The sequence below is a fragment of the Hevea brasiliensis genome, unplaced genomic scaffold (assembly GCF_030052815.1).
Source record: "Hevea brasiliensis isolate MT/VB/25A 57/8 unplaced genomic scaffold, ASM3005281v1 Scaf1, whole genome shotgun sequence".
Taxonomy (NCBI): domain Eukaryota; kingdom Viridiplantae; phylum Streptophyta; class Magnoliopsida; order Malpighiales; family Euphorbiaceae; genus Hevea; species Hevea brasiliensis.
This window is the reverse complement of record NW_026614585.1, coordinates 327,291-399,379: the sequence shown is the minus strand read 5'-3', so window position 1 is coordinate 399,379 and position 72,089 is coordinate 327,291. Positions and strand designations below refer to the sequence as shown.

General features: G+C 29.8%; 2 protein-coding genes and 1 pseudogene across 2 annotated transcripts; 1 reads left to right on the top strand and 2 right to left on the bottom strand.

Annotated features, from left to right (window-relative positions):
* The first annotated feature begins 13,552 nt into the window (after positions 1-13,552).
* On the top strand, positions 13,553-16,151 carry LOC110636909 (protein kinase STUNTED). The gene is made up of 6 exons (XM_021786800.2): positions 13,553-13,892; positions 13,978-14,087; positions 14,200-14,992; positions 15,150-15,386; positions 15,478-15,627; positions 15,806-16,151. The coding sequence occupies exons 1-6, from the start codon at positions 13,647-13,649 to the stop codon at positions 15,947-15,949; spliced, it is 1,680 nt and encodes a 559-aa protein (XP_021642492.2). The 5' UTR covers positions 13,553-13,646; the 3' UTR covers positions 15,950-16,151.
* An 8,465-nt stretch (positions 16,152-24,616) lies between these two features.
* On the bottom strand, positions 24,617-26,079 carry LOC110636906 (GDSL esterase/lipase At5g55050-like). Its single transcript, XM_021786798.2, has 5 exons — positions 25,842-26,079; positions 25,583-25,725; positions 25,244-25,477; positions 24,917-25,166; positions 24,617-24,825 (listed from the first exon to the last, which is right to left on the bottom strand). The coding sequence occupies exons 1-5, from the start codon at positions 26,077-26,079 to the stop codon at positions 24,617-24,619; spliced, it is 1,074 nt and encodes a 357-aa protein (XP_021642490.2).
* A 2,827-nt stretch (positions 26,080-28,906) lies between these two features.
* On the bottom strand, positions 28,907-48,904 carry LOC110636912 (L-ascorbate oxidase homolog; annotated as a pseudogene).
* Positions 48,905-72,089: the final 23,185 nt, after the last annotated feature.

The following is a 72,089-nucleotide window of genomic DNA, read 5'->3' as shown; positions in this document are numbered from 1 at the left end:
TTTTAATTACTAGGTTACTCGGCTTTATTCCTTTAAAAATCCTAAGTATTCTAATTGCTAGGTTACTTGGACTTTAGTCATTAAAAAATCCTAAGTATTTTAATTACTAGGTTACTCAGACTTCAGTCCTTAAAAATCCTAATTATTTTAATTATTAGATTACTCATACTTCAATCCTTTGAAAATCCTTAGCATATTAATAAGTTCCTCAGACTTCAGCCCTTAAAAAATCTCAAATATTTTATTTACCAGGTTACTCCGGGCTTTTGCCCTTAGGAAAGTCTTTTTACTCTAATACTTAGACAATGATAGATCACAATAACTTCAAATGTTTACCCTCAATCCAACATAAATGCTTTATTCAATACATGGAAATTCATAGAGCAAAATGAAGAACAACATAAAAAATCATAAGAAAAGATACACATGAAAAAAAGACAATTTTCATTAATTAAAAAAAAAAAACAAAAATGCATATGTTCAAAAGTTACCCACCTTCGCCTCCTCATCATCGGCAAGAGGGGTAACCTCAGTCCCACCCTCCTCATCTACCCTCCTCTTCCTCGTCTCCCACTTCAATGAAGTTAGTATGACCTAGAACTATCTCCTTGATCCATTTGAAATCAACAATTGGCTAGCACTTGAACAACTCTAACACAATTGTCATCTACAAGGCGATGCATAGATCCACCAACCTTTCATTAGAGTAGTTAGCCTCAGCTTCCAACTCCTAGATCTGTGCATTGACTCAGTCCATCTCAACTTGATATTTGTTTGGTAGTTTACAACCTCGCAAGTGCACAGATTGTTAATAAGTAATAAAGTGATAAGTAGAGTATCGTTCCCATGAGGACCGTATTGAGTACCAAACTATAGTAATTTTAATTATCTAGACGATCGAATTGTAGAAAAATAGTAATTAAATCTAAATTAAAAGAAATAAAATCTAAAACAATTAACTAAACTAAAATACCAATGGATGAGAACATTTCAGAATTAGGGATTCACACTTCAATCAATTATAAATTCAATCCGATTCATTTAATAAGTGGGAGATTATTACTTTAAAGGAAATTAATCCTAAGTTATCTTAGGTCTTTTCTCAAGGCACTCAAGTTGTATTTTAATTAACCCAAACTCTAGTTTCGTGATGATTAAATTAATTAAAACTCATTATGTTCTTTGATTAATTGTTAGATCCATATAAAATTTTAGCCTATCTCTAGATTAAGAACCCTAAGTTCAAAATCTTGATTTTTCAATATTAACCTTCACATTTTAGTCCTTCAATTAATATCTAGAATCAATACTAAGTGAGTACCAACACATAGCATGCATTAAGATCACAAGAAATTAAATCAAAAAATAAGATGCCTAATATATTAATTAAAATCAAACAAGATCCACAATTAGATTGAGAGTGCTACATCCCTAACCCTAGAATAAAGGAACTACTCACACATAGTGAGTTTACAATCAAGTTTATAAAATAAAGAAAAGATATGAGAAGAAATAGAATGAAATAACCCAGATGAAGAATTGCAGCCTTGGACTTTTGAAACTTCAGCTGAAAATCCCTTCTTGCAATCTTGCAGATCTTGTTTCTCCTTCACATCTCTTGAAGTTGATGTGCACTCTTAAATATAAATTAGTTCTCTTTTAATGTAAAAGGGTTCCTCCCCCTCAAATCCAAACTTATTATATTTATATCTGGTCTAAAAATCCTTGTTTCAGAGTCCCAAAAGCCTTAAAAGTCCATCCGTGTCGAGTTAAGAAGAGCAGAAGTTGAGTTAGAATTATTGTATGGGGACAGTACATGGGCCATGTAATGTTACATGGGTACCCCATGTAATTGTCTATAGCTTGAATTTTTTAGTTTTCTTTTTTCTAGAAGGTTACATGGGGTCCAGGAGGTTACACGAGGTAGATTACACGGCTCATGTAATTCTTCTGGCTTTCATTCTTCACTGTTTGACCTCTGAATCTCTTCCAAACTTGTCATTGGCTCAAAAATTGTATAAAAACACCTAATAAAATATAAAAATCAAAGAATTGGGTTAGATTAACAAGTTTTCTAAAATATTACTAAAAACACATCAATATAAATATAAAAAGAAACCAAATCTAGCAAAATGCAATGAATATTAACCCTAAATTTCTATATAATTTGACTTCATCAAATACCCTCAAACTCAAACCTTTGCTTGTCCCCAAGCAAAGAGAAACTTAAATGCGTATGAAAGGTTTTTTCCTTTTGGGTATAATAAGAATTGAAAATCTAGAATTTTAAAGACAACCTTAAAAAGATCAACATATCAATAATTCATCAAAACATTAAAAAGTCAAACATCCATTGTATGCATTAATATCTAGCAAAAAACAAATTACTAACCCAAAACATATGTATACACACCAGTTACAGAAAATTACTTTGCTTGAATAAGCACATGTATATTTAACAATCTCTAATGCCTCTATATGAATGTATTGAATTTAATATCTCAAGTCTCATAGGCAAATCTCCTAACCCTATCTCTACTAATATAACATACACTTTCAAAAGATTAAAAAGTCTTTTTCATAAGGTTGTAATGGGGTTAAAGGGCAATAATGTGGCAATTAAAGAAAAAGGATGTGAGGTAATCAAAGTATGGAGCAATTAATTTATAAAAGATCAAGACACAACATAATTTTTTTCTCTCTCTCTTTTTTCTATTTATAAAGAAAAGAAATTTACAAATTGACTATAGTGCTAGCATACTTCTTGAAAATTGAATAAGGACTTTATTTATAATTTTGGCTTTAATACACTTATCCCTCTTTGGTTTCCACCCCCAAACTCATTTGTTGAACACTTGGGTGGATTATTTCTTTATAATCTATTTTCATATACTAGCATCTCTATTTTATTCCTTTCTCTATATTTTCTTTTCTTTTCTCTTTTTTATCTAGTGTATTTCTTACTTTTACAGACAACCTCTCTCATAAGGGTAAGTTAAATGTTTTGGCTAAAAGCTAGGTAAATAATGTAGATAAACAAAAAAAAAATTATATAGGTAAAAATATAGGCTCAAGTTGGCTGCAGATCTATTTTAATTAAGGGTGGCTAAGGCTATTATGAGATTGTATCAAAGAATGCCTAAATCAATGTTTAATCAAGAGTATGCTAGGATTTTACCTTGATAAGTTTAAAAGTCCTATTCTAGGATTGGTGAGGCGATTAAAAAATCACATCCATGCAAATATACTTGCTCTAAGCACTCATAATTTCATTGCAATGAAATGATGTACACATGCCCAGGAAAAATAATCTATACAAAGCCAAATATCAATTCCATTATGAACATTCTTCCCCTTACTTTTCTAAGTAATCAACATATCAAAATTCTCAAAGTTACTTCAATCATCCATCAAAATAGTTCTCATCATATCAAAAGAGTCAAAATATGCAAAAATTTTTATTAATTTTCTACCTAAAATGCAAAGCAAAACTTAACATGCAAATCCTATTGCAGCCCCAAACTCTAATTTGACATTGTCCTCAATGTCATCAATATGGCATAATCAACTCAAGAGTAATATCATAAATGCAATCAATAAGGAAAAACTAATGGATATAGAATACTCCCCCTTGAAGTGTGCCTTTCCTTGAAGATTTGTATGTTTGATCTCCATTACTCCTTTCAAGTGTTTCTTAAACCTATAAAGTGAACAATCATCAAACAAGTTTAGAAGGTAATAAAATAAAAGAAATAGGCAAATGCAGAGATTAAAAGTAAAACTTGGGTTGTCTTTCAAGAAGAGCTAATTTAAGGTCATTAGCTTGACCCCTTTTAGAAGTGCTAATAAAAAAATGGCTTTTGCCCATAATAGTTGTCATATAATAACACATATGGGTCTTAATTTATGGTACCCTCAAGATTGGCAAGATTTGAAACAAGATTGCATGTAGCAAAAACAACACATGGCTTAGAATGATATGCTTGGGAAGAGGATAACTTTAGCTCATAGAGGACATATGATGATGCAGGAGGTGTCCATGATAGAAAAGGATCTTCTGGTGGTGTACGTAAGCACCATCAATGAACTTAAATTGATAGTCTCATCAATTTTTTCATCCACCACCTTCATCTTTGATTTATCTTAATGTAAGCACCTTTCCATTGATCCTCCAACTATAAAGGAGTCATCTCCTTTTGCTCTAGGTTTCACTTCTTTTTCAAGTAATTCATGTTCTTATGAGAACTCTATTGTTAAGTTGTCTTCAAAGGAATTTTGTTCTTGAGGCTCAACTTCTTCTATAAGTTCAAATTCTCATGAAGCTTCTTCATTCTCCCAACCTTATTTGTTTAATTTTTCCTCATAAAGTGATAGCTCATTATTCACCATTAGGTTATTAAAATTTCCAATATAGCTACTACCTTTTCAAGTCCCACTCCCTTTTTTAATTACAGCTCAAATAGTTGGTGTGAAATGTTAGGTTGATAGATGTGTGAGGGGTATTGGTGACACCAACCCTGTAGTGAAGGATCCCAATACCAATGGTAATCAAAATTTGCCATGTCATTCGATAAGTGAATAGAATCCTCATGGTTTCTTTGAAGAACATGATCACCAGTAGCCCAAGCTCCATATTCTATTCAATTCTTTGTCGCTTCATCCAAACCATTGTAGAAATTGTGAGTGAGTTCATGATTTGAAAGATCATGATTGGCAAATTGCTCTACCAATTCATTAAATCTTCTCCAAGAATCATAAAAAGGTTCATTATGTTATTGAATAAAACTTGTGATGACTTGCTGATGAAACATCTCAATGATCCTTACAAGTAAAAACAAGTAAAAACAAAATTAAACATAGAAAAATAAAAACAAAAAAATAAACTATAAAAGAAATAAAAAAATGCTAGATTAATCAAATCACTAATCATTTGATATCAAGCACTAGTCCCTAGCAATGTTGCCAAAAACTTATTTGGTGGCTTACAACCCCATAAGTGCATGGATCATTAACAAGTAATAAAGTGATAAGTAGAGTATCGTTCCCATGAGGACTGGGTTAAGTACCAAACTACAGTGATTTTAACTATCTAGACCATCGAGTTGTAGAGAAATAGTAATTAAATCTAAATTAAAAGAAATAAAATCTAAAACAATTAACTAAATTGAAATACCAATGGATGAGAACATCCCAGAATTAGGGATTCACACTTCAATCAATTGTAGATTCAATCTGATTCATTCAATAAGTAGGAGATTATTACTTTGAAGGAAATTAATCCTAAGTTATCTTAAGTCCTCTCTTAAGGCACTCAAGTTATATTTTAATTAACTCAAACCCTACTTTTGTGGTGATTAAATTAATTAAAACCCATTATGTTCTTTGATTAATTGTTAGATCCACATAGAATTCTAGCCTATCTCTAGATCAAGAACCCTAAGTTCAAAATCTTGATTTTTCAATATTAATCTTTACTTTTCAATCCTTCAATTAATATCTAGAATCAATATTAAGTGGGTACCAACACATAGCAGGCTTTAAGATTACAAGAAATTGAAGCAAAGAACAAGATGCCTAATATATTAAATAAAATCAAACAAGATCCACAATTAGATTGAGAGTGCTACATCCCTAACCCTAGGATAAAGGAACTACTCACACATAGTGAGTTTTATAATCAAGATTATAAAATAAAGAAAAGACATGAGAAGAAATAGAATGAAATAACCCAAATGAAGAATTATAGCCTTAGACTTTTGGAACTTCAGCTGAAAATCTCTTCTAGCAATCTTACAGATCTTGTTTCTCCTTCGTGTCTCTTGAAGTTAATGTGCACTCTTGAATGTAAATTGATTCTCTTTTAATGTAAAAAGGTTCCTCCCCCTCAAATCCTGACTTATTATATTTATATCTGGTATAAAAACCCTTGTTTCAGAGTCTCAAAAGCCTTAAAAGTCTATCCGAGTTGAGTTAGAAGGAAAAGGAGTCAAGTTAGAATTGCTATATGGGGATAGTACACGGGTCATGTAATGTTACACAAGGTACCCAGTGTAATTTTTTGTAGCTTGAATTTTTTAGTTTTCTTTGGTTTACAAAGTTGCATAGGGTCCAGGAGGTTACAGGGGGTAGATAACACAGCCCGTGTAATTCTTCTGGCTTCCATTCTTCACTTTTTGACCTCTAGATCTCTTCCAAATTTGTCCTTGGCTCATGAAGCACATAAAAACACCTGATAAAATATAAAAATTGAAGAATTGGATTGGGTTAATAAGTTTTCTAAAATATTACTAAAAACACATAAAAATAAATATAAAAAGAGACTAAATGCTAACAAAATGCAATAAATATTAACCTTAAATGTCTATATATTTGACTCTATCAATAGTATCCCTTAGTAGAGGATAATTCTTTTTTTAGTGAGGCCACTTTGCTATCAGAAGCTTCTAGGACAGACTACAGTTGCTTGATATGGTCGTCCCTCTCCTCCACTATAGACTCCAGGGCACTGTAGTTAGTCTGGAGCTCGCCATAGCTATCACACAAGTGCCTAGAAACTCTTGCACAAGATTAGTAACATTGACCACCTCCAAGCTTAGACTTATGGAGCAAAGGACTAAATCATGGTCACTCTCAGGCTCAAGCTGAGCACGATCACTAGACTTTCTCCCAAGTAGCTCTACCAGCAGTAGATTCTCAACCACTTGCCCTTGTCTCCTCAAGATGGCATCCAGGCTGCTAACACTAGGGGTTGCTACTGTATCCACGATCGAAGGAGGAGATGGCACGACTTCAACCATAATAGGCTTAGTAACAACACCCACAAGTGGGGCAAGCATCTTTTTCATCTTCTTTTTCTTGCAAGCAAGCTCAACTACCTTCTTTCCTCTTTTGAGTAAATATAACCTTCAAAGAATCGTATCCTCCCTTGGCCATGCCTACAAACACAAAAAGATATTAGTAAAAAAATTAAGAGAATATTCGGGTATACCCTCGCTTAGTGCAGCCATAGTCTCCCTAACACTTGAACAAAAAGCCTTTTCCATTCGAAGATCACCTTCACTCTCCCTAGCTGTAATAGCTAAATGGTCTATGTACTATTGAACTAGCATGTCCACACAGTGTTTCTCTTTATTGCAAGACTTCTCAAGTTCTTTAATGGTGGTGTAGTCATTTTTACTCAAAATTTGTCTACCCTCATGTTTGGTGGGTTTGGGCTCCAGTGCAGTGCAAAAGTTCCCAACTCTGCACCTCTTCCATTGTCAAAATACCATCGTTTTAGAGAAAACAGAAGCTGGGTGAACAAAGGGAATCTACCCTTAAAGGTAAAGTAACAAAAGTCTGCATTTTCACGCAAAAAGAACTTATGCAAGTTTTGGAACACCTTTGCCATAGCAACCAAGTTCTTCTCCCAGCAAAGCACGAGGAATGCAACTAAGGCTTGCAAGCTATTAGGGTGGAGCTAAGAGATAGAGATATTAGAAAATTGAAGAATTTGACGAAGAATGGATCTAACAGAAACTGCACACTCGCCTTGAGCTATTCTTCGTAGATCATAATAGAGTTTCCATAGGAGAGAATATCATTCACCATTATGTGCTCCTTCGGCTTATAGGTAAGCATGTAGGGTGGAAGATGGTGCTCCTCCAAAATCTCCTAGATTTCTTTTCGAGTGAGTTGACTAGCTATCATACCAACTCCTAGAGCCCCTTTCACAGACTATCTTCCTTTCTAACTATAATGGGGAGTCTTATGCTTGGATCTAAATGGGCCTGAGAGGTAAAGACCTATGGCTATTTCCCTCTCTCCCAGCAGCCAATGTCACGACCTTTGGTTGCTCCACAAGTTGCTGAGAAGTCTCTTCTTGGGCCATCAACACCTCCCGAGAAGGGGTAGCTAAGTCAAAGAAATCCTCTATGGTGTCTTGGCCTAAATTTGGGGTCTGAGTGCTTATCGAAAGGGGAAAAAGAAGGAAAAGAGTGAAAAAGGGACAACTAAATAAAAATTTTGCCTTAAAGAGCAATAAAGAAAGACTTCCTTTGAAAGATAAGATAAGCCAAAATCTCCAGTGAAAGATGTATGGTAGAGGAAAAAGGGGAAAGCAAATGATAAAAAAACATAAAAATGGGATAAGCCTTCGCTCTCACATATATATAGTAGAAGCAATAAATGAGAGAGTCCTCGGAACACCAAATGAGACATCTACAGCATCGCGCTGACATGATTAGCACTCGAATCTCTAATCAACAAAATATTTCAAAACTTTTCAAATCCCACCTATCATTTAATGACACATAAGCGATGAATACATGGGATAATCATCATAAAAAAATGCCCATCATCACGGATTATCGAGCCTAAAGGATCGGATGCTCGTAGGGGAGCAAAAGGAGCAGTCCGAATGAGACGACACCCGGACATTCGGATAAGAGAGTTATTCACTCAACTATATCGGTGATACTCGGATCGCTTTCAAGGATAAGAATCCTGAGATATCTGGCACTATTAGAATTCCATCCGTATGAGGAATCAACTAGTGGAGCAGACTCTTAATTCCACTCAGCCACAAACTCCTAATCCTAGTAGTGATTCACATCAAAGGCCTATATAAGGGCTAATAGATCCAATTCTTGTACCCAACATCCATAACCTGCCAAAGAGGAGAATAACATCATTCAATTATTGAGAAAATATAGAGAAATGAAATATAAAAATTAGGTTATATATAGTTTATATATATATATATTAAAAGTATATAATACATCTAAAAAAAGAAGAATACATGTATAAATTTGATTTTCAGTTCGGTTTTGATTCGGTACGATTTCGATTTGATTTTTAGTAAAAAAACTAGAATCAAATCAAAGTATTTAAATAATTTCGATTCGATAAGGTTCATGTCGGTTCAGTATGGTTCTTCGATTCGGTTCGAGACCCCTGAGAACCGTGCACAGCCCTAGTGGCTAGAGAGAATTAAGGGAAGGTAAAAGAGAAGTTAAAGGAGACATTATGGCAGTTTGGGTAAAAAAAAAAAAAAAAACCCTTATGGGATTAATGAGTTAATATAATTAAATTACAGTGATTAACTAATACATTTGTCAATGTACATAAATCAACTAATTAATTTCAATAAAATAAAGAAATTAAATAATAATTTGATAGTAATAAAGAGACCAAATAGTTTAACATATTAAAATAAAAAAATTAAATAATATTTTTTTAAATAAAAAAATTATTAATTAATTTTATTAAAATATAAGAATTAACTAATAAATTTTCCTTGATGATAATTGTATTACATTAATAAAAATCATTATTAATATTATCACAATTTGAAAAACGCTAGGAAAGTGTATATTATTGCACTTTATTATTGTACTCTATATATATGAGTGCCTTCACGCATGTGTTTTTAGTTAAATTTATTAAATTTAATTATATAAAATAAAGTCATTATAATATCATAAAAAAATATACTGAAGAATAGTTATATATTAAGTAGACGACCATTGACTGGATAACATTTTAGTTTTAATTTAGTTTAGTTTAGTTTTAAAATAGTTAAATAAAAGTTTATAAATGTTGTTTATTTAAAACTCACGAGTTAGCTCATGAATTGACTCATCCAAAAGTTATTGAGTACTTAATAAATTAACTTGAATGAAAGCTTTTAATACATTCACAAATTAGTTTATTAAATAGATTTATGAGTAGGTTTATTTATAAATTTATTTATTGTAATTTTAATATTGCAAAAGTATAATAATTTTCATCAAGATAAGTTTTTAAAATATTATATTAATAATTGTTACTTGAAATTATTATATAATTAAATTATACAAAATATAGTTATTTGTGATTTTTCTAAAAAATTAAACAAAATTTTAAATGGAAGCCAATTATTTTTATATGAGAAATAAAGTTAAAATATAATATGATAAATTTTTTTATAATATTTCAATAAATATAAAATTTAACTATAAAGTCACTCATGCTATTTATTTATGCTTGATATTTATAGGTTGATTATAGGATAAAATATAATTATTAGTTATTTATTATAAATAATAAACTATAATTGTATATGAACACATTAATGATCTAATATATTAAGTGTGTAAAATAATAAATAATAATTAAATTAATTTTTTAAAGAATTAATCATAATCGTTTTATTCATATTAACTTAATAAGTAAATCAAAACTACATAATTTTTAAGTTAATGAGATTTGAACATTAAGCCTTTAAAATACACACATAGTACTCTTTTTAAACTTTGAATTTCTAAAAGCTATATGAGCTAAAGTTTAAAACTTAATTATTTAACTGTTAACATTAATCTCTCTCCCTCATTCATCTTTTAGACCTTTAAAAGTTTAAATTTAATAAGAAACTATTTAATTATTACTATTACTCTATCTCTTTTCGATTCTTTCCTCTCTCTTTCTTCCTTTCTCTTTTCAAGCTTTGAACCTTTGTAAGATTTAAATTGATTACTACTATTTCTCTCTCTCCCATTCCTCTCTCCCTCTTTATTTTATTTCTAAACGTTCAACATTTACAAGGTTTATGTTGATTACTACTATCTCTCTAGTTTCCAAAGTATTTTTTTTTTCTTTAAATTAAAATTTTCTTATAGGAAATTAATCTTTTGCCTTTTTGTTTGGGGTTACAGAGACAAGCAGAGGATTGTGTAGTGCCCTTTTGTTTGTAAAAAGGGATAGGAGAAACGAGGGATGGCCACAATTTTTTTTTTTTCTTCCCAATGTGCCAATATCTTTGTTATAATTGAACAGCCATTTTCAAATAGGAATTTTTTACTATTCACGACGGGGACTATGTCATACCATTGTTGTGTATATACAGATAGATTTTAACTTATGATGACATCCATCGTAATTAAAGAGTAATAAATTTACTATACGTCCAATGAATATATTCTACAATTTCTCGTTCATAAACGTATATGTGCATTCATTCAAGCTCTATCATGACAAGGTTTAAAATTGTATTTAATAATATGAAACTTGTAAGTTTAAGGGTAAAATAAAAAGTAAATTATTATACACGATTATTTAATTTTATAAATTTTTTTATAAAAGTCTTTTATCTTTAATTTTTTTTATAAAATTTACTTAATTTTAATTTAATTTCATAAAAGTCACTCTGATTCAAAATTAAAGATTTTTAAGTTAATATATTAATATATTAATTATTTTATAAATAAAATTAACTACCTGATAATTATTAATATTAAAGAATATAAAAAGAAAGAAGAAAAGTTTGACAGTTACGAAATAATTAAATATATTTTATATATCATTTTTTTTGTTTATTCAAATAAATTAATAAAATAAAATAATTTTATTTTAAAAATAATTAATAGATCAATATATTAACTTAAAAATTTTTAATGTTTATTTATAATTATTTTTATTAAATTTAATTAAAATTTAATAAATTTTATAATAAAATTAAAATTTAATAATTTTTATAAAAATATTAATAAAATTAAATGATTTTATATGATATTTATTTATAAAATAAAATAAATTAAAATTTTAAGAATTTGATAGATTAAAGATGACTGATTTAGGGGTTGAAAAGATATATTTAGCGGATTAAAATTACTTCATTTTTTTTTAAATAAATTACTTGGTTCTTGAACGAAACGTGGCAAGAGCACATGTATGTGTAGCACTCATTAAAGACTGCCCTACTACAGTGGACGTCAATAGATGGCCTGTCTATACATCTAACGTGCTTGGATGGACTTGTAGCCATCATTTTAACTGTCCTTTCTTCCAAGGACAACTTGAGCACCACTTCACTACAATATGACCCAACATTTTAATTGCACAGCATGCCCCTATTCTAAGGGCTACTTGGTTCTCTTAGTCCAAGCATTACTTACCCCGCAAAAGATAAGATTTTGTACGTTTCAAAATCTCCAAAGTCTCACTTTATTTATTCACTAAATTGATTGATTTTGATACCTTAGTTTTCATTAACTTTAAAAAATTTCTATTCACTCCATGCAACTATTATGATAAAAGAGTTGAAGACATGTAGATTTTATCTTATATTTCTGAAACGATTATATATTTAAACCAATTTGCATTGTCTTCAATAGGGTCAATTTAATTGGAGAAAATGAAAGCCTTACTTTCTTATCAGTTTAATTTTACTGGAAAACATTCTAAAATTATTTAAAAATAATCTTCAATGTTTAAGCCGATGTGGGGTGCGTCTTTAAAATTCTTCGATGAGAGGATTTAGACTGAAAAATATATTAAATCATTGTGAAAAAAATATATTTTTAAAGTTATAAAAATAAGATTTCGATGTGTGTATAAGCTAATTAAAGAATATCCTATCCGTAAATTTAAAAATAGAAAAGAAGAGTTTTTATTTACTTTCTTTATTTTAATAAAATTAATTATTTAATTTTTATATTTTAAAAAATATATAATTTAATCTCTATATTTTGATTTTATTAAATTATTTAGTATATCTGTCAATTTTTCTATTATTCATACTATTCAAATTATTATTTAATTCATTTATTTTAAAAAAATTAATAAGTTGATCCTTATATTTTGAAAAAGACTACTATTTAGTCCTCTATTTTAGTGAAATAAATTAGTTAGTCCATGTATTTTGAAAAATATATTCTTAAATAAATAAAAATTTTGTTAGGTAGAGATTAAATCTGAATTTACATTTTTGTATTTTTTTCTATTGTAAATTAATTTTCCTTGATTAATTAGAAATTTAAGAAAATCGATTAACTTTTTTGTGTGGACAGATTATACTATTTTTATCATAAAAACAAAGAGAGAATAGAGGGAGAAAGATGTGAGTGTAAAGGAAAAAAAATATAGAGAGAGAAATATGAGAGGATATGAGAGAAATAATGGAGAGATAATTAGAATAGTTTAAGTATAAAAAATAATTATGAGATAAAATAGTTAATGGAATTAAATTATAAGAACTAACTAATTATTTTCACTAAAATAAAATAATTGATTGGTAGTTTCACCAGTATTGACTAACGAAAAATTTAAAAGAGTGATTAAACAGTTTAATAGAATTAAAATACAGAGATTAAATAATATATTTTTTAAAATATAAAGACTTTAATTTTATTAAAATATAGAATTAAATAACAATTTAAAAAAATTGCACCGCATATGACAAATGATTTCTTTTTAGAGTATTGAGGTAAGAGATTTCAATATGAGCGAGATTTCAACCCAGACATCCTCTTTATGCACTTAATTTAATTTGAATTTAATACGAAGTAATAAAATGGATTTTAAGTCATTATTCTATTAAACTATTTTATTACATTTCATTAAATTTGATTGCATTAGACTAATGAGCTTTAGTTCAACAGTATCATAATCATCTTTAAGGCTGTAAAGTTTTATATTTAAGTCTCAATCAGAGTCATTTATTAAGAAAAAAAAATATTACATTAAATCAAACTGGTCCTATTCATAACTACTATAGCAATAAATAAATTGGTGGACATGGCAAAATCAGGTCCAAGAAATAAAATGCTGGAATTGGTAAAAAAATGAGGGCACTGCTTCTTGATTCTGCAATGGGAATTGGTGACTGAATATCAGAAGCAGTATCATTTATGATGGTTGGGAGACTAAGCTCAGAGTGGAAATTTTCTTCACTTCTGAGGAGAAGGACAACAAAGAATAGGACAATTATAGTTGGTCTAAAATCAGGTAACTATAGCAGAGAAATGCTGCTGCGATTACTCAATGTAGTAGTCAAGCCAGGGGATTATGTGATCGCCATTCATGTTCAAGATCCTTTTGATACTTTTGATCCCAACACTTTTCATACCCATGAAGATCTTTGCAAGTCCAAGCAGGTATAGGATTTTGATCTCTCGAGAGAGATGGAAAGATTAAAATTGTATTTTTATTTTTTTTTAATTCTTTCTTTTTATTCTGAAGGTGGATTTCCTGATAAAAATCTGCACCGGGGACTCTTTCATTTCTGAATTAACCCATCAAGTTCGCGTCAATTTTGCAACCATACTTGCACTTGGATGCAGCCTTTCAAGGTAATATGGAGCTATCATTTTGTCAATTGGGGTTGAAACTCTAACCTTATAGCTCTGAAGAGACTCGAGTATATACTTCTGAGCCAAAGCACTATGTTTTTTATGGTGGCAGGCCCAAAGATTCAGTAATCAGTACTTGCCTAAAATGCTTGCCCCCAGCTTGTAGCCTCCTGATCATCGACAATGTGGGCAGAATCATACTCCAGAGGCAAGGAACCTCACAACAAGGCTCTTCTTGTGCAGTTCTTCAATCCTTTCCATCATCTTCATCAGAAGAATTTTACTTTCCTCCTGCCCATCAGTTACAAAAATCATTTGCTGCACCACCTTCCTTGATACCAACATCAATTCAACAAAGCGATAGTCCAGGATGGCAAGGTGCCAGGAAAAAAGTGGAGGTTCCAAACTTCTTTGCGAAGAAGTTATTTCACAGATTAGTGATCCTAGAATCCCAGCGGTCCATCAGGATTTTCAACATGGAAGAGCTCATTTCAGCAACTGAAAATTTCAGCCCTAACATGGTGATTGGAGAAGGAGGGAACAGTAAAGTATATCGTGCCAAGCTAGAGGACGGTCGGGATGCAGCTGTGAAGGTCCTTAAAACAACACACATTTCTGCAGAGGATCTTCACCGAGAAGTGGAGATCTTATCTAGCATGAAACACGAAAACATCATTAAGATAATTGGGTACTGTGAAGGCGAGGATATTCATGCAATTGTGTGTAATCTGCTGAAGGGAAGCTTGAACCAAAATTTTAAACAACTCAAGTGGAGGGAGAGGATGGGAGTTGCCATTGGTGTGGCAAAGGCATTGGAGTACCTTCATTGTTCTTTCAATCCTCCAATAATTCACAGAGATGTGAAATCATCTAACATTCTCCTCTCTGAGAATTGCCAGCCACAAGTAAGTTCTGTCACAACTTATGATTCAAACGGTCAGAGAACATCATCTCAAAAGAACCACTATATTCTGTAGCATTAATTTGTCCTGGAAGACGTTTCCAATGTGAAACGGTTCATAATTTTCCACGCCCACAAATTAAACTGTTCTTTTTTCTCAGCTCTCGGATTTTGGAGAAGCAATGGTATACAATCAATCAGATCAAGTATCTTCAGCTAACATAAAGCCATTTAATGTTGTGGGCACGTTTGGTTACTTGGCCCCAGAGTACATGATGTATGGAAAGGTAGATGAGAAAATAGATGTCTACTCCTATGGAGTTGTACTTCTGGAACTAATCACTGGGAAAGAGGCTATCCAAAAGAACCAGGCAAAACAAGAAAGCTTAGTGCTATGGGTAATACAATAATTTTTATTTATTTATTTTTTCTCACAAAGAACTGCCTTCATCTAAAAGTTTTTTGGCATTTTGCTTCTATGATTTGCAGGCAAGATCTTTACTAAGTTCCGGCCTACCGGAACATCTGATTGATCCTTGCCTGAAGGACAACTACGTGGAAGAAGAGATGGAAATAATGATGCTTGCAGCCCGCCTCTGCCTTAAGCATTCATCTTCTAGGAGGCCAAAAATGTCCATGGTGAATATAATTCTCCCCTCGTTTTAAAATGAGAAGTTGGTTCTTTTAAAATTACTCACTGATAGTCATATTCTTTCAAATTAGATTACATAAAATATACTGAAATTCAGATCATTATTTGTTGTTTTAAGTTAATTGTTGTAATTTACAAGGAATTTGGTGGTCTGTATTTGAGCAGATATTGAGGTTATTTGAGGAGCCAGGGTATTGGCTAAAGATACAGAGAGAGGGAGATGAAACATGCCTGTGGAGACAGGATGACTCAGCTACTGATACTATTCTTTCCATGGATGATTTATACCATGAAATATCATTTATTTGAAGTGTCAGATTACTGAGCAGCTAGTCTACCTATGAACAATTTACAACTTGGGTCTTCTGCAGAACGTACTTGGCCTGATTGCTGCAAAAATATCAAATAAAGAACATATAAGCTGCTTTATTGGCAGTTGATATGAGCATGCATTGTGTATCATGAGTAATAAGGGCATTTTATATTGAATAAATTCCAACCATTTCTTCCATTTTGAGTTATTAATTTGTGTTTAAATTAGGGCATTATAATTTAGTCATTGAGGTTTGATAATACCTATAATTTAGTCTATATATTTTCAAAACTAAGTAATTTAGCTCCTAAGATTTGACAAAGCCTACAATTTAGTTATTCTGTCTAATTTTCCATCCAATTTACAATTAATTATAATAAAAATGGCTAAAATGCCGTTAACTCTATATATTTTCTAACTCATGTAAACAATTTGGACCCTAAGGTTTTGTATTATATAAACAAAATAATTTAAATCAAGTGACTATTTTGTTTATAAAATTTAAATCAATAGACTAATTTATTTATAAACTCCGCCTAAGTAGTTTGTGCTTAGCCGGTCCCAAGCCCGGATAAAGGAAGAGGGTTGCAGTAGGTGACAACTAGCGTAAAAATTTCGTCACACCTTATGATATGGATTCAAATGATATAAACGTTGGGGTGTCCTCTACTTACAATGCGCTACATCAGAGCCTGGGCGTAGTGAGAAATATGCAAGGGTATAGGGTATTCACCAAAAGCGACGCGCCATGCTGACACCCGGGTGTGGTGTTAAATGAGCAAGGGTTCCCATATCATGGACGGGTGTAGATAAAGAAGTTAGTCCATAGGACAGATAGTGGAATAGAATACAAGATAGGCATAGAGAACAATAGAAGATATCATAGAAGGAGATCAATTAGGAAGGAACAGGATAGGAGGAGAATCAGGATTGGCACTTGGAATGTTGGATCACTTACAGAAAAATTAATGAAGCTTTTGGATACCTTGGAAAGGAGAAGAGTGAATATTGCTTGCATTCAAGAGACTAAATGGGTAGGAGAGAAAAGCAAGGAAGTAGGTAATTCAGGGTACAAACTGTGGTTTACCAGAAAGGAGAGGAATAGGAACGAAGTGGGTATAATCATAGACAAGACATTGAAAGATGCTGTAATAGCTGTGAAAAAGAGTAGGAGATAGAATTATACTAGTAAAGCTAGTACTAGAATGAGAAATAATAAATGTAGTTAGTACTTATTCCCCATAAATAGGACTAGATAGTGAAAGTAAACAAAGGTTTTGGGAAGATTTGGATGATCTAATGCAAAGCATACCAAATGAAGAGAATGTTTTCATCAGTGGAGATTTGAATGGACATGTAGGAAGTGATAGGCAAGGTTATGAGAATGTTCATGGATTTTGACAGCCAAAATGAGGAGGGAAAAAACATCCTGAATTTTATTATGGCATACGACCTAATACTAGCAAATACATAGTTTATAAAAAGAGAGTCACATTTAGTGACTTTCAAAAGTGGGCAATATAGAAGCCAAATAGAGCTCTATGCAAAGATTGTAAGGTCATTCCGGGAGAGGCTTTAACAAGCCAACATCGGTTAGTGGTATTGGATGTCAAGTTTAAGAACAATTCAAGTAAGGTCAGAAGAAATAGTGTAGCTAGAACAAAGTGGTGGGAGTTGAAAGGAGTAAAGCAAGTGAAGTTCAAAAATGAGCTTCTTGAGTTCGAAGCATGGAAGCTTGACGTGGGGGCCAATGGTATGTGGATACAGATGGCATCAAAGATTAGAGAAGTAGCTAGAAAAGTACTTGGAGAGTCTAGAGGACATGGACCACCCTCAAAAAAGAGATGATGGTGGAATGAGGAAGTACAAAAGGCAGTAAAGAGAAAGAGGAAATGGTATAAGAAATTACCTAAGTGTGATAATAATGAGGCATATGAACAGTACAAGATAGCAAAGAAAGAGGCAAAAAAGGTAGTTAGTCAAGCAAAAGCACAAGCCTTTGAAAAGTTGTATGAGAAACTTGTAACTAAAGAAGAGGAGAAAGATATTTATAGATTAGCAAGGAGGAGAGAAAAGAAATGTCAAGATCTCAATCAAGTTAGGTGCATTAAGGATAAAGAATGAAAATTGTTGATAAAAGATGAGGACATTAAAGAAAGATGGAGAAATTATTTTAATGATCTTTTTAATAATAGTCAAAATGGTAATAGCATGAATATAGACTACAGAGCAATAGAAAAAAATATGAATTATACTAAAAGGATTAGATCTTTAGAAGTAAAGGAAGCACTTAAGAGAATGAAAGTAGGTAAAGCCTGTAGACCCGATGGAATACCAATTGAAGTGTGGAAGTGTTTAGGAGATATGGGAGTGGCATGGTTAACTAAATTGTTTAATAATATTCTAAACTCAAAGAAAATGCCTAATGAATGGAGGAGGAGTATTTTAGTATCCATTTTCAAAAATATAGGAGACATACAGAGTTGCTCAAATTATAGGGAAATTAAACTTATGAGCCATACTATGAAGCTGTAGGAGAGAGTTGTGGAACATCGACTACGTCATGACACTTCTATCTCTCCCAATCAATTTGGCTTCATACCCGGTCGTTCAACTATGAAAGCGATCTTTCTCATTAGAAGCTTGATGGAGAAATATAGAGATGTGAAGAAAGATCTACACATGGTTTTTATCGATTTGGAGAAGGCTTATGATAGTGTTCCTGTAACATCCTCACTTTATGTAGTCCGTATGTCCCACTGTTCTGGAGGCTAATGCCTGCCCCGGAAAGTCGAAATGTCTATAACTACACTTCGGTGATAGTAAACATGCATAAAATGATTAAATAAATAAAAAGAAAATACAAGAAATATTAAGGAAAAATAAAAGAGATAAAATGTGACTAAGTTAAACGAGCCAAACCATAGCGATGGGTGACCGCACTGGGAAGTTACGGCGAGAACCGTTGACTAGCCCTAGACCGCGGGGAACTTGGGAAAATATTTTCGGGACATAATGAAAGGTCTACTGAGGTGTAATCGACATTGAAAATGTCAAAGAAAAATTAGTAATTTAGTATAAACGAAAAATAAAAATTAAAGAAATCGGCGGTACAAGGAGTAAATCGGTGTTACCGAAAAAGTCCGAATTTGACCCGAAGAGGGGCATTTTGGTCATTTGACACCTAGAGTTGGCTTTTGACCTAAATGTCCATTAAAAATAAGTAGTATTAAAAATAAGAAATTGACATATAATGTAAATAGTGAAAAATGATGGCATAATTGCAATTAAGGGAAACCTTGAATTAGTTTAACATTTAATCTAAGTTAGTAGAGCATTATGGACATATAAAAGCACCAAATAGACAGAATTTATCACAAAAAACACTTCATCTTCAACCTCACACACCCATGGCCGAATTGGAGCTCTCAAGCTTTCTCCATGGCCGTCCCACATGCAAGCCCTAATCTACCATGATCAAGCCACCATTTCTTCAAGAGTCCTTCATTAAACTTAGTCTATACATCATGGGCAGTATATTGGAAGCAAAAAAGAAGAGGATTTGATGAAGTCTTAGCAAGCTCCATAAAAGGTTAGTGTTTATTTTTCCTCCCTTGCTTAATTAAACTTTGAGTAGATGTTGTGATGAGTTGAATTGTGGAGAAATTGAAAGAATTGGATGAGTATTTGTGGGGATTTAAATTCAATAGCCAAGGAAGTCCATGGGAAGCTGGTTAATTCTAATTGTAATTGATGGTTAGACATGTTGAATTAAGTAAATAAATGAATTAGAGCTTATGGGCATGTGTATGTTTGAAATGATAATTGAATTAGGGGTTTGAACAAGTGTTAGAGACTTTGGACAATTGAGCTTAAATGTGGCAGCCTTGAGGTACTTAAGGAATTGGTAATTCATGAATTATATTGTTGAATTATGGTATTGATAGATTAATGGGTGTGTATTGTAAGTTGTTAGTGAAAATTTCAAGTATTAACTAATTGTTTACAAGTATATATTGTTGACCTTGACTTTGTGAATTAGGGTTCTGTATTGATTAATGAGGACTTAAGTAAATTGTTGGGAATTGACCAATTTGAGACTTGATGAATGAGATTAGAAGTGCCATGAATTCAGAATTGTAGTTTTGGGAGGAGGAGGAATGATAAATGGAAGTGTTATTTCATGTACAGGTTGTGTTATATTGAAAATAGTAGATAAATTGAGCCATAAATAAAAATGTGTGATCCCAATTGGTATGAGGCCAATTGGAGGTAAAATTAGACTTGTAATGGACCAATTTTCATGTAGAAGTTATGCCAAAATTCTGCCTAGAAATGACCTAAAGAAATGACCAAATCCGAATTGCCATTAGTGAACTCAAAATTTTTGACCATATGAACAGTAGCCATTCAATTGGCCATAACTCACTCAAAATAGGTCCAAATGACCTGAAATTTATACCATAGAAAGCTTAGACATAGAGATACAACTTTGGTGAAGATCACAGAACCCAAAAATGTCATTTACTAAGTCAAATTGCTTGCACAAGTTAAGGTAACAAAACTGTCCAGAACCATTGCAACCCAGAATTTGACCATTTAAACAGTAGTCACTCATGTGACCATAACTCACTCAAAACAGGTCCAAATGATCTGAAATTTATACCATGGAAAGCTTAGACATATAGCTAAAACTTTGGTGAAGATCATAGAACCCAGAAATGTCATTTACTAAGTCAAATTGCTTGCACAAGTTGAGGTAACAAAACTGTCCAGAACCATTGCAATCCAGAATTTGACCATTTAAACAGTAGTCACTCATGTGACCATAACTCACACCAAACAGGTCCAAATGATCTGAAATTTATACCATGGAAAGCTTAGACATAGAGCTACAACTTTGGTGAAGATCACAAAACCCAGAAATGTCATTTACTAAGTCAAATTGCTTGCACAAGTTGAGGTAACAAAACTGTCTAGAACCATTGCAACCCAAAATTTGACCATTTGAACAGTAGTCACTCATGTGACCATAACTCACACAAAATAGGTACAAATGACCTGAAATTTATACCATGGAAACTTAGACATAGAGCTACAATTCTTATGAAGATACCAAAGTCCAGAAATGACCAGAACCAAGTCAAATTGCTTGCCCAAGTTAGGGTACCAAAACTGCCAGAACTGAATTTGACCTAAAATTGACCAAATTTTGCACTAAAGATGCAATCTGTCCAGTTTTAGTAAATTGACCATATCTTGGTCTATACAACTCAGAATGACTTGAAATTTGTGCCAAAAGTTCAATAAGACATAGAGCTACAATTTTGCTTCTTTGACCAGAAGCTAAAAATCAAGAGAAATAGGACATTAAGCTAGACCAATCTAGCACACTAAAACTAAAAATTTGACATTAATATACAATGAAGCCTTGAAGTAATTTGGCAATAAATGCCAACTTGTGAGAATTGTAAATTGCACTATATTGGTAGTATATTAAAATGCAAATTGTGACATGTTGATACTAGAATCAACTTATCCATGATGTATAAAAAGGTCAACATTTTCATTGACCAGTGAATTGTATAATGACCAGTAAACCCTGAAAATAAAGAAATAAATATTTAATCTTGTAATATGCCCTAGTTTGCCTAGTTGACTAGTTTGGATAGGTTGGCATGCCAATAGGATTCTGACAGTTGTTCTGTGAATGGCTTTATGCCATATTGTGTTTTATGGCTTATTATGCCACAATGTGATTTTAATAGCCTATGGCTATATGGATTATGTTATTATACTTCGCTTATTACCTTACTGATTGATTATATGGCTTTTAGCCATACTGCTTGCACACCGGGAGATACTTTGTAACCAATGGTGTGATGGCTCGAGATACTAGGTACCCAGTGCTAGTATATCCGTTTATCCAGTCTGGTCAGTGTATAGGCTACACGGGCAGTCAATTAAAATATTATTCAATTCAGGCAGTTAAGTTAAGTAAAATGAAATTTCAGTACCATTAAGTATTGAATGAAATGAGTAAAAGAGATTAGCAATAAAAACATAACAAAAATACAATTTGCAAAACCATAAAGACTTAAAGTACAATATAGTTAGAATAATTTGTATACTGAGTTTATTTACTGAAAGGTTATAACTTAGTACTTCCAAAGAATATCAAACTAGTTTATAAGATAGTTGATACTAGAAATATCATACCAAAATTAAATTGATTCTTGAGTATCCGAATTATGATTTATTTCTTTCTTTATTTGTATATATTATATCTTGTTATACTATTGCACCACTAAGCAGAAATGCTTAGCGCGATGAAATTGTTTCCTCGCGCAGGTACTGAAGGTAAAACCAGTGGACAGTTGACTGAGATTTTTGAAGTCCAGATCTGCAGAAGTGTTAGAAGAGTTCAAGGTTGTCACATCCTCAGCAATGCATGTAGATAGGGCTCGTTTTAAGCATGTTTTCTAATCTGCTCATTATAATTACTGCTTATATTGTAATGTGAATTAGTAACTGTAATTTCATTTGTATATCCTGTACTTGATAAATTTATGTACTTAATTGGCAAATTATATAAGTTAATGAAATATAAGAATTCTGATATTTGAGTTGATTATCTAATCATAATGATTCTGAATGAGATTGTGTTTGAGAAGTTTTGAGACTGAATCTGAGTTTGAGAAACTGTTGAGAATGTTTTGAAATAATCTGAGTTATGAATTTGAGAATATATTGAAATTATTTTTGGCACGTTCAGAAGAACTGTTAGTCCAAATTATTGCCAGCACTCTGCTAGATTGTCATTAAAATTTTTGAATTTTCTAAATTAGTCAGATTTTGATAAACAGTAAAAATAGCCTAAACCTCAAATAAAGTTTTTGAACAAGTAAATCAAGAACTATAATGAAATCAGATAAGATTAGGTGCTCCGGCACTCCGTGTGACACACCTTGCTCGGCTACACTGTAGACGGGTGAGGGGTGTTACAGTTCCAAGAGATGTCTTATAGAGAGTGTTAGAATGAAAGAGAATATCTATTAGGTACATACAAGTGTTAAAAAATATGTATAAAGGAGCAACTACTATTGTGCGTACAGTGAGAGGGGACACAAGAGATTTTCCTATCTCAGTTGGATTACACCAAGGTTCAGCTGTAAGCCCTTACATTTTTATATTAGTTTTAGATGAATTGACGAAACATATACAAGAGAGTATCCCTTAGTGCATGATGTTTGTGGATGATATAGTTTTGATAGATGAGACGCGAGAAGGAGTCAATAGAAAGCTAGAGCTTTGGAGAAGCACTCTAGAGTCAAAGGGCTTTAAGTTAAGTAGAACGAAGACAGAATACATGTAATGCAAGTTCAGTGAAAGCCGAAATGGTGATAGGGAAGGAGTTAGTTTGGATGGAGTGGTACTGTCCCAAAGTAATCACTTTAAATGTCTCAGCTCAGTCCTTCAAGTAGATGGGGGATGTGAGGAGGATGTTAGTCATAGGATTAAAGTTGGATGGCTGAAGTGGAGACGTGTCACGGGAGTTTTATATGATCGCAAGATTCTCAATAAGTTGAAAGAAAAATTTTACCATACAACCATACGACCGGCCATGTTATATGGTAGTGAGTATTGGGCACTAAAGGAGTCATATGTGTCTAAGATAAGAGTTACGAAGATGAAAATGTTAAGGTGGATGAGTGGCCATACTAGACTAGATAAAGTCTGTAATGAGAGTATTAGAGAAAAGGTAGGAGTGGTGCTAATTGAGGATAAGTTGAGAGAAGAGAGATTGAGGTGGTTTGGTCATGTGAAACGTAGACATACGGAGGCTCCAGTTAGACAAGTAGAGCATATTAGATTAGATGATAGAAAGAAAAGAAGGGGTAGACCTAAACTGACCTGGAAGAGAGTAGTACAACATGACCTAGAAGCATTACACATTTTCGAGGATTTAACCCAAAATCGTTTAGAGTGGAGAAAGAGAATTCATATAGCCGATCCTAAATTTTTGAAATAAAGGCTTAGTTGAGTTGAGTTGAATTGAGTTGAGACTAATTTATTTATAATACAATAGAAAATATAGAGCTAAGGACATTTTGGTAAATCTTGCTATAATTAACGATTAATTAGACGGAAAATTGGATGAAGGGACCAAATTGTAGGTTTTAACAAATCCTAAGGACTAAATTGCAGGAACTAAGTTGTGGGTTTTGCCAAAATTTAGAGACTAAATTATAATTCACCCTTAAAATTATACCATTGAATTTATAGATTTTATATTATTTTCCAAGAAGAAAAATTAGAAAGCCTGGTTTTCTTATGAGTAAACAATTGTTTAATGTAAGATCTCACTCTCACACCCAATCTATACAACTGTACGGCTTATAGTAAATATTTTTTCTTGAGCTATATTCACTCAATTTCAAAATTTGTACCTGAAGTAGAGTATAAAGTAAATACCAATTACATTATTCCATCTTCAGAGTTACATGGCATTCAAGAACCTATAACCAAAATATAAGAAAACAAGAGCAATTCTACTAACATTATTTTCCTGTTACAAGAATAGAATTAGGAGAGAGTGGTTCCTTTATTCGGTAACATCATCAGGAATTGCACATCAGTGAGGACGAACAATATCTGGCTAATTAAGCGTCAGCCAACTGTTTGAAGTTAATGGGACTGACGAATCGTAGTTCGCCACCATACAGGGTTCTAGCTGCCAGTCCTGCAGCAGCCTGTGTAGGGTGGACTGAATCCCAGAACAAGTATTCGCGGCGATTCGAACAAAAGGTAGCATTTGGACCGCAGGGTGTCCTTTCATCTCCACAACATGGATTTGACACATTCTTAAATCCTGAAATTTAAGACTAATTCAATCATCAAAGACATCTAATTGAAATGTACATGTAAATGTACTATAGTATTCTTGAGATTGAATTGCTTACCGAATGGACAAGGGTTGTCCAACACATTTATAGTCATCTCATATGCATTTCCAAGGGAATACTTCATGTCTGAATAATCTGTGCTGAGCTTGATCAATTGGGTATTGATCATCGAGTGAAATTCTAGAGCAAGATTATTCAAGTCCTCTAAACAACCTCCTGTAGTGTTTTGAATCCTTAGAGCTGGACAACACCCAATTGGTGGAACACTTATAATGCCAAACTTCCTTGCTCCTAGTTTATATAAGGTCTGCATATCAACACAAGTTAGGTTTAAGGTTTCTATTATACTCTGGTGATTCCATTATTACTGTGAAGAAATCTCACCCTTAAATAGCTGTCGTATATAAATCCTAATGTAGCTATGAACTCTTGTTTTGGAACAGTACTTCTTGAAAGGTAATAAGCAAAAATATCATTGCTACCGACGCTGATGAAGAACAAAGACTTGGAGAGAAAAACTTCAGCAGAAGCTTGACCCTTAATAGCTACAAGTTCACTGTAGATTGAAGAAAATTGCCCTATTTGCTCTTCCAATGGGACAACATTCTTCAGGCCATTCTGCGAGACATCATTTTGGAATGTTAAAAACCACAGTATTCTTCCTGAATTTTGCAGTTGCATGCAAAATAATTCAAGAAATTTTGATGAAAAGCAGGTCCTTACCTTTGTTTGTCCAGTTATGTTAAGAATGCCAGACCCAGCAGAAGCAAAGTTTGCTCCTCTGAAGCTAGGCCTCTTGATGAATTTTGTGTTGTTCACCAGATAGAAGAAGGGCAATGGACTTCTCTTGAATCCCATTAGCTCAGCTGAAAGTACAAAACAAAAGCACAAAATAATCACAGAAAGCATTAACGCCAACATGCATATTCTCTGCAGAAAACAAACACAACCTGCATAATATTCTTGGCAGAAAAATACTCACCAAGAAAATCAGCACTATTAAGGCCATTACTGAACCTTCCAGTAGGCCTAGAGTGAGGAAAATCAATGCCATAAGGAGGAAAATCAGCCCTGTCTTTACTATCAGGCAAGAAATTGTTGGTACCAGTATCAGCTGTTGAATCTCCTAATATGAAAACAGCAGGAACTTCTGCATTTGCTAAGTGAAGATCAAGAACAGTGGCCAAGCACAGAACCACAAGAAATATTTTCTTTCCCATAAGTGATCAAAGAAGCTATACCTAATTACTTACCTTTTGCATAGCTCACAAGGATAAAGGAGCTTAAGCTTGATCTCGGAGTATTTATATATGCAAAAATTCTATAGGTTTAGGACAAAACAAACAAGTGCTGGTTGGGTGGTAGTTGCTATGTAGCAACTCACTGCAAGTTTGCAAGAACTAGGGCGGTTTGTCCCATGATATCATGTTGCCGGATGGACCATTTCAAAAAAATTATAGTTATTTATTAGATCTTTGTACTCCTTGTTTCACTTTCACCTCATGAATCACAATGCTATATAGAATTAAACGATTTTAGATTATGAAAACTAGCTGGCCTTTTTTTTTGGATTTCTTAATTTCACCTATAATTAGTTTATCACAAAATAATGTCAAGGGTGGTGAGTAAATTTTAATTTATTTTAGAAAAATATCAAATCAATAAATAAATAAATAAATAAATAAATAAATATATATATATATATATATATATATATATATATATATATATATATATATATATATATATATATATATATATATATATATAGTAAGCCAAGTTTTCCCTAGAGCTTAATTATTAATTTTTTTTCCTTTAATATTATTATGTTGATGTTTTAATTTTTCTTTAATCAATTATGTTAATTTATGATAAAAATAAATAAATTACATTTAGTGAGCAATAATTTGCAACTTATAGCCATTGTTTTATGATCTATGTCCATTGGATGGCTAAACTTTGAATATCAAAATTAATGGCTTATTTTTTTTTCAATTAGAATTATTTAATAATTGAATTAAATTTATTTTCAATTTTTCTCCATAATCTTTCCTTAAAATTGTAAGCATCTTGCGCCAGAATTATTAAACTTTCTTCTATTACCTAATGCTTTAGAATTGTTCTTTGATTTGCTTAATTTTTCATTATTTCTATTTAAGTTTTATTAGTTTTGATTCTCAAAATTTGTTTATATTTCTGTTGATTCCTAATTCCTTATAATATTTGAAAGAGATTGTTGAATCTATAAACTAATAGATCAAATAGCACTAACTATTAAAAAAAATAATAATAGTTAGGTAAATGTAATTATTAATTTTGCATGTGTCTTCTTTTATTTTATAAATTTTTAATTTTTCATTTATTTATTTTTGTAAGTAATGATATATTTTAATTATATATAAATTAACTAATTTAATGATATATTTTAATTATATACAAATTAACAAATTTGTTTTTCTCATATAAAATATATTACAAAAAGTAATAAAAAACAATTATATTAAAAATTCAAATTGGACATATAAAGATTAAAAATAAAATATAAAGGTGAGAGAATTACTATAAATTTAATAATCAAATTATATAAAAATATTATAAATAATATTAAAATTTAAATTAAATATAAAAAAATTAATTTTATCAAATTTATGCATATCACGAGTATTTAACTAATTATTATTAAAATACGACTTCAAGTTATTCAATTATTAATGACCACACATAATCTCTTACCTCTTAATGTAAGTTCTATTTGTTGCATGATTGCTAGTCAAGTATAGCCTAATTAATTTTTTAAATATATTTAGTTTTAATTTAAATTTAAATTCAGAACTCATAATTTTGAATACGACTTCAGCGTTATTAGGCTAATGAATTAATTAATATCCTATTATATTCAAGTCTATTCCATTTATTTATTTATTGATAGACTTCTCTTTATTTATTAATATAGTGTGAGAATTTTAGTTTTCGGTAGTGAAGTTGGTGGCAAAATAGACAATAAAAGATGCTGCCGTATTTGCATAATATAATAATATCCTGATTTTATCGAATTCGGTCTTTAAATTTATGAATATTTTGGGTGGTAAAATCAACAATATGCCTTGCAACATAGAAACAAGGAGGCCTGTCTCATTTGTCCTCATAGGTATCTTTTGTTTCTGTAACCATCAATGCTTCTTTTTGAATAATCGCAAACAAATTATACATTAATTAATCATTAGAAGACCAAGTATGATGCTTCGTAAAATTCCCAACAAAAAGTGTACTGAAGTTAACCCGTCATACAAGGCCAGAACTAGAAATTCAAGATTGGAAGGGCTAAAAAAGAAATTAAAAGAAATGTTAATAAAATATATGAATTAAAATAAAAATATATACTATTAAGTGATCAAAATAATATAATATAAAAAAATATGAATAAAAATACAGAAAATAAAATAAAATAAAAATATTAAAGAGGCAAATATTAATTTTTTAAAAAATACACTAAAATTTATGTGTAAAATTTTAAATTTTAAAAGTTTTGGTGGGAGGCAAACAGTAATTTAAACCTTTCCACCATTGCCGTTAATTATTTAGGTTTAATCACGCTAAAAATCTAAATCTTTTTAATATATATGTTTTAATCCAATGATTATGCATTGGCAATTTAAAAATTGAAGAAATTGTAGCTTTTATTTTTTAATTATTATTAAATAATAGAAAAGATTGAAAGGAGTGGCATAAAGTGCAGGAATTAATGTGTGATGTTGAAACGATGGGTTTGGCTAGGAGTGCGAATGATTTTTTTTTTTTTAATTTTATGTAACGTGAGGCTCTACTATTTAATAATAAAATAAATATGTTGGCTTGCCAAAATTTAATTTGAAATTTAGATACAATTTAAAATTTAGATACACAATTTTTTTTATTTTTAAAGGTTTGATCAAATGAATCAAAATTAAAATTATTAAATTAGAATAAAAAGATTTGGATTTTTAGTGCATTATTTAACATTAATATAAAAAAATGTAAAAAATAAACAATTGTTCTTGGGGTGAAAATTTTTATAGCTAAGAATGAGAGCCTGAGTTAGTCATACAAAGAGTTGTACAACAATACAAGAACAGAGCTAGTACTCAATTGGCAGCAGCTTGTTTTGACGAGGTCTTGTCGGTTTGCCAGTGGCTCTTCCACAGAGAAGGGCATTCTTTGGAATGGGATATTCATCTCTAATTGATTCTACAGGTGAGTACACCCTCAGATAAAATTGTTGTCCCAAGTATTGCCTTGCCCAAAATTCAGTCCTCACATTCCACATTCCCACATTATCAAGTGCTCTACATAAATGGCAGTCCATGACTTGAGATACGCAACGTCATCACCAACCATAATTGTCATCATGGTGATCAGGCACTATCATGCAAATTAAGGTTAATTAATTAATTTTCACCTGTGTGGTGCAACGTGAAACTGCATCTCTAAGATTGTATTGATCACGACTAGCTGGTGTCCAAACTCCTCCATCCATTCTGCACATATATGTTATGTTAAGCAACCCAACAACACATGCTTCCGAGCATATGAGAGCAGACTTAATAAAGTGCACGAAAGCACTTACCCAACTACCCAGGAGTATCCGTCGAGGTGCCAACTCTGGACTATGTTCTCATGGTTCTGAAACACAATCTCAACAAAGGCCTTGAAATCAGCGCCCATGACTGAAGTGTCAAGATACATCTTCTTGCCAATCGGATTATCTGAGATGCAACCAACCCGAAAAGCGCCTACAATCTTGAAGTAGTCTGCAAGCTTAAGTGGAGTGTCAGCAGGGACGAATGATACACTGTTAACAGCGTATCTCTGCTTGCCATTAACTTGAGCTGCTGAGCTCTCTAACTTGATTGTTTTGCTGATGTTTATTAGTCCATAGTGGTATGATCCCTGAGGATTTGGTCTTGGTCCGCTTGCCGTAAGGTTTGTTCTGGTAATGGACAATTTGGTATCAAATTTTGAAGTTATTATCTTGAGTTCCAACCCCAATTAATGGAAAATATATATGTGTGTGTGTGAATAAGTAGTCAGATGCTATCTGATATAGACTCTGGAATTTGGCCAATCATGTTCTCCCATTAACTAGTCAGTTCCGCCATGTTCTTCCATTATCCACATATTAAAAGACTAACAATCATGTTTTTGGTATAGTCTATGTTAATGGAATGCAGAAGTGTTAGCTTATCTTAATTCTGTGATTTTTGTTCCTCATTATGCAGAATTTACTCCATCCCGTGGCAGTACCCCAGTTCATCATAACTTTTTCATGGGGACCCCCAAAATCAACAAAACCACCTTGGAAGACAGACCTCCTGGTTCCATACCTGAACCATCATCAACAGGGAAGAAGAAGAGACTATCTGAACTATTCAAAGAGAGTCTGAGAGAAGAACAAGCTGATGACCTGCATAACTCTGGCAAGCAGAATACTGCCAATGGGAAGATAGAAGTCAAGCCAACCATTCTTGATGTTCTTCCCAAATCTGCTTCTGGCACACCTTATATCTCTGGACCTAACAATGTCTGTGGTAGTGAAAGGACTGCTAATGGAGATGCCGTAATTGAGAGAGACAAATCCATTAAATCTGCACAATGTTGCCTTCCAAGCTTGATTTCTCGATGTAGTGCCGGTGAGAGGAAGAAGAAGATGAGTCCAGCTCCGGCTATTGCTGTAAATGATAAAGCCTAATTTTTGCTATCTTTAATGCAATATAAATGGAAAATGCTAGGATTTCAATCCCCTGAGGTCATAAGATATATGCATCCAACCTCACTACAATCGGATTGTGCAAGTACAATGGAACTTTTCTTATGTGGATTAAGGGCATATGTAAAGCAACAATGGTAGAATTGGGTCCACGACCGTTGATTAAAATGCCATCTGGGAAAGGAAGACTGTGACCAAGATCTAAAATGGCCTTCAATTTCTGAAATTAGGTATATGGCATCACAAATATTGTTATGATTTGCCAACTAAAGTAATTTAATAAAATAAAATAAAATTTAACTTATTTGTTGTTAATTACCGTGTGGGTGGTGGAATACCAATCTCCAATGAGAACAGTGAAATCATCGGCAGGGTTAGGGAAGGGGACAGGAATTAATGACCTGCTAAGGGTCCGAGTGCCACCAAAGCCACCAGCTGCCTTGTGAAAGGCAAGAGATGGGAAGTAGAAGAAGCTTCCAATTTGATCTTTCACTTGCATTGCATAAGTGAATTTCTTGCCTGGAGGGATTGGACAAGTGGTTCCATATACCCCATCTTGATACGAATTTCTCCTGTGCTGAACCCCATTCCTGCCGTATTTTACTTTTCATAATTATTAGCATCAACTCGCCTAGCTACCATTATAATATATGCATGCCTACAAAATATTTTTACCAAATTTTGTTAATTAAAATTAGATGAAAGTATAAATTTGTTTCTGTATTAATTTTGATGATATATATATATATATATATGGATGGGAAATTCATCAAATCATATGTCAATATGATACAAATGGCAATTACAGCTAACCCAGTTGCCTTTGTTGCATGTATGTGCAATTGTGTACTTGAGTTATGGTGCCTTATTAGGTAATGTAATTGTTAGGAAATTTCCTTCTTATTGTTTTGTTGGCAAATCGCATAAACTTCAATTTAATACATCACAATAATCATGAGGCTCCTTGAAAAAGGTTTTTTTTTTTTTTTTTTTTTTTTTAGGAAGAAAAAGGTTAAATTTGAAAACCAGACAACATCTCAAATTTTATATGTTACTGTTTAAGCTTTATATCAATTAATTCTTTATTATATGAGTGTTTGATTTTGCATGGAGAAATTCTTGTTTAAAGGTTTATTGACTAGCAAATAAACATTTGTCCTTTGCACAAATTTATTATTAATGTTTTATTTTTATATTTAATTTCTTTATTATAATTTATATAGTTTTTAATATTTATATTTAAAAATATTTTTAAGTCAATTTATACATATCAATTAAATTTTTTCTCTAAATAATTTTAAAAATAAATTTTAAATTTTTGTATTGAGTGAAAGCAACGATAATAAAATGACACTTATATATTATAAAACTAAATAATATCTAAGAATTATATTTTCTTAAATTGTAATTTTATGTTTTGTATAATATACTACAAAAAATTAAAAAAATAGCTACGAAACTTACCGACAAAAAACTTTCGATGGTAATTACAGACTAATTACCAACAATTTACCAACCAAAAGTGAAGTCAAAAGAATTAAAATCTAAACTAATTATTACCGACGATATTACGGATGAAAAATTTACCGATGGCTAAATTTTATAAGTAAATGTAGACCCAAATTATGGTTGCAAAAGTCAGCAACCAAATATAAATATACCGACGGTTTTAGTCGTTGATAATTACCGATGAATAATATTTTTGTAGCTAAGAATTAACAAGGAAAAACAAAAATAAAATTTTAAAATAGCAAAAAATTACCAACCACAAGGAATAGTTGGTAATTACCGTTGCCAAGCTATTTCGTGGCTAATTTTAAAAGGTAAATCAAATTAAAGAAAATTTTAATGTGACAAAAAAATCACCAACGAAAATATTCATTGGTAATTACCGACAAAAGGAGATTTCATAACTAAATTTAAAGAAAAAATAAAAAATAAAATTTTAAACTGATAAAAAAATTACCTATCAAAACGAGTAGTTGGTAATTACCGACTAATATAATTTCGAAGCTAATTTAAAGAGGAAAAAAAAAATTTTAAAATTTTAAAAAAATTACCTATAAAAATGTGTAGTTGGTAATTACCAACCAAAAACTATTTCGTAGCTAAATTTAAAGAGAAAATAAAAAAATAAAATTTTAAAATAGCAAAAAAATTACCTACCAAAACTAGTAGTTGGTAATTACCGATGCAAAATAGTTTCGTAGATAAATTTAAAGAGAAAATAAAAAAATAAAATTTTAAAATGGCAAAAACATTACCTACCAAAATGAGTAGTAGGTAATTACCGACAAAAATAGTTTTGTAGCTAAATTTAAGGAGAGAATAAAAAAAACAAAATTTTAACATAGTAAAAAAATTACCCACCAAAAAGAGTAGTAGGTAATTACCAACAAATATTATTTCGTAGCTAATTTTAAAGAGGAAAAAAATAAAATTTCCAAATTTCAAAAAAAATTACCTACCAAAATGTGTAGTTGATAATTACAAACAAAAAACTGTTTCGTAGCTAAATTTAAAGGAAATAATAAAAAAATAAAATTTTAAAATGGCAAAAAAAATTAGCTGCCAGAACTAGTAGTTGATAATTACCGACGAAAAATAGTTTCGTTGGTAAATTTAAAAAGAAAATAAAAAAATAAAATTTTAAAATGGCAAAAACATTACCTACCAAGATGAGTAGTTAGCAATTACTGACAAAAATAGTTTCGTAGCTAAATTTAAAAAGAAAAAAAAAATTAACATAGTAAAAAAATTACCTACCAAAAAAGAGTAGTAGGTAATTACCGACAAATATTATTTCGTAGCTAATTTTAAAGAGAAAAAAAATAAAATTTTCAAATTTCAAAAAATTACCTATCAAAATGTGTAGTTGGTAATTACTAACAAAAAAACTATTTCGTAGCTATATTTAAAAAGAAAATAAAAAAATAAAATTTTAAAATGGCAAAAAGTTAACTACGAAAACTAGTAGTTGGTAATTAACGATAAAAATATTTTCGTAGCTAAATAACGAGAAAATAAAAAAATAAAATTTCAAAATGGCAAAAAATTTACCTACAAAAATGATTAGTTGGTAATTACAGACAAAAATTTGTTTCGTAGCTAAATTTAAAAAGAAAATTAAAAAATTAAAATTTTAACATAGAAAAAATTACCTACCAAAATGAGTAGTAGGTAATTATTGACACAAATTTATTTTGTAGCTAAAATTAAAAAAGAAAATTAAAAAATAAAATTAAAAAAAAATTAACATAGCAAAAATATTACCTACTGAAATAGGTGCTAGGTAATTACCGTCAGAATTCTATTTCGTAGGTAAATTTGAAAAAATAGTAGATATTGAAAAGTAAAATTTTAGGTGGAAAAATGTACCTAAGATTAGTTACCGACTAAATTATTTTGTAGCTAAAGTTTATAATTCTCCATTCATAAAAAAATTGAAATTCCCTCCTCCCCTCTCCCAATTTCATTCTGCTTCAATTTTACACTCCCGATTATTTCTCTCTCTCTCTCTCTCTCTCTCTCTCTCTCTCCAATTGCATTCTATCATTCTTCCCCAATTTCACACTCTCTCTCTGCCTCCAAATTCCTTTCCTTCTTTAACATCATTCGTCCCAATTTCATTATTCGTCCAAATTCCTTCTTTCTCCGATTATCTGCTTCTTGTTTTTACTAGAATAGGTCCCCAGGACCAAGTGCAAGGATAGCACAAAGAAATACTCCATCAAGTGAGGTTTATTTTCATTATTTTTCATCTGTCAAATTTGTATGTTATTTTAGATTAATTGGTGGAGATGATTGTGGTGTTGTGTAGTCTTGGATTTGTCCACTTTTCTTATATTTATTTATTTGTTTGTTTTAATGTAACATCCTCCCTGTACGTAGTCTGTACGTTCTGTTGCTCCGGTGACCTAATGTCTGTCCGGACAAGTCAAGATGTCTGGAACTACATTTCAGTGATAGTAAACAGGCATAAAATGATGAAATAAATAAAAAGAAAATACAAAAAAAAAGTACGAAAAAAAATAAAAGAGAGGAAATGAAACTTGGTTAAACGAGCAGGCACCGCAGCGATGGGTGACCATACTGGGAAGTTACGGCGAAGGTAATTGTCGATCCCAGGACCACGAGGAACCCTTAGAATTAAATTTCGAGATATAAATAAAGGCTTATTGAGGTATAATTAACACTAGAAATGTCAAAGATAAATTAATGAATTAGTACAAAGAAAAACCAAAAATTGAGAAATCGACAAAAATCGATGTTACCGAAAAATTTGAAATACAACCCGAAGAGGGCATTTTGGTCATTAGGCACCTAGAGTTGACTTTTGACCTAAATGTCCATTAAAAATAAATAGTATTAAACTTTGAAAATGTCATGAAAAATAAGAAATGTGATACATAATGTAAATAGTGAAAGATTGGTGGTAAAATTTAAATTTAAGGGACTTGGATTAATTTAATATTTTAAGCCAACTTAGTGCTCCACTAAGTAGGATTAGTGGACATATAGATACAACATTTTTGGGCAGAATCCACTTCATCTTCAACCTCCCTTAACCAGCCAAATTGTCCTTGATGAAAACTCCATTGCCGTACCTCACTTCAAGCTTCATGCACTCCACTTCAAGCCATCTTTCACACACAATTCCTTCATTAAAGCTTGCCTATTCAACTTGAGAAAGATATTGGGAGTAAGAAAAAGAAGATTTGGTGAAGTTTTAGGAAAGCTCTCAAGAGGTAAGTGTCCAATCTTCCTTTCTTTCTTTAGTAAACTTGATTTCCATGTTGAGGTGAGTTGAATGGTGAAGAAAATTTAAGGATTTGTTGAGTTAGTGAATTGTCCAAATTTCGGCAGCCATGGGAGTTAAGAATGTTTGAGTTTTTCTTACAATTCATTGATGGGAATTAGTGTTAAGTAAGTCAATTTGAATTGCTAGCAAATTAATCCCCATGTATGTGTTATGGAGCAACTGAATTAGGGGTTTGGAAAGGGATATTGATTACTTTAGCAAATTACCATTTTCGGTAGCCTTGAAGACTATTGATTAGTGCTTGATTTCATGAATTCAATTGATGAATTGTGGTAGTGATGGTTTAAGGGCAGTGTATATGAAGCAAGAATGGAATTGTATGTAATAACTTAAGTGATTACATGTATATATATTATGTTGAATTTAACTTTGAGAATTAGGGTTGTAATATGTATATTGAGCACTTGTATATTCTGCCCAAATTGACGTAATTAAGTTGTGATGAATGGTATAGAAGTGACATGAATGCAGAATTGTAGTTTTGGGAGGAGGAGAATTGCCAATTGGAAGTGCATTTTTGTGTGCAGGTTGTGTGTGTTAATGGCAGTAGCTAAATTGAGCCATAAGTGAAAATTTGTGACCCCAATTGGTATGAGGCCAATTGGAGATGAAACTAGGCACAAAATGTGCCAACTTTCATGTTGAGAGTATACCTAAATTATGTCCGGAAAGTGACACTAAAACTGACCTAATTCGAATTTGCAACCTTGCAAACCTGAAATTTTACCATTTGAACAGTAATTACATTATTGTCCATAACTCCCTATACACAGATCCAAATGACCTGAAATTTATACCAATGGAAAGCTTAGACATAGGGCTACAACTTTGATGAAGATCACAAAATCTAGAAATGTCATTTATTAAGTCAAATTGCTTGCACAATTTGAGGTATCAAAACTGTCCAAAACCATTGCAACCCAGAATTTGACCATATGAACAGTAGCCATTCAATTGGCCATAACTCACTTAAAACAGGTCCAAATGACCTAAAATTTATATCAACGGAAATCTTAGACATAGAACTATAACTCTTATGGAGAAACCAAAGCCTAGAAATGACTAAAACCAAGTCAAATTAATTGCCCAAATTAGGATACCAAATATGCTAGAATTGAACTTGACCTAAAAATGATCTAAAGTTGCATTGAAAATGCAATCTGTCCAGCTTTAGTAAATTGACCATATCTTGGTCTATACAACTCAGAATGACCTGAAATCTGTGCCAAAAGTTCAATAAGACATAGAGCTATAAATTTTCTTCTTTGACTAGAAGCTAAAAACTAATGGAAATAGGACATTTAGCTAGATAAATCTAGCACTCTAAAACTGAAAAATTGACAATAATATGCAATGAAACCTAGAAATAATTTGACAATAAATGCCAACTTGTGAGAATTGTAAACTGCACTATACTGGCAGCATATTGAAATGCGAATTGTGACATGTTGATACTAAAATCAACTTATCCATGATGTATAAAAAGGTCAACATTTTCGTTGACTAGTGAAAGGCATAATGAAGTATAAACCCTAAAAATAAAGAATTAAATATGTAATCTTGTAATATGCCCTAGTTTGCCTAATTGACTAGTTTGGATAGGTTGGCATGCCAATAGGGTTCTGACAACTGTATTGTAAATGGTATCGTACCATATTGTGTTTTATGGCTTATTATGTCGCACTATGATTTTAATAGCCTATGGCTATACGGATTATGTTATTATACTCGGCTTATTGCCTGATTGATTATATGGCTTCTTAGCCCCACTGTTTACTTTGTGACCGATAGTGTGACGGCCCGAGGTACTAGATACCCAGTGCTAGTTTATCCATTGTTTGTACACTGGGAGATACTTTGTGATCGATGGTGTGACGACCCGAGGTACTAGGTACCCAGTGCTAGTATATTCGTTTATCTAGTCTGGTTAGTGTATAGGCTACACGGGCAGTTAATTTAAGTATTATTAAATTCAGACAGCTAAATTAAGTGTAGTGACATGCAGTACAACTAAATTAAATATAAATGAAATATGCTCAATAAAAACATGAAAAGCTTTAGAAGAATAATCTTATTAAAGATTACTGAAGAATTAGTCTGCAAAGACTATTGGTATAGAAAATCATAAACAATTAATTTATTTTATTTTAGTTTATTTCTCTTTATAATTGGCACCACTAAGCAGAATTGCTTAGCGCGTTGCTTTTGTAACGTGTAGGTATTGGAGACACAGCTGGGGAGCCCAGCAGACCTACGACCAGGTGAGACATCAGATCTGCACAGGAGTCTAGAGTCATCTACACTGCATTGCATACATAGTAGGACTTAGGATATCTTGTATTTTGTACTTCTGTTGTATTTTGAAATTTAGTCATGTATTTTGTAATATTATGAAAGCTCTAAAGTTTGTAATAATTTGTACATATTAAATAACATGGAGATTTTCTTGGTGTATTTGAATTATTATGGACTGTATTATGGAACTGTTTAATGACTGTGAAAGTCTATTGACTTTACTGAGAAATTAAGACTGTTTTTAACAGGTGCAGAAGGACTGTTTGTCCAATTTACAGATGGCACTTTGCTGGATTTTTGTTAAAAATCTTGCAACACTCAGTTTTATCAAAACATAAAATAATAAACAATCATGATGTAAATTTCACACAATGGTTTCCTAAACCAAATTGAGTATTCAGAAAATAAGATAATTAAAGACTAGGTGCTCCGGCACACCGTGTGGCACGCCTTGCTCGGTTACACTGTAGATGGGTGAGGAGTGTTATATTTAAAGCTTCAAGAACACCAAGGCAGAGGAAACAGCATCGATTCAAGCCAGGAACAGTAGCTCTCTGAGAAATTCGTCACTTCTAAAAGACTTGGAAGTTATTCATCCCAGCTGCTAGCTTCATCCAACTTGTAAGTTCTCTCTCTCTCTCTCTCTCTCTCTCTCTCTCTCTCTCTCCAACACCACCCCCACCTGCTATGTGCAAAGAGTTTAGACCTGTCTCCTCCTTTTATGGCTTTAGAAAAGTTCACTCCTTTGTAAGATTGTGGGGTTCTGTCTCCTTCTTTTTACCTTGGGAAGTTCTTAATATTTTTACAATGAATGCTAAAGCTTTTAGGGTTCTGTTCTGTTTCAGTGGAGGAAATACAATGTTTTAGTTTATCTTAACATGTTTCATCTTTGCTTGGACTTAGTCTCTTTTACTACTTTTTCTTCCTCCACAACTAGACTCTTTTTTGCTCTGATTTTTTTTTCCTTCATTATCAATTTATTTCCTTGTATTTTATTAAAGAATTAATCAATTAGAAACTTAAGTCATACATGAAGACTAGAAATTAGAGACAAGAAGTTTACTTTGTGGTTTCAGGCTTGATTAAGAAACGAGATGATGATTTGAACACTAGAGATGTTAAATAGAATCTCTAATTTTATGCAGCTAAGTAGACTACCCCTAATAGGAACAAGTGGCTGGCTTATTTTTTTAGTTTAGATTAAAAGAATGTAAGTTGTTAGTGTTATTGCCTTTTCTTTTCACGGGTGTGATTTGGTTATTACTTTGGTTTTGACATTCTAATTTTAAGAGCTAATTAATCATACACAGATCCTATGCACTTAATTAAATTGTTAATTGGCTTTTTACGTGTTAAAATAGAGAGGGATTTTACATATGCAAGTGCATTTCATTTATTTTCTTCATGAAGTGGGAAGGTGTATTGACATGCAGAAGTACAAGCTTTTCGGTATAAAGAGTCATGACTGTCATGTGTTTATGCAGAGATTACTACCAATTGCATTTCGCGAGTTCCTTCCAAATACAGTTTGGCAAGCATTGACTGAACTGAGCTTATTTTTCAAAAATCTTAATGCTACAAATATTAAGGTGCAAGATATGGAGCATCTGGAATGTAACAACCTCACTGTAGTAATTCCGTACATTCTACTGTTCAGGTGACCGATGTTGGTTCGGACAGCTAGAACGTCTAGAAAAATATTTAGACTAAAGTGAGAAGACATAATTAACTCAAATAATAATAAGAAAAATTAAGGAAAAGTTTTAGAAATAAAATACAATCAAGTTAAATGAGCCGGTGCCCTAGCGATGGGTAACCCAGTGGGAAGTTGCGGTCCTCGTAACTAGGAGCCCTAAACCCGAGAGAAAATTCATAAAATAATTTTTGGGACTCCAGAGAAGAGTCATTGAAGTTTCTATGGCATTAGAATGCCAAAAAAATGCTTAGAAAAATTTTTAGATCGGTACAGACGATTTTGGCTCAATAAGCTAAACGGAGGGCATTTTGGTCATTTCGTCTTCAAATATGATTTTTGGCCGACTTGTCCAGTTAAGTAAATAATTATTATGACATAAAATATAAATAAATATTGCTACAAATTAAATTGAAATTGAGTAGAAAAGAAAAGAAAAAGAAAATGAATTAAATGGGAAATTATGACATCACATGATGTCATTAGTGTGCCTCCACCCAATCACATGGTGACACATGGCTATAACTCACTTAAAATGAGTTAAATGGGCAGAAATGAAAGAAAAAAAATCAGATTTCTTTTGCCTTTCTTCTTCGATCCGAAGCTCTCCCTTCTCCCTTCCACCATTAAAGCTTCACCAAGCTTGAGTTCACCACCCAAATCACCCCAAAACTCTAGCTTCCCTTCACAAATATTTATCCTTACACCTAAAGCAAGTCTTGGACAGCAAAAAAAAAAAAAAAAAAGAGAAAAAGAGGAGTTCTCAAGCTTTGGGAATCAGCTAAATCAAGGTTAGTGCCAATTAATCTTAATTATTTTGTGTATATATCATGGAGAACATGAATTAAGAGTGAAATTTAGCTAATTTAAATAAATTTTGCATGGTTGAATTTTTACAAATTTCAGCAGCCATGGACTTATTATGGTCTTGATGAATTTTTTTTGGATTAAATGAGTATATAAGCTGCCCTTGATATGAACTTAACATTTAGTACATTAAATTGTAAGTTCATGGAAGAATAGAGAAACTGAGAATTTAGGGTTTTGAGCAAATTGAGGTTTTGCTCTTATAATGGTGTAGGAACATTTTAATGGTCAAATAGTGACCATTTGGTAAGCTTTAAACTGAATATGAAGTGAATTGAGTCATTGAATGTTGGAAAGGGTAGGCTGCCTTGTGTGCTACAGTCTGGACTCTTAGAGTCCAGTGTGTTTGGAGAGCCTTAACTGAACTTGTGTAGCTCCAATTGGTGCAAGGCCAATTGGAAGTGAAACTAGATATATAATGTCACAATTTTAGTGAAGGAACCCTGCCCAAAAAACTAACCCAAGTGGCTCTAAAAATTGACCTAATCCGAGTGACCAATATGTAGTCCCTGGAAAATGACCAAATGAACAGTATTCATTCATTTGGTCATAACTCAATGTAAAAAAGTCCAATTGACCTGAGTTTTTATCAGTAGAAAGCTAAGACATAGCCCTACAACTTTCAAAACAGGCCCAAATTTTGACCATAACATGTCCAAAAACTGACCTGCAATCAGTGTATAAAAACTACAGAATTGATTCTACCCATAAATTCTGGAAAAATTGTAATCCGGCCAGTTTTGGTGTTTAGGCCATAACTTGAGCTACAAAACTATAAATGGAGTGATTCAAAAAGTGAAATGTAACTAGACACAATAAGGAATAACTTTGATAAAGAACATTTGGCCAAATTCTCACTGTAGAATAGCCTAATGGAACAGTGAACTCTAGCACCCAAAACTGAAATTTCTAATTTATTCACCATTGGTTAGGAGTATGGATTGGTAACTAATGCCAACACTTTTGAGAACCAAAATGTAGTAAATTCATGTGATTAGGACTCATGTAGCTATTATGCATTGGAATGTCAATAATTTGACCTAAATAGTAAAATGAATAGTAACCTTATATGTAAAGCATGAAAATTCAATCAATAACTTTGTAAAGTGCCCTAGTACACTTAGTAAGATTGGTTTGGATAGGTTGGCATGCCAATAGGGTTCAATTAGCAATACTGCACATGACATTATGCCATTCTGTGATTTTATGGCTTTTAGCCATTCTGATATTATGGTGATACTTGGTCTTGTGCTTAATAATTATTACAGCTTATTAGTTGTTCTGTTGCACACCGGGAGATACATATGTGACCAATGGTGTGACGGCCCGAGGTACTTGGTACCCAGTGCCAGTTTACCCATTTATCCAGTCCAATCATCCAGTATAAGTTAATTGGACAACCAAAAATGGAAGTTGATAAATTTAATAAAATAATGGATACAACAAGTACTAAAGAAATAAGACTACAAATAATTACTAAAAATTTGTCTGCATGAGACATTAATATATACACTGCATATTTATTTTCTTTTAGTTCTTTTTATTTTATTATTGGCACCACTAAGCATTATTGCTTAGCGCATCGCTTTTTGCCATGCGTAGGTTCTAGAGAGACAGACAGAGAGCCCAACAGACCACAGACTAGGTGAGGTTACAGATCCGCTTAGAGTCAGAGTCACCTCTCATCTACAGTGTATTAGGGGTAGGACGTTTAGGTCCCTTTCAAAATTTTGTTTTTGCATTTTGTAATGGGTATTAGTTTATGATTTGTAAATTATGAACTCATGTACATAGTAAATTTATGTAATCATATGTTGATGTACATATTTTATAAAATTTTGTTAATTAATATGATTTGAGAACATCTTCATGAAATTAAATTTGATTTTGATCTGAATGAAATTGTGGATTCATGTTGAAAACTTGAGATGGTTGTGATTGTTGAAAATTGTTGAGACCATGTTGATGGTTATTGGAGTTTGAGAATATGGATGAATGTTTTGGAAGTGTTTTTCACAGGTTCCGAAGAACTGTTTTCTCCATTTTTAACCGACACTCTGCTGAATTTTCTATAAAATTTTCAGAATCTCAAATAAATTTATAATTTCAATAAATGAGTTAAATGAGTTAAATTTCGCAAATTGAAATTCATAACCATAAAGAAATAAATTAAGATAGTATAAAAATAATTAAGATAAAATATGGTGTTCCGGTACACTGTGTGGCATATCTTATTCAGCTACACTGTAGACGAGTAAGGGGTGTCACATGAAAACAGAAATTCCCATTATTATTTGCAAGTTAGAGCGTACATTTCCTCCTACCTTCTTTGACTCGATGGAAAACATTCCCATCCATCTTCTGTATGAGGCAAAAATTGCAGGACCGGTACAATATCGATGGATGTATCCTTTTGAGAAGTAATAAAGAGTCGTTATTTTCCTTTTATGTTATAAAACTCATCATAAACTTTTCTAACTAATTTGAGTATGGTGTTTTCTATTTTCAGATTTCTAGGACATCTGAAGAAAAATGTAAAGAACAAAGCAAAAGTAGAAGGTTCAATATGTAATGCGTACTTAGTTGAAGAAGCATCTAATTTTTGTATGCATTATTTTGAGCCTCATGTCATAACGCGGGATCGACAAGTTCCCCGTAATGATGATGGTGGAGACAGTGATGAAAACGAAGGAAATTTGTGAATATTCAAGTATCCTGATCGACCGTATGGCAAAGCCAAAACAAGATGGTTAGGAGATGATGAATATAAGGCTGCCCATATATACATCCTTCTAAATTGCCCTGAAATTGACATATATTTGAACTAAGTTCATAAAAACCCTAAATATAAGTTAAATCTCTCGAAAGTCATTTATGAATTTGCTTTTTCCACTGATGATCGCCTAATTTATTTATGTGTAGGATGTTCCAAGCTGAACTACAATAGACATCACATAATATTAGTGATGCAGAAGTTAATGAATTAATAAAACAAAGATTTTCAAATTGGTACAAATCTTATGTAAGTGTACATTTATATAAACCATTCCATTGTCTAAATGTAATTAGTAACATTATTTATGATAATAAGGATTTAAATTTTCTTTAACTTATCAGGCAAGGAGTGCAAACATTGACAATAAATTCATAGCACAAGGACCATTGAAAAGGGTGATATCATATCCTGTGTATTTCATAAATGGATATAGATTTCACACAATCAATCATGGTGTTAATCGATTCACAATGAATAGTGGAGTTTGCATTAGGGGATCAACATATGGTGACACAACTGATGATTGTTATAGTATGTTGAAAGAGGTAATTCAACTAGAGTACCATGCATTACTAATAAAGAGAGTTGTTCTCTTTAAGTGTGAATGGTTTGATATAACTCCAAATGTGGGCATTTAGGGCCACAAACACAATAACTTAGCGGACATCAATCACAAAAAAAAGATTGAATAAATATGAACCATTCATACTTGCTTCGCAAGCTGAACAAGTGGTTTATATTCCTTATCCGAGCTTGAGATGAGACAAGGCTGATTAGTATGCAGTGTGTAAAGTAAAGCCTAGGGCCATTGTCGTCATGCCTCATATAAATGTAACAGAGCCAATACCTGACCAAGCATTCCAAAATGAGGTAGTACAAGTGTTACAAATTGATACAGAAGTTGCAGATGAATAGATTGGACCCCTAGACGATCCAAGCGGTGAACCACTAGAGCTTGCATCTGTTGAAGAAGGGGAACAACCAGATGAAGAAGTTTTACTTTCATCATCAGAAAGTGAAGAAGAAGATGAAGATGAAATTCATGTTTATGATGACGATAGTGATAATGAATAAATTATATTGTACTATATAGATAAATTGTTGATGTAGTTAATATTTTGTCATACTATTTTGGTAATGCACTTTGATTTGCTAATTTGCATATTATAGTATTCTTAATTATGTTATTGTTTTATTTTTTATGAACAGTGAATTTGTCATAAAGGAGATGCATATAATAGTTGTGCAGGCCAATATGCAATGTTTTTATTGCAGGTTGTGTTGTTGAAATTCTGGAAAATTCAAATTTGAGAGGAGACTCTACCTAATTTTCTGTAGAAAAGAGGTTTTTTTTTTCTTTCAAATTAACATTTATTCTCATATTTATGCATTGTACATATATGGTGCGGGGCAGACATACTATTGGTGTTTACCAAACACCATCTACTAATGAGGAAGGTGAGCCTTCGACACCTCATTCGCAATGGTCAGTCCAAGCTAACACACCTATGGTTGGCCAAGAGGATACACCTACAGATGACCAAGAGCCTTTACCTAATAGTTTACAAGGTTCTCATCCTGAACCAGAATCAGAGATTGATTCAGCAGGGCAAACTCACCTTCGAATTCGAGAAGGAAACAAGTGAGTTAAACAATTAAATCCTACTTGGTTTATAAACAAAATTGATACATCTTATTTTCATGTGTAGGTTTTCTGTCGGATCTGTAGCAGCTCAAGTGATCATGAATTCCTTTAAACAATGGATACACCTTGCAGATGTCATGTGGAAGACTATTCCAAAAGAAACTAAGGACTTTTACTGGGAGGAATTCAAGGTAACATCTATTTCAATTTTTTTTCCATGTTTTTAAATATAGAAATCACTAAAAATATGTATTATTCTAAATTGCATAAAATATATTACTGGACTACTGCTGAAGAACCAGGGGTGAAGGGTTGCTGGTAAGCAAAGGCTACTGAACGGTACAAAGACATGATATCTGATTTCAAGGCGAAGAGAAAAAGGCCTCAATATGTTAGTGAAGAAGCATGGGCTCGATTTGAGCAGCATTGGGAGAACCCTTCTGTCATTCGACGATTTGAGACTAATTCAAGAAATCGTCGTGGTGCTGTAAATGGTCTAGGGTCGTCCACCCACACAGGTGGATCTATATCATTTCAAGAATGGTCAGATAGAATGGTAAACTTTTCATAAATAGATATTAGATATTTAATTTTTATCTAAATTTAAAGTTATTTTCCTATATACATATTTAGTTCATTAATTATTATGTAATAAGCAAATATGATTATTGTTGATGGAATTGTCACTGAATAATTGTTTGGATTGATTTGAGATTGAGTTATTATATATTTGTTGATTTTTGACAGGGCAAAATATCAAAAATATAGGGGAAACTATGTCCCTTTTTTTTTGAAAATAGATTTCTTAAATTTATTATAGTTTATTCCTGATAACTATTTATTTATATGTTATAGGAGAAAGATTTGGGTCGAAGGCCCAATTGGTATGAATTGTTTGTTCAAACTCATACTTGTAATCATGACAAAGAAAGATTTATGGATGAAAAGTCCAGGCAAATAAACATCGGTACTTAATATTTATTCCAAATAAATTAATTTTCTATTATATCATTTCATGAATAAATACAAATTTTTCTATTTTTCACATACCGGAAGCGATAGTAGCTAGAAGGGAAGAGCTCCAACAAACTATACCTGACGCCATTGATGAGAATCAAATTTATTTGGATGTTGTTGAGCTGGCCATAAGAGACAGATGGTGTGTGGACTTGGATCAAAATCATCTGTCATTTAACCTTCACGTCGAGCATCTTCTTCTAGGGGGTCCTCATCACATGATTCTTAATCTACTGTTTTACAATAAGAAGTAGAACATTTGAAGAAGCAACTTGAAGAAGAGAGGCAACAAAGGCAAGCAAAGAAACAAGTTATTACAGAGCAACTTGAAGAAGAGAGACAGCAAAGGCAAGCAGAGAAGCAAGCTATCATGGAGCAATTTGAGACGCATTTGGAAGACATGAGACAATCAATGTTGAAGGAGATGATGAGATTAGTCAGAGGCTTACCAATACCTCTAGCTCCAACTTTGCCTCCACCTTCACCAGATCAGGATTGATGGTTTTGTATCTTAACTTTAACTTATTAAAATTTAATATTTTTATATTCCTAGAGTTTATATTTATTTTATAACATGTATGGAGTATTATTATTAATAATATTATTGGATATTATTATTATTATTTGCATTCGTTATGCATTATTTGTTTTTAAGCCATTAATAATTACAATTTAACGTGTAAAATTATTTTAAAAAAGTTTGAAAAAATTTTACCAACAAAACAAAATGGTAGGTAAAAATTATTAAAATTATTAATAAAAAATTACCAACCAAAACTATTTGGTAGGTAAATATTTTTTAAAAAATATTAAAAACTTACCGACGAAATAGAGTAGTAGGTAGATATTTTTAAAAAATCATTAAAAAATTTACCTCCGAAATAAAGTGGTAGGTAAAATTTTTTAAAAATTATTACGGACCAAAAATTTGGTTGGTAATTCTTAATTGTTAAATCCATTTTACCTACCATATCTTTTTTGTTAGTAATTAGGGACAAAAAGTTTAATTGGTAAATAGTCAATAATTCTTTTTTAAGCCTACCACCCTCCCACGAAATTACCTACGAAAAATTCTCAATTTAGCTACGAAATTTTTTATTGATAAAATTATTTATGAAAATTATTTCATCGGTGAAAATTATCTACGCATAAATTTGTGGACGGAAAAAATTTCATTGGTAATTCATTGGTAATCCTAATTACCTACGAAATATAAGCAAATTTTATCGGTAATTTTCATCGCTATTTTTTTAATTTCTTGTATTGATAACTAATATATATATAATTTTTTTATATTTTTTAGTTAATTACTCCATATCTTATTTTTATGACGTATTATATCTATATCAAAATTATATTAACTAAATATATTAATTAATTAAGAAAAGAAAATCTATTGAAAAATAGCTGAGTAATTTCCAATTAATATAGATGGTGATTTTCATTAATTGTTGTGTAAAATATAATAAGTATGGAATTTTTTTATTAATTTAATTAAGAATTAATTTATTATTATTTTGACTGGTCAACTTCTCCTCATAGCATGCCATAAGACAATATATATCGATTGGACAGATGCTAGAGTACTTGAATAATCTAATAATTACTAAATTGTTTCATGAAATTATGAACACTCCTGTATTGACCACAACCTCATAGGAATGGCAATGCAAAGAAGCAAAATTCTCACCATGAAATAAGAAAAGGCTCCGGCAAGCTATTATGCACATTAATGATGAGATTATTGTTGGTGACAGAGTAACTATCAGGTCCTGGAAATTGTCCATTAATAAGTATCCCCTGCAATTAAACAACAAAACAAATCAATTTATATGGTTTGATGTAAGAGTGGTCACGGTTCAGCAACCGCCGGTTATGATTTCTGAATCGCCGGTTTAGGTTCAATAAAATCATGAACCTGAATTAAATCGCCAGGGGACGATTTGAAAGATGGTTCCTGAACCGCCGGCTCCGGGTTGAGCCCCGGTTTAAAACGGTTTGAAGGGTGGTTTGAAAAAGAACGGTTCAAGACAGTTTGGAGGACGGTTTGGAAGTGGTTTAGGGATGGTTTAATGATAGTTTAAACAAAAAAATTAGAGAAAAATTTTATTAATTCAAAATTTAAGTTATATTTGTAAAAATATTTTAATTTTTTTTAGAAATCTTTCAATCAAAATAAAATAAGAAAAAAAAAAGAAAGAAAATAATTTATCTTTAAGAAAAATTTAATAAATAAAGACTTGAACCTGTTTAAAAAACTAGAGATGAAATTAATTTTTTTTAAAGAAATTAGCAAAAAGTGTATGAACTTAATTTTACCTAAATATCCCTTTAGGATTTAGAGGAATAAAAATTTCTAGTTCTATTACTTGCATTTTTTTTGAAATTATATAATAATTGATAATTAAAAAGTATAAAAGAGAAAAAAAAATTAAAATAGAGGGTATTGGAAATTTTATTGAGGATTTAAAGTAATAACAAAGTAATTGAGATAGTATTGAAAATTTCAGTAAGTATATAAAATAATAAAATAGGAAAATTGAGAGAGTATTGGAAATTAAAATGAGTGTAGAAAATAATTATTTAGAGAATTTGAGAAAAATTGAAAAATATTAAGAATTGAAGAAAATGCAGAGAATAATTGTGTAGAGAATTAATGATATATATAAATGAATTAGGAGTGAGGTAACATATTTATTGAATTTTTTTATATTTAAATCGCCGGTTTAATCCGGTTTAAAATCGTCAGTTCAATCCGGTTCGGAACCGCCGGTTCATGATTCTTAAAAAAAATGAACCTGAATCAAATCGCAGAAAGACGGTTTTGGTCCGGTTCCAAGCCGATTTCTATTTTGACCAATTTTAGTCCGATTTTGACCAAATCAATTTCGATTCAATTCCGGTTCAAAATCAGACCGTGGTCACTCCTAGCTTAATGTGTATTGATCAGGATATTCTCGGTTCTCGTTTTAGAGTTGACAGAAAATTAACCTCTCGAGTACGCGCAAAGTAACGCATATAAAAATTAATGCTGCTAATGTACCTGCTGCTTTACACCGAGTGGATAAATGTTGCCGTAGGTAACATTCCATTCGAAGAATCTGTAAGGATCCTCAGCAAAAACATTAAAGAAATTGCAATAACAAAACACACCCAATACAAGTGGCTGCAAACTTGTAGCACCCATCATCACAATTTTACAAGAATTGGAGAAATGGTTTCAGAAAGAAATTTAAACCAATAGAAAGAGAAGAAGAGACACTTGAAATATAATGGAAGTTGCTGACTGCTGGATCAAATACAGTTCATGACTTATTTAAAGTGGCAACAAAATAAAATTATAAAGAAAATCAAGAAATTAGTATTGCCGCGTCGGTTGGGGTATGGCTCCGCTTATAAAACAAAAAAAAAAATTATGTTCCTCTACATAATCACTCACAACATGATAAAACCCTAACCAAATAGATGGTTCTATGTGCAGGACATACTAATTTAGTGACGAGAATACCGCTGTTACGGTGAGCTTAGAGAGCAGGTGATAGGAATAAAACCAATCGCGTGGTTCTTTTGATTCGGACGCGTGCGTTGGACGATGGCACAAGGCCCGTTATCACTGACGCGACACACGGAAACGAACACGCCAGGTTTGGAGAATCGAACGGCTAGGATGTGTTTTGTCTTGATGGACCCGCAGCAGAAGTTAACAGTGGTGATGGGAATGAAAATGGGATTGGGAAAATAATAAAAGAATATGAAATTATACAGATGCTATTGACTGGGGCTTGAAATATAATTAGCTTATAATTACTCTAAGGATTATGAATTAAGTTAAATTTATAAATATTTAATATTTGTAATTTTTTTTAAATTAAAATTTGTAATTATATATATAAATATATGAAGAAGAGGAATATTAATTTTTTTCTAAATTATTTTTTATTATTAAAATTATTTATAATTATATTTTTATTATTTAAATTAATTTTAGAGTTTGTCTAAATTTAAAATTCTTAGTTTTATTTATAATATTACAATATTAAATAAAATACTTTATTAATATCTAATTTTTCAAATTTATATTTACATTTATTATTTATTATATATATATTTAGAAATATTTTATGAGTTGCATATTATTTTTTAAGTTAATTTCCATTTAAGATTTTTTTATTGAAATGAAATAATATATTAATATTTATAAAATTATGAATATTAATTAAAATTAAATATTTTAATGACTATAATTTATTAAAAAATAAAAAGTATAAAAATTATTAAAGATTATTATTAATTTTAAAATTTGTTAAATAAAAAATTTAAAAGGTATTTTATTAAATTTTAATTAAAGATCAATACTATAAAAAAAATAATTAATGACAATTAAATTTAAATCTAATTAATTTATTCCTATGTATATCTATATTATTATAAATATGATTTCTTAAAAATTATTATTACAGAGAAAGCAATAAACTATTTATAAAATATTATCTCCAGTAATAAATAAAAGAGTAATATTAATAATATATTAATTAATTAGATTTCTATTTATATTATTATGTTATTAATATTTTTCTTTTTTTATTTTTTTTAGTATTGAAAATAGTAGTGTTAATGATTCTTATTTTTTTAAAATGAAACAAAAAAAAATTAATAAGAATTGAAATAAAAATAGATATTGTAAGAATCAAACTGTATTGAACTAAATTTATTTTATTGTGTTAATATAGTTTTAATTTTCTATTAATGACAAAACCGAAAATTGTATTATACCTAATCATATTGAATACCAATTAAAGAAATAATTGAAGCTGAATTCAATTTTATAAAAATATTTTTTATAATTTTTTTAGAAATAAAATATAATTTTAATATAATTAAAATTTAAACACATTATACATATGGTGCATTTATAATAATAGACTATATGTACTACAATATATATATATATATATATATATATATATATATATATATATAGGGTTGAGCGTTCGGTTCAAACTGAATCGAACCGAACCAAACCAAATTAAATTATAAAAACTGAATTACATATTTTAGAAATCGAACCGAACCGAAATGGATGAAAAATCGAATCGAACCTAATCGCTCTATTTCAGTTCGGTTTGGTTCAAACCTATCGATTTTGATTTTTGATTATTTTTTAATTTAAACTTAATTTTCAAGTATTTGATCTAATTTTGACTTTGATTTGAACCTAATGACCATTAATCAATAAAATTAAACAATTTATATATAAAAAATTAAATATAATTCATAAATTTCCCATAAAAATAAATCAATTCAAAAATCAATTCAGTTTAATTTGGTTTGATTTGAATATATAAAATTACTGTTGGGTTCAGTTCGGTTTAACTGATTTTTCCCCTTCAAAACCGAATTGAACTAAAAAATCAAAATTTTTATAATTTAAAATCAAATCGAACTAAACCGATTAAACCAAATTAATTCGATTTTGTCCGATTTTTCAGTTTGAACAAAATCTGCTCACCCCTATATATATACAAGTATGAATGAGGGACCACCTTTTTAAGTTAATAAAAATATTCTCATAAATAGTATTAATATAAATTTATATTTTTTTCTTTTATAAATTTTATTTTTTAAAAATTATTTTACAAAAAATTCTGTTATAACTTTTAATTTAGAATTAGGTATCTAAACCAAATATATATATATATATATATATATATATATATATATATATATATATATATATATATATATATATATATATATATATATATATATATATATATATATATATATATATATATATTCAATTTTAATTACAATATATATAATTAAATTTATATTTATATTTTAATTTATAACATATATAATATAATCTATCATTTAAAAAAATAGACATATTTATTAAATATATTAAATAATTAATCTATTAAATAAATTTTAAATTTATTTGTATTAAACAATAAAAAATTTCAAAATATAATATAATAAAAATAAAAATTTTATAATGATAAATCATTAAATTAGTAAAATTTATTTTAAAAATTATTCTATTTTATAATTTTATAAATAATTTTCTTTCACATTAATCAAGATATGTAATTTTATTATGCAAGTTAAACAAGAAAAATTAAAATAAAATATATGTAAAACAAATTTTAATTTTAAAAAGTAAAATAATAGAATTTAAATAAATTAAATTTAATGAGCTAATTTATATTTATTATTAATTTATTTAATTTTTAAATATTTTCCCTTATTTATATTTTTAAAACTTATTATTATATTTTTATTATATTACATTTAAGTTTATAATTAAGTTATTATATGTTAATAATATAACACATAACTTTTATAAAAATGTGATCGAATAAAAAAATAATTCTTAAATTGTTAAATATTTTTATTTATATAATTAATTAAAATGACATTAATTAATATTTTAATTTAAATAATTAAATATAATATTTATAATACTATGATAATATCATATAACATAAAAAATTAATAAAAATTATATAAAAAAATAAATCCATGTAATAACGTACGATGCACATTGTACAAAAAATTAGTGTTTATAAATAATTGATAAGCAATTGACATGTTAAAAAAAATAACTTATAAGTATTATTTAAATTACTTTAAAAGGAACTAAATTATTTTTTCAAATAATAAATTATGTTAATATTTTATTATAACATTATCAAAATATATTTAAATCTTATTACAATATAATTTAATTTTAAAATAAATAAATAAATATTATAGATAAATATTTTATTAATATTAATAAAAAAATTAATTTATTAAAATTAATGTAAATAATTTATTTAAATTATTGCAAGAAAAATAGATTTTTTAAAATGAATATGAAAATAAATACAATAAGTATATATATAGTAGATTACAAAATTAAATGAGAGTAAAGCAATAAAATATTTGTTTAAGTTAATTTATAAACACTCAGCTCATAAGCATCAAAATGAAAAGCTCATATCTTTAATGTTTTTTATAAACATATTTTTTACATATGTACTTATAAATTTTAAAAATATATAAAATAAATATATCAACTTAAAATAGTGACTTATAAACTAATTTATAAATCATGCTAAATATTACTTATAAAGTCTCAAGTTTAATTATCAATCAATCCAAGTCAATATATATATATATATATATATATATATATATATATATATATATATATATATATATATATTACTTATGCACTACAAATAGGACTAGATAGTGAGAGTAAATAAAGGTTTTGGTAAGATATGGATGATCTAATACAAAGCATACCGAATAAAGAGAATGTTCTCATTGGTAGAGATTTGAAGGGACATGTAGGAAGTGATAGGCAAGGTTATGAGAATGTTCATGGAGGTTTTAGTCTTGGTAGCCGAAATGAGGAGGGGAAAAATATCATGGATGTTGTCATGGCGTACGACCTAATACTAGCAAATATCTACTTTATAAAAAGAGAGTCGCATTTAATAACTTTCAAAAATGGACAACATAGAAGCTAAATTGACTTCCTCTTAACTAGGAATACAAATAGAGTTATATGCAAGGATTGAAAGGTTATTCTGAAAGAGGCTTTAACAAGTCAATATCGGTTAGTGGTCTTGGATATCAAGTTTAGGAACAATTCAAGTAAGGCTAGAAAAAATATAGTAGCTCAAACAAAGTGGTGGGAGTTCAAAGGAGTAAAACAAATGAAGTTCAAAAATGAGTTTCTCGAGTCTGAAGCATGGAAGCTAGATGTGGAGGCCAATGGTATGTGGATACATATGGCATCAAATATTAAAGAAGTAGCTAGAAAAGTACTTGGAGAATCTAGAGGACATGGACCACCCTCAAAAGAGAGATGGTGGTGGAATGAGGAAGTACAAAAGACAATGAAGAGAAAGAAGGAATGGTATAAAAAATTATCTGAGTGTGATAATAATGAGGCTTATGAACAGTACAAGATAGCAAAGAAAGAGGCAAAAAAAGTGGTTAGTTAAGTAAGAGCTCAAGCCTTTGAAAAGTTATACGAGAAACTTGAAACTAAAGAAGAGGAGAAAGATATTTATAGATTAGCAAGGAGGAGAGAAAAGAAATGTCAAGATCTCAATCAAGTTAGACGCATTAAGGATAAAAAAAGGAAAAGTATTGGTAAAAAATGACGACATTAAAGAAAAATAGAGAAATTATTTTGATGATTTCTTTAATAATAGTCAAAGTGGTAATAGCGTGAACATAGACTACAGAGCAATAAAAAAGAATGTGAATTATACTAGAAGGATTAGATCTTCAGAAGTAAATGAAGCACTTAAGAGAATGAAAATGGGTAAAGCCTGTGGACCCAATGAAATACCAATTGAAGTGTGAAAGTATTTGGGAGATGTGGGAGTGGCATGGTTAACTAAATTATTTAATAAGATTTTAAACTCAAAGAAAATGCATGATGAATGGAGGAGTATTTTAGTACCTATTTTTAAAAATAAGGGAGACATACAGAGTTACTCAAACTATAAGAGAATTAAACTCATGAGCCATACTATGAAGTTATGGGAGAGAGTTGTGGAACATTGACTACATCATGACACTTTTATCTCTCCCAATCAATTTGGCTTTATGCCCGGTCTCTCAATTATGAAAGCGATCTTTCTCATTAGAAGCTTGATGGAGAAATATAGAGATAGAAAGAAAAATTTACATACGATTTTTATCGATTTGGAGAAGGCTTATAATAGTGTTCCAAGAGATATTTTATGGAGAGTACTAGAACAAAAAAGGGTATCTATTAGGTACATACAAATGTTGAAAAATATGTATGAAGGAGCAACTACTATTGTGTGCACAGTGGGAAGGAATACAAGAAATTTTTCTATCTCAGTTGGATTACTCCAAGGTTTAGCTGTGAGCCCTTACCTTTTTACATTAGTTCTAGATGAATTAATTAAATATATACAAGAGAGTATCCCTTAATTCATGATATTTACGAATGATATAGTTATGATAGATAAAATGCAAGAATGAGTCAATAAAAAAGCTAGAGCTTTTGAGAGGTACACTAGAGTCAAAGGGCTTTAGGTTAAATAGAACGAAGACAGAATACATACATTACAAGTTCAGTAAAGGCTGAACTAATGATAGGAAAGGAGTTAGTTCGGGTGGAGTGGTATTGCCTTAAAGTAATCACTTTAAATACCTTCGCTCAATCCTTTAAATACCTTGGCTCAATCCTTCAAATAGATGGGAGATGTGAGGAGGATGTTAGTTATAGAATTAAAGCCAGATGGTTGAAGTCGAGACATGCCATGGGAGCTTTATGTGATCACAAGATTCCCAATAAGTTGAAAGAAAAATTTTACCGTACAGACATACGACCAAACATATTATATGGTAGTGAGTGTTGTGCAATGAAGGAGCCGTATGTGTCTAAGATGAGAGTTGTGGAGATGAGAATGTTAAGGTGGATGAGTGACCATACTAGACTAGATAAAGTCCGTAATGAGAGTATTAGAGAAAAGGTAGGAGTGGTACCAATTAAAGATAAGTTGAGAGAAGGGAGATTAAGGTGGCTTGGTCATATGAAGTATAGACATACGGAGGCTCCAGTTAGACAAGTAGTACACATTGGGTTAGACGATAGAAAAAAAAAAAAAGAAGGAGTAGACCTAAACTGACTTGAAAGAGAGTAGTATAACATGACCTAGAAGCATTACACATTTCCAAGGATTTAATCCAAAATCGTTTAGAGTGGAGAAAGAGAATCAATATAACCAACCCTAATAAATTTTTGAGATAAATGTTTAGTTGAGTTGAGTCGAGTCGAGTATATATATATATATATAAAAGTGGTGCTCCAAGGGCTCAAAGAGCTGGTGGATTGATGCTTGGAGATTTCGCTCACACCCCTCTTAACAAAACTGCGTTTCTTTTATATATTTTACTTTTTGGATTTTTTTATAAGGTATTGAATATTGCATGTAGAGTATATATATAGAACTATACAACTAAAGTTGCCCATATAATAATTTTATCTTTTTTTATATTTAATAATGATTAGCATTGAATTTATTATTGTCCTTTCATAATAAAAGGAATAGTAAATAAACGAACACAATTATTTGTTATAGACTGTGATTTTAGATTTTACTTTAGTATATATTTAATGTTATAATATAAATAAAGTCATTTAAATTTATTTTAATAAAAAATAATAACCAAAATATAATAATTAAATAGTTAAATAAATATAAAATAACTATATAAGTCATACTTAAATGATTAAAAATTAAAATAATTAAAATTAAAAAGAATTTAAATTAAAAAAAATACTAAAAAAGGGTGTTTAAGTGCATGCTGGAGTCATAGAGGGATAGGTCTATGGATGGACTAATATTTTTATGAAAAAAAAATGTACAAAACTAAAAAGAAATTTTAAAAAGTAAAAAATTTTAAAAAGATAATTGTTTATATGAACAGTAAATATAGATATCATTTTAATATATTGTTTTTACACAAAAAATAATAATTTAAGATTAACTCACGCTTCATTTGATGGTAATCTACCATTATTTGATTTCATAGTTTTTCTAAAAACCAAACTTGAAACCTATGGGACTTTGATATTCTCATGAAGAGAATATTTGTACTTTGTATCATTGCACTTATATCTAAATAATAAAATAAAACACCTAGCTCTATAACAAAAAAGAAAAAAAATAGATCATTGCAATGAAGTAAATAACAAATTCTTACAACTGAGAAAATATCAAATTCTTACAAATAAAGAAACACTAAATCTTTCTAAAAGAGTTGACAAAACTCAGATTTATTAATAAGAATAAATTGAGCACAAACACAAATATATTCTAAAAGGATATGAATTTAGAGATTATTGAGAAAACACAAAAACATAAATATGTTCTAAAAGGATATAAATCTAGAGATTATCGAGAAAATATGAAAAAAAAAATTTAAAGGAAAAAGAGAGAGAGTTAACCATTGGTAAAATACACATTGATGGACATCCAAAAAGTTCACAAAAGAAGGAAGGAGAGAGAAGGGAGAGAATTTAGAAAAAGAGGTGATTAGAATTTTTAGAGGTGTGTCAGTTATTTCTATATACTTTTTTATTCACTAAATAAAATAAAAATGCTAATATATCATTTCTAAGTTGATAAATTTTATTATTGCTTACTCTCTTAAATTGAATCAGCTGATCAATGGATTGGTACCATTGTATAAAAAGAGTAAATGATTTTAGAAAAGTAAAAGGAAAATATGGAATAGAATTAATTTTAAAATTAAAGTGTTTAGAGTTTAAATTTTATATAAAATATCTATATAATTTTAATTAATTTAATAAAAAAAATTCAAAATACTATTTTTCAGTTTATAGATTCTATTATGTCATAATCTCTCAAATAGATTGGCTAGTTATTTTTGCAAAAAGGTAAATAACTTTTTCAAAAGAAAAGGTTTATTAAAAAGAAAAAAAAATTCGAAATTTAACAACGTTCTATATATATATATATTTTGAGTCCATTAAAATATTTTCGTGCAGAGTTTAAAGTCAATTATAACATACTAGGTTGATGACCGCTGATTATTAAATTTTTGTCTCAAGATTTGACCCAATGCGCGAGTTTGGAGTTCTTCTTTATACCACTAGAGCGACAAATGATCCCATTATATTCATAAAATAAATATTAATAACTTGTAATTTTCTATACAAATTATCTTTTCTCTCTTTAGTCTTTCTCAACTTCATATCTCCTTTAATACAATATACAATAATTACATATAATATATATATCTTTTAATTAAAAAAGAATACTCTATTAAAAAATATTTTCTAAAATATATTATTTTCAATTTTTTTTATAAATAGAGTCAAATAAGAGGTAAAGGGCTCTTCCTCTCAAATTTATCTCTCTCATCTCTCTCTCTCTCTACCATATTTATCTTCTCTCTACACTTCCTCTATTGTATTTTTATTATAATATTACCTCTATAAATTGAATGTTGGAAGGTCCTCACCAGGAACTATTTTTTTTTATAGGTTCTCTTAGCTAAGACAATGAAAACATGACTAATATAAGTGAAGCAGTATGCTCAAACCCCATCATCCTTAATCAATAATAAAAGATTTTGAAAAAGAAGAAATCATGATAGGGAGATCAATGATAAATGTGCGTATTTAAAAGAGAGAAGATTATTGAAAATGAGATCGATTATGACTTGTAGCCATCAAATGGAGGTTCAAATCTGACTCACATATTTAAATTATTTTAAAATGAATTTTGGTGATAATCATTTAGAGATAATTACTCATTTAAGTTCAAATTATTGAAAGTTGAAAACCAAACTTGATAGCAACATGTTATCAGGTTTTTGAAGTACAGGTCTTTTTATCTAACCTTTATAAATAGCCTAAATTATCATAAAAAAGGCTTTAGGCTTTTGGGATTTGGCTATAGACTAGAATACTGTTTTTCAGTATTCTTAAGAGAGCTATTCTTAGATCTTGTGAGTTATTTTCCTCTTTAATCAAAACGGTTAGAGGTAGACTTGGCCACTGATTAATTCGAATTGGTTTCAGGTCGAAACCGATAATTTAATGTCTGAGGAGGGGCTAAATTGCAATCGATTGGACCAGTTTTATTCTAGCTAGTTCCAGTTCTTAGGTGGTTCTTATCCGGTTTGAAGGCAATTTTGATTTCAATTTTTTATTATTACAATTTTAATTTGGCCCCAACTTAATAAGATTCATTCCGACTCAGCCTTATTTTTAAAATTTTTAATACAACATTAATACTTAGTATTTAGTTTAAAAAATTAATTATTGCATTAAGTACCAACAGTTTCTCATTAATGGTTGCACTAAAAAATACATCCCAATCTATGACTTCAAATTCTTCTTACAACGTCCTCCATTTTGCATTCTTTCTGTCTCCTTAGTTTCATGAAACTGGATTGTTTGCAATATTAGAGTCAATAGATTTTACGTGTCCTGCAACTTCAGGGGAATGAAGTATAAAAATATTAGATTTTAATGCTCAGCTGGATTGGACTTGTTCATTCAGAGTCGATGCTTCGTCGTAAGAGACTGACTCATTAAGTCTCCCTTTGACCTTATCTATCATTGTAATCCTTGATCTTCAATAATTTCTGGATAAAAAATAAAAAATAATGACATTCTTGATGAAGCAATGCACAACTTGCCTCGGGCCCTTGCGCTAACAAGTTGAGAGCATAGCGCCGCAACAAGTTTTTCATCTGTGCTGTTTCTCATATTCATCGTAAGACCAATCAATTAATAAGGGTTGTAATGAAGTTGAAAGCATTTCTTCGTCACTAATAGATTTTGAAACAATCAAGGCAACCAGCTGACGCATTGAATAGTTCCACTATGTTTAATCATTTCCATTCACGCACTAAGAGAGCCTTTTTTTAAGAAGATGAAAATAGAGTTGTGCACGGTTATTAGTGTTTAAAATAAAATTAAAGAATTGTATTAAAATTAAAAAAAAATGATTATGATAAAAAAAATTATATTGAATTAAATTTATATTTATTATTTTAACTAGATTTTAATTTTTTTTTATTAAAAATCGAACAAAAATTAAACTAAAATTATATATATTTTTTATTTTTTAGATATATATATATAAAGTTACCTTCCATTTATATCAACCTATCTAATCTATATAATATCTATATAAGTATCAATGAGAGGCGAACTCTTGAAAGATAAAAAATACTCTAATTTTTTTTATTGTTTATAATTATATTTTTTTAATATTTAAATTAATTTTAAAATTTATATAAATTTAGAATTTTTAATCTTATTTATACTTAATTTTTATTTAACTAATTTCTTTCTTTATAATTTAAAATAAAATCTTATAAAAAATTAAATAAAATAAGAAATTCATAATTTTTATATTTTCAAAAAAAATAATCAATTTTTATTAAAATTTAACTAAAAAATCATAAAGTTATATTTTTTTAAAAATATGGTAACTTTTATGTTTAAAAAAAATTATCAATATCTGATTGGAACTCAAAATATTTTTTATTTTTATGCTTTTTTTTGTCTTTTAAGACCATTTTTAATTAATTATTAAAATTAATTAATTAATTAATAATTCTAATTCAAATATAATTATATAGCATTTTTAAACACAAAATATTAATATTATTTTATAATTATAATTCAATATAGATAGAAACTGACTGTCTTCAAAATTTAAATTGAAAAAGGCTGATGGAAATTAAAAAAAAAAATTCCAAGTTAAAATAAAAGTAAAAGAAGTCCTTTTTTTTTACTACAATAGTATAATCCTTGAGAAATACAAATAATAATAAATATAATATAATTATAATAATATGTTAAAAATATAATTAAATAAAAATTATCAATTATACGCAGAAAAAGCAAATAATATTTTTTTCACAATACAATCATATATTAACAAATAATATTAAAACAATTTACTTATATTAATATGTTAGGAATAAATTATATGAAAATAAAAGGATTTGTAACCATTAATATAACTAATTCCTATTTTATATTTTTTAATAGTTAATATAATAAATTATAATGAAGTTAATCTTTAAATATATATATAAACTTATTTCATTTTAAATTTAATTATTAATTTTAATACTATTTTAATTTGAATTGGATTTAACTGTGTGTCAGTAAAAATTAAAAATTTTTGTACAATTATTGAAATAAAGTGAAGAACCTGTTTTAGTTTTTTTGGGTAGGAGCGAAGGAGTTGCTCAATTTTTGAATATCAGTGTTTCTTTCCAATTTGCTCTGAAGGAGCAGCAGTGTCAGGTGATTTTTTTTTTTTTTAAATTCAATGACAAAGTTACATTATGCTATTTAAATTCAAATTTCATAACATGAGGTAAATATTATATTTTTAGTTATCTTCTATATTACTTTATTTTTGGTTTATTTTATCTATATTACTATAAAAATTAAATTTTAATTGTTCATTTAATATAATTATTTATAATTATATTAATCATATATGTATAACCATTGATTTAGATCTAGAAAAAATTTTAAATAACGACGATAAAAAATTATTGTAATTTAATTGAGCAATCATAATTTAATAATGAGAAAATTTTATTAATATTGTTATTTCAAATTTTCTTGTTTCATTAAGTAATTTTACAGTTTCTGGATCATGCGGTTCGATTGTAAATAATTACCAAAAAAATAATTTTATTAAGAATTATATAAAATTATGCGTACGCACGAGCAATGCACACAACAATTATAATATTCTTAATATATTTATAAAATTATTGTTCATTGGAAATAATTATTTAAATAAATATTATATAATTTTAAATCAAAATTATTAAAATTCTAAGGCAAAGATTATAAACACTAGCCCTTATATATATATATATATATATATATATATATATATATATATATATATATATATAAAATTTTTTACTTTTAAATTAATTTTTGTCATTAGTTTTGTACTCACAATTCTACATTCTAAATTTACAAATATTTCATTAGCAATTTTCCAAACCAAGTTTTTCGTATCAAATTTAATGTTATATTTTAATTAAAATATGTATGCAGTACCTTTTAATTATTTTAAATTATTTTTATTATTAACATTATAAATTTTTTTATCATTAAATAGTGAATAATTAATTTTCGTCTTTGACATTATGTGTGCAAGTAGTTCATTTTACATTATTATGAAATTGTGATTTTATTATGAAAATTGATGCGTCCGCTGAGTGTAAATTTTGAAAAAAAAAAATAATTCTTGTATGTTTTGAATTATTATAAATAATTTTTTAAAATTAATGTTTAATTAATTAAATTAATTTTATTTCAAATTGAATTTAGCTATAACTATTTTTATTTAATTTGAATTCAACTTAAAGGCCTATGAAATTTCTATGTATTTTTTTTTGGGTCATTTTTCATTGTTGTCATTAAACAATCATAATATAAAATTTATCAGTAATCATAATAATTTATTTTTTTAGCTTTTTTAATCATTAAAAAATAATTTTATTAAAATTAACTATTTTGATGCTTTTAATACTTTGAAATTTTTAAGAGTTCGTCGATCCCTTTTTGAATAATGATGATATATAAATAATTTTTATTCTACAATTAAATATGAATTAATAAGAGAATAAATTTGGGAACGGATTAAAATGCATACAAATTTAATTTAATTTTTATAAATTAAAACTCTTTTGTAAATTAAAGCAATTCTATATACACTATAAAAAGTAATTAGTTTTGTAACTGATTATTGTAGCTGATTGAAATCAGTTGTTATTAGTATTTGTAATTGATTTATAAATCGGTTGCTAATAACAACCAATTTTTACAATCGATTGAAATTAGTTGCTATTAATAATCTATTTTGTAATCGATTTTTTTCTTCAAAAATTTTTATTTAATTTTTCTTTTTGCAGTAGATTTGTAAATCGATTATCAACAGCAATCAAATTTTAAAGTTAATTAAAATCGGTGCTATTAGCAACTGATTTTTTCGCACCAAAAATTCTCGCCCATTTTTTGATTTTTTTTTATTTGATTTGCAACCAATTTATAAATTAGTTTCTAATAGTAATCGATAATCGATTGCAAATTTTTCCTACAAAAATTTCTATCCAATTTTTAAAAGAAATTAACAAATGACAATCGGTTGCTAAAATTAGTTATTAATTTACTTATATAAATTAGTGCTCATTTTTTTTCTCCACCATTCATTTTTTCTCTCTTTCTTCTCATTCCACTATTCATTTTTCTCTCTTTCTTCTCATTTCTCTTATTTTTTTTTTATCTTTTTCATTCATATCTATTTTATTCATCATCTTTCTTTTCTAACATATTTTCTTCATCATTTTTTTTTTATCTATTTTCTTCTTCATTTTTTTATCTATTTTCTTCTTCTTCTTTTTTTTTCCTATATATTTTCTTCATCATCATCATCTTTTTCTTTCTTATTTATTTATTTTTCATAATCTTCTTCTTTCTTATTTATTTTCTTCATCATTTTTTTCTTTCTCATCTTTTTTCTTTTTCTTCTTCTTCTTTCTCATCTTTTTTATTTTATTTTATTTTTCTTTGGTATAAAATAAAATTTTTTATATAAATATATTTTTGGTTAGTAAATTATTTATAGTATTAATTTTTAATAATTTTTTTGTTATAATATATATGGTAATTTTTTTTAAGTAATTTGTCTTATAAATATGTTTTTATATTTAATTTTTTGTTAATATTTTTGATAATGGTTATTATTAGTATTTTTATAATATTTTTATATTAATTTTTAGTACTAATTTTCATTGATATATTTATTTGAATTTTTTATTTCTTGTTTGGAAATTTAATTTCTTATATAATTTTTTTAGCAACATAATTTTTAGTTGCTAAATTAGTTACAAATAGCAACCAATTTATAAAATAGTTACAAAATTATAAAATTAAAGATATCAATTTTTTTTGCAACTGATTATATTTCAGTTGCTATTAGCAACCAATTATAGTTGCTAAATCGGTTTCTACTAGTAATTGATATTTTTTTACTAAAAATTTTATTTTTTTTAAATTAATTAATTTAGTAACCGATTTGATTGTGGGTTGCTATTTATAATTGATTTAGTTATCGATTGATATTTTTAATCAGGCTCATTGTAACCGACTGAATCGGTTGCTAAATCAATTAGCAATCGATTTCAATGAATTAGCAATCGAATCGGTCGATTGCTAATCTTTTTTTTTTTGTAGTGATATATGTAATGTAAATTTAAAATAAAAATATTTAAAAAAATATAAATAATTTTATTTAATCAATTTATAAAAATATATTTCACATGATTAATAAAAATATTTCAATTAAAAATGATAATTTGCACGTGCAACGCATATGCCAAAAAAAAATAATACATTTAAATGTGGGAGGGGACACTGCCTTTGCCAAAAATATATTTTTTAAATTAATCAAAGTTATATTTTTATTATTTAAATTAATTTTATTATTTGTTCAATAAATTTAAAATTCTTAATTTTATAGTTCATATAAGTTTAGAATTCTTAAACCTACTTATACTTAACTTTAATTAAATATAGAATTTTATAAGAAATAATAATTAAAATAAGAAATTAATAAGTGAAAAATAAAAAATTCAATTAATCTATTTTCTATAATGCAATATATGAATGTGTGATTGGGAAATATTAGTTTTACCCAAAATACCTTTTATTATTTATAGTATTTATAATTATATATTTTTATTATTTAATTTAATTTTAAAATTTATATAAATTTAAAATTTTTAAGACTTATAAATTCAATTTTAATTATAACTAATATATATATATATATATATATATATACTAAAAAAGAATTTTTATATATATAAAAAATGGGAAATTAAAATAATAAATCTATACCTTTTTGAATTGGATATTAAATTCTTCACTTCTCTTTTCAAAAATCTTTTATATTAAAAAAACTGAGAACAAATTTAAATCATTTACAATATTGTAAAATACAAATAAGCTAAAAAATTTAAGAAAATTTTTTTATAAAAAATAATATAAAAAAAACAATTAAATAACAGTCCTTTTTCAATAGAATTCTATCCTAACATAACAAATAATATTGATATATTTTAAAATATAAAATTATTAATATAAGAGAAAAAATATTATACGACTTTTTAGTAAACACATCAAATTAAAAAAAAAATAATTTAGAGATAATTTTTTTTTCTTTTGATCTTTCATAATTTTTTAATATATTTTTAAAGAATTCTATCAATATATTTATTTTTTAAATTATTTATAATATTATAAAAATACAGATAAACAAAAAAATTTTTTTAAAAAAGGTTAAAAGAACAAGAAAAAATAAATAAATAAAAGTCATTTTCTAAAGGAATTGTACCTTGACTTAATAAATAATATAAATATATTTTAAAGCATAAAATATTCATATAAGAGAACAAACATTAAATGACTTTTAATATGCACATCAAATTAAAAAAAAAAAAAAAGACTTCTTTGGAGATAATTTTTTTCTTTTGATTTTCATAATTTCTTTAACATATCTTAAACTAAATAGAATTTTATCAATACATGAAAATATAATAAAATTAAATAGTTTATTAAAAATAAATATAATCATAAAAATTTAAATGAATAAGTTAGGTACATTATTTTTGTCATTTTGACATTACAAATATAATTTAGTAAAATGTTCATATTTCAATTTTTTAATTTATATTGTGTTTGCGCAATTTGGATAAAAGTGGCAATAGAATCGTATTTGGATTTTCAATTTCTTATATTTTGAAATTGTAACAACCCAAATTTTAGGCTGGACAGGCATTAGGACTTGGGTCGGTGTAAGGCCCCTAAAGCCCGAAGTAAGCCTAATTATTCTCTAGCCCAACTTCAAAGCCCATTTTCAAGAAATCAATCGGACGAAGTCCAGCGGTAAACTAGACTACCCAACGGGGAGTTTTTAGCTCACCCGACCTGTGATCACAAAATAAAATCATTTGGGAAGTTCAGCTCACCCTTACAATCATTAACAACTCAATATGATCACTGAGAGCTCAGCTCCCTCATCTATATAACCCATTCAATCCACAATTCCACATATACAGAATCAATAAGTTACAAATTTCAAATAATAATCTATTACAGTCCCAAGTCAAATAAAATATCTTCTAACACATGCAGAGTTTTAAAACTTTCAAAATTTACAACACAAACATAAATAGAGTAACTAAGAGACATACGAGGTAGGAAATAGGTTAAACACAAGTAAGAGTCCTCCTGTAGCTCGGAAAAAGGGGTGAACAGGAGTGAGCGTTCGACTCATAGAATAAGATATTGATTTTACAAATAATTTCTATAATTACTGAAGTTTAGTGCATCTCTAAGAATGAATGCAACACCTTCACACATTTCAGACAGGTCAAGTCATAATTACATCAAAGGCAATTTGGAGCACTCACACACCCGTGTGTCAATCCATACTCTCTCTCTCTCTCTCACACACACACACAGATATAAATATATATATATATATATATATATATATATATATATATGTATATGTATGTATGTATGTATGTATCCAAACAGGGTGTTTCATGTATTCATTCTCCTTGATATAACCACATTTACTATCCACAGCTTTCTAAACTTTAGTCTCAAATTTCCCCATCAGCATGGTTTCATCCATCCTTGACATTAAGTATGCACTTACCATCATTTTCACCTCAAGAGATTAGGTACGTACTTGCACCCATCAAATTCTCAATTAATTGGGTCACCTTGATATAGCTCATCTTCTTAACACAATCTCCTAGAACCGAAATACTAGCTAATTTGGAAAGGAGAAATATTCTCTTACAATTTATAGTACCCCATTGTTTGATAAACAAGGTTTAGCTCATACCCCTTAGTCTTCCTTCTCAATTTTATCATTTCTTTGCAATTGTTGTGTTTTATCATAAGATACCTAAACTATGTTGTACCGTTGCCCCATCCAACTTATCATCTTGGAATTTGCAATCTCTTTTATTCTTAATTTTTCCTCCATGCTTATAATTATTTATCTAATGCTCCTTATACTTGGTTATATTCTGGAAGGTAAAGCACTAATAGATTCTTTTAGATCTACTCTAATTTTACCAACAATCATTCTTTTAATCCATGTACTTCCTAATAACTTGTAATTACATCTATACCTATCTTGTCTTATCCTGACCTACGCTAGCGTTCTGCTACATATTATCATACTATTGCTCATGTTTTCTTTCATAATTATCCTGTTAGTCACACTAAAATACCTGCCTAACTCTAATTACAAACTCTAGAACTACTGTCTCGCCATTCTAAATTTTAACATCAAGTCTCTGTGCCATTATTCCTCATTTTTTTTCCCTCATCATGCATATTTGAATCCCTTATGTTGATTTTTATTCAGCTTACTTCTACTAACCTTGCTTCTTTGTCTGATAATATAATTCAAGTTATCACAGCACGTTTTACAGCTACTGCCTACTTTAGTCGCACACCTCACCTAACTTCCCTTATACTGTTAACAACCAAAAGGGTTTTTATGTCATTGTCCCATTATTCTACCTTGGGGACAGAAAATAGATAAGATCTAATCCAGATCCTGTAACTCTAAGCTCTAGGTTCAGGCTCCTAATACTATATCAATTATGACATGCTCTAAATTCTGCACTTCTGGGCTCTATACCTTGACAATGTCCTTCCTAATGTCATCCTTTTCTACGCTCTCTATCCTTACCTTTCTGTTTATCTCGTTTAACTTTCCTAGAACCACATTTGTCTCCTTAGTATCTTAGATCCATTCTTCCTAATCTTATCCTAATCTGGCTTTCCAGTTCATTCTTTAGCCAACTTTTTTTATCTTACCCAAATCTGAACTTTCACTATTCAATTCTTTAGTTCTATTCTCTTTCTGAACTTGATTGTCATGTAAGAAACTTATACCTTTTCACTATCCCTACCATTTATACCTTTTCACTATCCCTACCATGTCATCTATACCTTAATGTTACTTAAAATTGGTCCTCTAAATACCCTCGCTAGACTTTTATTGGCATTCAAGTTATCTTTCTTGCTGCTTTTGTACTGCACTCCTTATATATATATATATATATATATATATATATATATATATATATATATATATACATATTCTATGATTTATCGATGCTAACTTTTGTTATTTTTCTTTTACTTTATTTGGAGTATACTTTTGTCTTGAGCAATAAGAAGCTAAGGATGAACTTAGGAAATAGCAGGCATACCTTTCCTGCATGATCTCTGTCCCTACCCCTTTGGAGTACATACTACCCCTACTACCTCAGGGAGGGGATCTGTAGCAATTCTAATTTCTTATATCCATTTAATTAGAAAAAACTTAAAATACTGGGTATCCAAACCCGTCATTCGATTCAAAGAATATCATTCCAGAACCATGTCAGGCCACCTGCTTTCTTATCATACTGTAAACTTCTTAAAATGTCACTTCACAGGCTATGAATATCATTCATAGCGTATTGTCTCCTTTTGGGAGCAAAGTCTTATTTTGCACCTTGTTGCTATGTAAAGGAGATACAATTCTCACTACACTCTAGGCAAAATTCTATCATACTGCAAAAACTGTCCAAAATCCCACACCAAAGACCAGATGTTCTCACTTTATAGGTGTCACCTTTGCTTTGCAACTAAACCGAAACCTTTAGTCCTATGGCAAATCCTTATGTAACTCTAGCTCATGCTAGGGTAACCGAGTCACTGAGTCTAGTTACCACCCAACTGTGACCTTTCGATATTCTAGCTTTAGACCCCTAATTAGGAGTTCCTAACTCCTCTACAGATATAGAACTTTGTTCTGGTATAATTGTACCAAAACTGAGGTCATCTACAAACACCCTCATCATGGAGCACCACGAAGATGCACACAACTCTACACAATAATCTCATATCGATACTATAATCTGTAGCTTACAGAACATATATTAAGAACATTGTATAGTTACTACGGTACGTCCCAATATACTAGGTTTTCCAATCTCTTATCTCTTTCAAATCCACTAATGACTGCTAGTAGTGGTATCCTCACTCCCATCTAGAGTAGTTATACTGTCAAAACTCACCTTTATGTATTTGTGCTTGCACTAAGTAGGTACATCAATTAGTCCCATACTGACAAAAACATAGAACTTTTTTGGAGTATGTATTCCTATGGCAGACCTCAACACGTCTGCTTTTCACATCACCATGTACTCCCACGAAAATCAATACACTAACTGAAGCACTCTTATATTACCTGAGGTATAAGGCAGAAGCTAGAAACAAAGATTTACAAAAGCAGACGATACAAGATCCTATACTTTGCATGTGACCTCCTAACAAGACCCTTTTTAAATTCCTAGACATACACTTCCCATGAATTCGGAGCCTAAGCTCTTTGTCATGACCTAAATTCTGGGCAGGACTGACACTAGGACTTGGGTCAGTATAAGGCCCCCAAAGCCTGTAGTAATCGGATAGAGTCTGGCCATAAACTAGACTATCTAATGGGGAGTTTTTGGCTCACCCAACCTGTGATTACAAAATAAAATCATTTGGGGAGCTCAGCTCACCCTTACAATCATCAACAACTCAATATGATCACTGGGAGCTCAGCTCCCTCATCCACATAACCCATTCAATCCATAAATCCACATATATAGAATTAATAAGTTACAGATTTCAAATAATAATCTATTACAATCTCAAGTCAAATAAAATATCTTCTAACACATGTGGAGTTCTAAAACTTTCAAAATTTAGAACACAAACATAGATAAAGTAACTAAGAGACCTACGAGGTAAGAAGCAGGTTAAACACAAGTAAGAGTCCTCCTATAGCCTGGAAAAATGGGTGAACAAGAGTGATCATTTAACTCATAGAGTAAGATATTAATTTTACAAATAATTTATATAACTATCTAAGTCTAGTGTATCTCTAAGAATGAATGCAACACCTTCACACAGTTCAGACAGGTCAAGCCATAATCACATCAAAGGCAATCTGGAGCACTCACACACCCATGTGTCAATTCATACTCACACACATATATATGTATGGGAGCTGATCCCCTATAAGTGATGATGTACATATATCTATAAGTGATGCATGAGCATGCCTTGAATATATAATAATATTGAAATTATAAATAAAATCAATATCTACTCAGAGTACTTCACAAAGGCAGAGGAAGAAGGTTAACCTAGATTACCTAAGCAATTACATTACAAACTGATCAATATTTACTTAAAACAAAACTTTAAAAAATCAAAGGACATTCTAAGTTTTGCCAAAAATCCAACAGAGTTCCCCTTATACCTAGGACCTACTCAACCTGTAAAATGATCCAAATAACACTTTTTAAACACATCTCCCATATCTATATCTCTTCAAAATCATATGATGTAACACCCCTATATTAAACAATCTATGCATTCTACTGTTTCGGTGATCAGTGTCTGTCCGGACAGTCAGGATGTCTAGACATATGCTTATATCACTTAGAAAATCCCTAAACAAAAAATAATAGTAATTACCAAAAGGTAAAAAAATAAATAAGAAAAACAGAGCATAAAAAGCTAAATGAGCCAAGGGTCACAGTGATGGGTGACCACACCGGGAAGTGACTGTGAGGTCAGTCCTAACCCTAATTTTTAATGGAAAATTGTGACATCGCAGTCCTAAGGACTATTATAAAGCTAATGGAAAAGAGGAAATCACAGAAAAGAGTTGATAAGTAGGTCAAATAATTAGATCAAGACTCCGGAAGAAATACTGGATTTTTTGCAAACCGGATCAATTCGGTGAGGGGAAAATTGGTTAATTCACCCCTAGAGGTGACTCATGACCTAACTATCCAATAAAATATGAGAAATTAAAATTGTGAAATATATAATTAAATTGAAGAAGTGAGGAAAAAGAAAGAAAAAAGAAAAGAAAAAAAAAAGGATTAATGACATCATGTATGACATCATAAAGCTATAATTAAAATTTAGGAAATTATGGGATAAATGCAATACAAAGGGGACCAATTAAAATTAAAGGATAAAAAAAAGCAAAATAGTTATCTTCTTCTTCAACCTCCTTGCGGCCCCATTTCATTCATCTCTCTCTTATCTCTTTCTTTCCACCATTAACAACACCACTAAGCTCTAACACTCCCATTTCTTCCATAAATCCCATGCTAAATTAATAGAAAACATTCAATTGACACTTGATAGGAAGAATTGAAGCAAAAGAAACAAGAAAAATTGGAAGGATTTTGAGAATTGGAAAAGCTCCATGAAAGGTAAGCTAATCTAACCTTCCCTTTTTGGTATAAATGGTTGATTTAGGATAGGATTGAATAAAATTATATGAAGAAAAGTGAAAAACTATGCATGATTGGTAACCTATAGATTTCGGCCAACCTAGTAGTAAGTAGGAATTGATGGATTTGGATGCAATTAAATATGTTGGCAAGTTTGATTGAGTGTGTAGATGATGTTTAGATAGTTTAATTTCATGATTTGAAACAATTGCATAATTAGGGTTCTTAAGCCTCTTGAAAATTGAAGGAAATGGTAAATTGACGCAAATGACCTTAATTGAGGTTAGAAATGGTCAATTGGGACCATTTGTGATGTGTTTGAATTGGTAGAAACAAATTGCAATTCGGATTGGTTAGGGTTCCTATTCTGGTAGCTTGACCTAGGTCTCTTTTAGGGACCGAAACTGAAAATTTAGCAATCCAATTGGTATGAGGCCAATTGAGAATGAAAGTAGACACATAATGACATATTTTTCATTTAGAAATCATGCCCAAAAAATGACATTAACATAGTAAACAATTAGGTCAAATTCGGATATTGTGCACTGCCACTGTATCAAAATGATCAAATGAATAGTGTTTGTTCATTTAGCCATAACTTGGGCTAGACAAGTCCAAATGACCTGATTTTTGTGGCAGTGGAAAGGTATGACATAGCACTACAACTTTTATGAAGAATACCAATCCAAATTTTGTCTATAACTAAGTCATTTTGCCACCCAAATTTAATGGTCCAAAACTGCAAGAACCACTTAGGTGCCCAGAAAATCTGGGTTAAACCAATCCGGCCAGCCATGTTCAAATGGCCATATCTTGGGCTAAAAAACTCGAAATAGAGTGATTCAAAAAGGAAATTAAAGATAAGACAATAAGGAACAACTTTGATGAAGGACATTTAGCCAAATTCCCACTGTAGACAGACCAATGGGATACTACAAACAAGTAACTCAAAACTAAAATTTTGAGATTTAACCCTAATAGGCATTGAATTGAATTTTGCAATCAATGCCAACAAAAATATGACTCAAAATATGGTATGTGAGTGTAATTAGAATTAGCATATCTAATTAGTATGAAAAAGTCAATATTTTGACCAAATGGTCAAATGAATAGTAACCAAAATTACACTAAGTACAAAGGACTCAATTTTATGGGATAAATTAAGTGTACAAAATTTAATTATTGAATTTATTGATTAGAAATAAATTGAATAGATATTAAAATACTCTAGTTATGTGTTTTAGTAGGAAAGGAGCCCTCCAAGGAAGGAGGAGGATGTAACACCCCTATTTGCATAGCCTGATATATTTCACTGTTCTGGTGACCAGTGTTGATCTAGACAATTAAGGGGATTAGAACCATGTCAGCAAGTAAAGGCAAAGCATCAAGTACCAGCTGGTTTGTTACATCCACTACCA

Coding starts and splice junctions, on each gene's coding strand:
- LOC110636906 (XM_021786798.2), bottom strand. CDS start 26,079: ATGGGAAAGAAAATATTTCTTGTGGTTCTGTGCTTGGCCACTGTTCTT. Junction 25,167..25,243: donor TATACGACAGCTATTTAAGG/GTGAGATTTCTT, acceptor GTTGATATGCAG/ACCTTATATAAACTAGGAGC. Junction 24,826..24,916: donor GGACAACCCTTGTCCATTCG/GTAAGCAATTCA, acceptor CTTAAATTTCAG/GATTTAAGAATGTGTCAAAT.
- LOC110636909 (XM_021786800.2), top strand. CDS start 13,647: ATGATGGTTGGGAGACTAAGCTCAGAGTGGAAATTTTCTTCACTTCTG. Junction 14,088..14,199: donor CTTGGATGCAGCCTTTCAAG/GTAATATGGAGC, acceptor TTATGGTGGCAG/GCCCAAAGATTCAGTAATCA. Junction 15,628..15,805: donor GGAGGCCAAAAATGTCCATG/GTGAATATAATT, acceptor GTATTTGAGCAG/ATATTGAGGTTATTTGAGGA.